Here is a 72,089-nt window from a genome sequence, read left to right on the forward strand (position 1 = left end):
TTTCTAACCGAATTATTTTTATACCTTTCTAAACATAGTAGTAGTGCAAGAGGCCAAAAAAAAATAATAACTTGGAAACAATATTGGGGAAGGGAGAGCAGATAAAAGTTTAAAAATATAGATTTTTTAACTTTTTAAACGTTTTTCATGTATCATTATTTTTAACGATATAACAATAAATAACATATGCGCCAGGAAAATATAAAAATTTTGTTCTCAGTTTTTTTACGAAGTAAAGCAAGTATTGTGATCGCGAAAAATGTCGGTTTTCAGATTTCAACGGAAATATTCATTTTGACTAGTTTAGGCGTGACGTCTGTACGTACGTACGTATGTATGTACATACGTACATATGTAACTCGCATAACTCAAAAACGATTAGCCATAGGATGTTCAAATTTTTTATTTAGAACTGTTTTAACATCTAACTGTCCACCTCCCTTTTTGATTGCAATCGACTGAACCAAAAGTGTCCGAAAAAGCTTTTTCTTAATTGTAATAATAAACCCTTATTAAAAACTTTTCAACGATATATCATAAGTGGCACTTATTTTCATTGCTTCCAGAGTTATAGCCAAATTAAATTTTAATTAATGAAGTATTTGGATCTTACAAGGGGAAGGCACAACGGTTTAAATCAGACTTCATTTCTTTTTTTTTTAACTTCTTTTTAATTTAAATGTATTGATTTATTAATAATTATTAACCTCTGATTGTAAAAACATTTTTACGATAAATAATAATTCAATAATAGTAAAAATAAAAAAATAAAAATGTAAGTTATTAATGAAATAAAATTTTATGTCTTTTCCATTTAAAAAAATTAGTAATGTCATTTAATAGGTGTACAAGGAAGTCATGTAGTGTCCATAACAGATTTTTTTTTTTTACATAGTACGTTTTTATTTTTATTTTAATCTATTCGTTATTTGCAATCTCCGTTTATACCTCATACGTATAATTGTATATTTTGCCTTTGAAGATATCGAGTTTTATTTATCAACATGAAATCCAGGTAAGTTCAAAGTTAATAAAGGTGAACGAAATTGAAACCTTGAATGTTTCATATATTTTATATATTAATTAATAAACCTGATACCTGAATAATTAATTTAAAAAAATTTCTTATGTATTTAGAAAAAAAAATGTTTAGAAGCTAAAAAAGTTTTATATTTATTTATAAATTAACTGTAAAATTGTTTTTTTAAATCAAGTTTACTGTAGCCTTTTATTGTAACATCCTTTTATAAATATAAACACACATTTATTATAATAGTACAGTATTATAATTATTATTACATACTAGTACGTGAAAGAACTAGTTTGCGTGAAAGAAACATAATACAATCCTAGCTTAATACTAAGGTAATTATGAAGCTTTATTCTAATGATTAATTACCCATGTACACTGAATATCATAATTTTTTTACTAGTAAAAAGTAGAATGATCATTAAACTCATTTCCAGTTTTAATTAGATTAAATCTGATAAAAAAATATACATATTACCTTAATAAATGCGATGTTTATACCACTGCAGAAATTTTAATAATGAAACTTCCACGAAGTTCTTACCTGAAAAAAAAAATAGTGGTAAATTTTTAGACCTACCTATGGATCTAATTTCAATTCTTATTAAAAGTAACTAAAGATGTATTATATACTCAAGATCATCAATGGAATATTAATACTGATGATTTTACTTGCATGTAGTAGAGAGAATAACTCGCATAAACATTATGTTTTTTTAAAAATTAAATCATCAGAAATCGAAATTCGAAAACTGTTATTAAAAGACTGGTTTAATTTCTCACAAAAAGAGTGCTACACTCAAGGCACTTGTTGGATCCCTCGGTATATCTCACTGTAGTTGCTAGGATGAAGTACAATAACAAAGGAACGAAAACAGGGCTTTGGAATATAAAGGAAACTTAACAACAACCGTTCTATCATGTTTATTTATTTCTTTATTTCTACAGTTACCTTTACAGAAAGTGGACTAAACCTAGATAGTCGTGGGAAACCATGATATAAATTTTAAGTTTTTGCTTTATTCTTAATAAAAAAAATAGTTATTTTTAGTCGTTCATAAATATTACTTTTATTTAAATATACGATCTTTCTTTAATTAATACTGTTTCGTTTTTCTTTAGCACTAATTATTGTTAATTAAAGATGATGATTGTTTAAGAATCTAAATAAATATCTTGTTTCGGATTTCAATTTTTTAAAAAAACTTTACTTTCCCGGTTATAAAGATACATGGTTTATAACAGCTATAGCTATAACGGGAAAGTACAGAGATCGGTTAAAAAAATATCTAAGAAATTGGTCTTTTTGTTTTGTGCCTTAAGGAAACATTTATTTTACACATATATTCCTAATGTTTAAGTTGCAATCTGTTCAACTCGTGAACAGTAAGTAACCCTTACCCCACCGTCACAATTAGTTCATGATATATATGACAAGAAGTCTTGTACAAAGGCCGACCATTTCTGAGATGTGTGGTTAATTGAATCCCAGCCACCAAAGTACATTGGAATCCACTGTCTAGTATTCAAATTCGTGTAAAAGAAACAAACCATTTTTACTAGAATTCGAACTTTCGAATTCAAATTAGAACCTTCGATTTAAAAATTAGCTGCTAAACAAGTGATTTGTGACGAGTTTACCACTAAACCACCCGTTGAGAAAAGGAGATATTAAAAATAGAACATCTAGAATAAAAAGAACAAAAAGAATAAAAGATAGATTTCAATAAATTATAAGTAATCTCGAATTTTTTTTCTATTCCAGTGCTCCGACGTTCAATCTAAAACTTTTGTAAGACGGCAGTTTGTGCTTATGTATATATATTGGTCAGTATTTTGACTTTTGAACCCCGTTGACCCGATTTTCTTCGAAACTTAGTAGATAAGAACTATCTTCGGAGGGAAAGAATGTATTAAATTTTTGGAACCTCTTTCGAAGAAGAGGATGTTTTGGCCAAAATAACATTTCAAATCTTTGCTGGGGTACTTAAGCAAAAAATTATCTTACAAAGATTTAAGTTTTTTCCAAAAATTACCAATAGGTTTTATTTAATATTCATTCATTCTCCTATCCAAAAAAATTGCTTTATATATATTTTTTCCTTTTTTGGCAACATCTGCTTCAGAAAAAGGGTTAATGGGATTTTTTGCATATGTATTTTTTACAGCAATAGACCTCCAAACCACTATAAACACTTTTTTGCCCACTCTAATGTTATATCGTAACTAAAATACTTTTTTAAATTTTTAAAAGATTTGGAGAAAATTTATTTAAAATTTAAATCCATATCGCAAGTTACCCAATCACATTTTAAATGTAAAAATTTTAATTGTTTGATAGCCCTTACTCTTTAGAATTACGGCTTTATCATTGTATTTTAAAATAATTTTAATGAGTTCTTTGTTTAAATTTATTATCACCATTTAGGGATTATTTTGTTAAAAATTATTTTGCCCAATTGTTCTCCGTTAAGTATGGGAGAGAAAAAAATTCCTTCATTTTGTAACAACAGAAAACAATGATCCCACCATTCAATTATCATTAAGTCCCGAAGTATAGAAATAACCTATTTCTTTTTGTATTTATTTATTAAATATTTCTGCTTAAAAATTAAGAATAAAGAATTCATAATTTTTTTTTAATGTTTTTATTTATAGTCGCATCAACAGAGTCATTAGCGACTACAGCAATACTACCATTTAGTATTATATAAAACAATAAACATCATAAAGAACAAAATTTTAAACAATAAAGAAATAGGAACAATAAATAACAAACATAGACGTAATTTTGGTTACTGTTTTTCAATAAAAAGAACCTATTTCATCATAAAGATTCAAATCAGTTTAAAAAACAGCAGTTTAAAATAGTAAGTCTTTTACTCTTGATATTGTGTTTTTAAATTGTATTTAAATACTACGTATATCGAGACTGTGGATTACTACGTGACTAACTAGAAGAGTATTGTATTACAAAAATGCTTTTTGTATATGTATTTAATTTTCTAATTTTCCGATTTTTATAACTTTCGGGTTAACCTACAGCCTGTAATGGAGATGTTAATTATGGATCAGCTGTCAGCTGTTCCAAATGTCTGGAATTAAACGAATGGTTCTCGTTTAACTCTAAGCAACTACGTGTGACCTTAAATGATGTTAATGTAAACAACTCTAACGCACAATTTGGTTTCCGTAAGGGGCGTTCTACGGTGGGTGCTGTTAAGACAGTTATGCGTCTGGTGGACGAAGCGGCATCGGGTACTTGGCGCACCAGGAAGATACCAATTGTGATATTGCTTGATGTGAGCAATGCTTTTAATTCGCTGAAATGGGATGCGATCCTACAAGCGTTGAGAGATAAGGATATTCCTGGATACCTAAGAAGAATTATCCAGAATTACCTGCAGGATAGGTTTGTTGTTTGTCACCAGGGTAGATCCTGCTTCCGCTTCAAAGTGACGTGTGGAGTGCCTCAAGGCTCTGTCTTGGGGCCACTCCTTTGGAATCTGGTCTATGACGGAATTCTCGGGCTGAGTTATCCTCTGGGTGTTTTCCCAGTGGCTTTTGCTGACGACCTTGCCTTGGTTGTTACTGGAAAAACTGAAGTAGAGGTATCGGAGAAGGCAAACGCAGCGATACGAATGGCAGAAGTCTGGATGTCTACTAAAGGCTTAAAACTTTCGCATGGTAAAACAAAATACGTAGTCATGACAGGTCGTAGGAGAATATCTGACATCCTAATTCGAGTACGGGGTAATCTTGTCCAGCAACAGACTTCAGCCAAATATTTAGGGATCTGGCTTGACAAGAGGAGGAGTTTTACGGCACACGTGAATGAAATACGTAAACGAGCTGAATGCACGGTCAAAAATCTTAGCAGATTACTCGGTAATATGACAGGATCCAGAACTGCGAAGCGTAAGATTTACGCTCACGTAGTTAATTCCATCTTACTTTACGGTATACAAGTGTGGGAAAGAGCTCAGCGTGCCGACAAGAACAGAAGAGCCCTTGAAGGAATTCAACGGCGCATGGGCTTAAGAGTGATATGCGCATATTCTACAGTCTCCACCGAGGCAGTACTCGTAATTGCGGGAGTTCCTCCGCTTAAACAACTGGCGGAGATGCGAGTGAGTATAGCATATGGACAACCTTCTAAAGAAGCATATGAAGAGATGCTGCGTAATTGGCAACATCGTTGGGATGTAGCCAACACGGGACGATGGACACATCGTTTGATACCTTTGATCCGACCATGGATAGAAAGGAAGTTCGGGGACATAAATTACTGGATAACGCAATTTTTTACAGGGCATGGGTCGTTCAGGTCCTATTTATGTGCGACACTAAGGGTAGATAACAACAACTGTCCTTACTGTGGGGCATATGATTCCCCTGAATATGTAGTATTTGAATGTAACCGTTGGACTGAAAGCAGGCAATCCTGTGTAAGACGTATAGGGCCATTATCTACGGAGAATGTGGTGGATAAAATGCTACTTAACGAGGATAACTTTAATGTGATATCGTCGTTTATAACCGCAGTTATAAAGAAGAAAGATGAGGAAGCTCGTCAAGAAGAAACCGCTCGCTGATGACGGCTTGTCGTAGGTGGAATTTCCACCTACGAAATAAAAGAACTAACCGGTGAACTGACCTGCCGTGCCGGACATACAGCCGGCGGGCGGGGAGGCGAGCTAGAGTAAAGGACACTCCTCTGGCGCGAGTCAAACTTGATTGTAGATCCGTTCCAGAGGAGTAGGTGGGAATATAAAAAAAAAAAAAAAAAAAAAAAAAAAAAAAAAAAAAAAAAAAAAAAAAAATGTAAACAACTGGATATTAAGTTTAAGGAAATGTACTGGTTGCTGAGCAAGAGATCACAGCTTTCACTATCCAACAAATAATTATTGTAGCGACGATTCTGTAACCGTTTTGGACCTATGGGATCCAGTTTATGGGTACAGCAAGCAGCGGCAACATCGAGATTATACAGCGATTCCAAAGCAAATTACTGAAGAGCATCACAGAGGAGCCTTGGTTCGTAAGAAACAGTAAATCCACAATATCTGGGTTAACCGTATGTTGGAGAAGAAATACTGCGATTCGGTACAAAATATAAATTGCGACTAAACAACCACGTGAAATATTTAGCTATTAAATCTTCTTGGTATTAGCGAAGACGGCTAAAAAGACTCCACTTATTGGACCTTGGTGACTTATGTGATTTGCGGTGAAACTGCATCAACTTAGTGTTACTACCACATCGTTATTTCACTTCGTTCAGTTTAGTTATTATAAGGGTGTCCCATATAAAACGCAACCCAACCTTATATTGGTAGGTATTGAAATAATAAAAAGGCATGTGGAAATGTAAATGTAACTTTTATTATTACCATCCATTACCTCACATTTAGAGTAAATGTTGGAAGTGGCCGCCATCTTCTTGAATACAAGCTTCAATTCTTTTTACAGCGTTTCTTGCAACTTTTTTCAAAGTTTGTGGCTTGATATTTAATACAGCTTGTTCAATATTGACTTTCAATCGTTCAAGTGTTCGTGGTTTGTTGCTTCTTTGAGGTAACCCCATAGAAAAAAATCCGCCGCAGTCAAATCTGGAGATCTTGGTGGCCACAAGCCTCGACCGATAACACGATTACCAAAGAATTCCTCGACGAAATCACAAGTTGAACCTGCGTAGTGCGATGTCGCACCGTCATGTTGTAGCCAGCAGTGTCTGCCTTCCTCTTCCAAGAGTGCGATGAACTGAAATAAAATATCCTGATATCGTTCTGCATTAATGGTGTACTCGAAAAAAATAGGACCGATTATTTTCTTCCTCGATATCGCACACCACACGCCCAACTTCTGCGGGTGTAATTGTTTTTCGTGATAAACGTGGGGATTTTCAGCGCTCCTAATTCTACTGTTTTGGCTGTTTACGTAGCCATCCAAATGAAACCGTGCTTCATCTGTGAAAAATAACGAATCCATAACGTTAATTCTCTCACACAGAAATGTGTTCATGGATGAGTGATTGATGGGTTGCGTTTTATATGGGACACCCTGTGCTTTCATTATTATTTCCGGTTGTTTGTTCATTTTTTCTCTTGTTTATGAATTTTTATTTGTTTTTGCTTTGTATTGACTACCAATGGTACCGTTCTCTGACTTAACTTTTATGTGTGTACTTCATTAAATGTTCTGTATAGGAGGAATATTAGTATGTAATTTTTTAAGAGTTTCGATGGAAACCTGTCTACCTGCGATTGTATGTGATCATATTTACTTACTGTTTCTGTTACAGTAAACCGATTGGAAATTTTTTTCAGACAAAACATATGAATTGTATAAATTGACCGGCTTTTAAACGTTTTCTATTCAAAAAAAACTTCGATGGATTTTTTAAAATCTGATTTTAAAAATTCTATGTTTAAAATAAATATGACGTTTTTTTATGTGTTAGTTAAAACAAAATGATTTCTTAAATGACTACAAAGAATATCGTTTCTTACTCTCTAGTAATGGTAAATTTGGTAATTTTATCCTTTACGTGAAATAATGATCTTTCAATATAATGCGAACAGTTAATGTAGTGAAACAATTAGAAAAGCAGTCTGACATATGGATCATTATCAGCATTGAGTTTCACTTAGCTTCTAATTGATAGAGACGTTTCAAAACATTCTTATTCCTTAGTTTTCAAGGAACGTGAACTATCAGTTATCCTTTCTCAATTATCATCGTGGTCTAAATTATTATTCCTTGGGCTCACAAAGTTTTATTTGTCATGTTTTTATCTATAATTTTTTCAGCGTTTCATTAGAGCGGTTTTAATCTATTAATTTATTTTGTAAACTAATTCGATCAATATTTATTACTGAATTAAAAATACTGAAACTTTAATAAAAAAAAAATTCCAGAATTTAACGTTTATTTTATTTTGGATGAGGTAATATTAATGTAATATTTGTTCATCTAATAAAACTTGATTACGATTATCTACAATAATTTTTGAAAATATAAAAAATTAGAAATTAAAACTAACCAATAATTCCAGCAAAAATATTAAATGATTTGTTGATGTTCATTTGCTAAAGGTTATAAATTATAAAATAGAATCAGGAAGTGTATTAATATCTTATTTTTTGGAAAACTGATTTATAAATATATATATATATATCTTTTCCTTAAAAATAAAGTTTTCCATCAATACTTCTAACTAGTTCTTACCAATGAAAGCTAAACTTGGACATTAACAGTTCAATCATTACAAAACTGCGGTTAGCACAAAGAAATATGGAACTACAGAATTCCCAACTAATATTTCAAGCATACGTATGGATCACAGAAGAGAAGAAAGCACATGATACAATCATGAAATTTAAAGAACTAAAATGAAGGTGGGCAGGCCATGTAGCAAGAACTGATGAAGATGGATTAAATTAGCACGGAACGGATACCACAAGATGTTAAACGCCCGAAAAATATCAAGAGCTCGTTGGATTGATGATATCAAATAAACTGAACCGAACTGGCAGAAGATCGCACAAGACCGTATTACTTTGAAACATGCTGAAGAAGCCTTATCCTGCAGCGGATCGATAACGACTGAAATGTAATGATGATGATCATCATTAACAAACTGATGTTTTTTGAAAATCTGACAATCTCCTGAACCATACTTCACTGGTTTTTTATAACCGATTACATTTCCCGGTAGCTCTACGGGGATTTTAAAAATACGTACCAAAGGAGCTATAAATACTCCCATAACCCAGATAAGAGGATCATTGAATCATTGGTCTTCCCCAGTTCCGAGGCATTAATCTTGATATGAAAAGAACTGTACGTACTGTATGGGTTTTTAACTTGTACACTTGACCCACGTGAAAGGAAGGTGACCAAGAGTTTGGATTTTAGTCTTTTTCTTAACTAATAAGTACCACTAAAAATAAGTGGTACTTATTTTCGTTGGTTTCAGAGATATTGCCAAATAAAATTTTAATTAATGAAATATTTAGATCTCACAAGCGGAAGGCAAATTGGTTCGAATGCGACTTCATTTTACTTTTTTAACTTTTTTTTTAATTTAAATATATCGATTTATTAATAATTATTAACCTCAGCAAAAAATGTTTGCAATAAATAATAATTTAATAACAAAAAAAAGCAACAAAGTAATTTATAAAATATAAGTATATAAAAAATATATATAATTTAATAGGCGTACAAGGAAGTCATGTGGTGTGCACATTAGATTTTTCAGTTAAATTTCAACTTGCTCCTTCTCCGCATTTTCTTATTGACTACAACAAAGTTGAAAAATTTATTTAAATATTTTCAGTCCTAATATGTATTTAATTATAATATATTTATTTTTTGCATTATCCGAACATTACTGAAAATGTAAATACCTTAATTTTAACGATGCCAAGATAAATCCATAGAGTTTTTCAAGCTTAATGAAAGAACAATATATATATATATGTATACATATGAAATCGGTGATCGATCTCTGGTCTATGTAGGAAGTATTCATATATATATATATATATATATATATATATATATGTACTTCCTACATCAGCTAGAGATCGATCACCGATTTATGTCAGATTTTAACAATCTTTAGGTAAAAAATGATATATTTTATTATGCAAACAACGAAGAATAGAATAGTACAAACAAAGAAAGAATAGTACAAAGATAGTACAGTACAAACAAGCAGAACTTTTATGCAAAAAGAAGACTGCTAGTATCAAATAATAATCAAACAATTTAAACAAATTCTTCAAAATATTTTTTTATAGAGTTTTATAGCAGTGAAACACCCTAAATAGGAAACAAATGCAGAAATTAATAAAACCGTTTGAAATTTGAAATGTATTGCTGGAAAACATGTAAAAATTAGTTAGGTTAATAAAAACTTAAATGAAAGATCGTTGAAGTGTAATCATGAATAGAAGAGGAGAGAAATTTGCAGTTTAATTACAGTAACAGATGAAGTAGATTGGTAGGTCATACAGTAAGGCAACCAGTTTTTGTAAATTTGGTAAAGAGAGTTGTAAAAGATAAAACTATAAATATTGAAATGTACGAAACAAATAAGAATATAGAATTTAATAAATTTTTTACATTAAAAAATTAAATCAAATCGTTAACTAATAGAAAAAAATCACCACAATGAAGAACCTGATCGGCACAAAGAAATATTGGGTATTATTTTTCATTTCTATTTAATTCATTTTGAGAAATGAAGTGATTTATGATAAAAAAGCAATATTTGTACTGATATTTTGACAGCTTCCGAATTCAGATCATTCGAATGCTTTGACAGCTTCCGAATTTGAACCAAGTGTTTTGACAGCTTCCAAATATTGGAAGCTGTACAACGTATTCGATGTAGCTCAATTATGGTAAAAAAAATAATAAACTACTTTTATTTTCTATTAATTTAAATATTAATATATTTATGCTTCAGATACAAAGAAAAAACATTTTCCGTCAAAATGTAAAATAAAGTTTACGTTTATTGTAATTCGATTTTACATTTATTGCGTTTTTATTATTTTATATGTTCAGTCAAAATGTAAGACAAAGAGCATAAGCGAATACAAAATTCTTTAAATCTAGATTAACTAATGACAGCGATTATTCTTATTTATTTTTAGCTGAGGAAAACAGAAATTTGTAAAATTATAGTGGAAACCGAGTTTTATTAAAATTTAATTTTAATTCACGTTTCTATTCCAAGCGAGTTATTAATTTTTGGCTTAAAATGAATAAAAGGAAGAAAAAGTTGTAATATAAACGGAATTATACGTATCAGTAATTTTTGTATGAAATGTAATAAACATGTAATTTATAATGTATTAAACAAAACTGAATAGCAGTTACAAGTCAGGGGGCAGAAGCTACTATACAAATTCTACCTGAAATACTTACCGATTCCTGTTATACAGGTTCCAGAATTTAATATCCACAAGTACTGGAATTTTCAATATATTTGGTATTTCACATATTTATAATTAACCTCGAATTTCATCACATCCTTTCCGTTGCAGTATTTAACTATATCACTGAATAGGTGGTTTTAAAATGACCAAAGCGTTGTTATTATTATATATTTTTAGAATAATAATATAACTTAAAGGGATACGAATTAATGATATTAATAATAAATAGTTAAACTTAATATGTAATAAATGTACTTTTTTCTCTTTTTTATTTATTAATCATTTATGGACTTTATTTCAATAAAAATATTTTACGAGTAAATTCTGAAAGAATAAATAAATAAATGAAATCCATAAATAATATTACATTCTTTAAGTATATGAAAGAAAAATGTATAACATAAGTTATGGAATTAAGTGAAGCAAAAAATAATATGTACGATACAAGTATAAGACGGAAGTAAAAGAAATTTTTGTGATATATTGGAAGATCGTGACACCGCTGTAAGGCAACATTATCTCGGAAACTCTACCGCCCACTACGATACAAGTAGAAAATTTCTGCGCTGCAATGAATAAACGATAGATACGTTTTCTTTTTTTATTATTATAGAACAAGGAAAAAAATAAATTTATTAATATTTTAAAAAGGTTGGGGTTACAAAATAGTAGATATTAATCTATCTGTCATGAATTGTTCTACCAAAATTTAGTGCTTTTAATAATTAAGTAATATTCACTCGTTGAGAAAGTAACAGAATTCTATCTACTGTTGTCTTCTGATATTTAAATCCCAATTTTTCTACCTAATATTTTATTCAAGATTCCCGTGCAAAATAAAAAAAACTCGCGTTCAAAAATCTGAATCATTAGTTAAAAAATAAATTATATAAATTTAATTTTTAAAACTATATTTTGCTAGAAAAAAATTTTTACAGAACTCTCAAATTCTTACGATATATTTTCATTTAAAAATCAGAAGGAAACATTTATTTGCAAACAAATTCTAAAAACTTAGAAAATTTCTCAACCAAAAATAATAGTAAACAGGAGTTATAAAAATGTTTAAATAAAAAAAAAATCCATTTTTGGGCCAGTTGCAAAGAAAACAAGAATATTTTTGCATTGAAAATGTATTGGAAAAAAACGTTTATCGTAATAGGAAATGTAAGTCATAATAGGAATTTCCTTACAAAAATAACCTCTGTTTCACTGTTTATTTTTTATCATTTTTAAACAATAAAAACATAATAAATAGCTTTGTTTTTAATTTCAAAATATATATATATATTTAAAATGGACATTGATATTTGTGGTAAAAATCGTCATCGAAAATCAGTTGTTTAACAATTAAATTTTGAAGTCGAAGGTTCTCAGGTTCAAATTTCAGAAAAAAGTTGGTAACTGTTATACGGATTTGAATACTAGATAGTGGATACCGGTGTACTTTGGTGTTTGGGTTTTAATTATCCACAAATCTCAGGAATGATCGACATGAGTTTTTACAAGATTACACTTCATTTACATTTCATACATATCACTCTCATCTCATTAGGCCGGGGGAGGGTTTCTTACAGTTCATTCACTGGTCGAACAGTTTGTGATATTTACATTAGGAATATACATAATTATATTTGTCAAAACGAATAAATATTTTTGAAAGGGATGTTTAAACACAAGGAATGTTTAAACAATCGATCATTTATGACATTTTTGACACGAATAAGATTAAAAATTGGTAGTGCTTGCTTATATATTTTTTTAAATAGTTAATTAGCATTTGCATTTTTAACAAATATTCTGTTCTGAGATGGGTGGATCACTAAGATTTAGTTCAGAAATATAAATTTGTTCCCCTATCCAGAAAAGCATTTGTTTACAAAAAACCTTTCAAACAGGGTACAACCTGTTTTAATGATCTAAAAATAATTACTTTTTTTTATTTTAGTATATTTTTATTTATAGTTACATCAACAATTAAAGTCGTTACCGTCTGGATGATAATTATAAATGTACCGGTAAGCATGTAGTGGTGAACAGGCTCAGGCCAACCATTTCTGAGACGTGTGGTTAATTGAATCCCAACCACAAAAAGAACACCGAATAAAAGTCTTGTAAAAGATCTTTACTTTGATTTGAATCTAAGAAGCTTCGACATAAACTAATTTACGATGATGAGTTTCACCAGTAGATTAAACCGATATCTTAATTTAATTTTATTCTGTTGATTAGGTTAAAGATTATTTTATATTATATTTTTTAATATATGAATTTATCAAGTTGATTTATTTATTTGAAACTCTGTTAATGGAACGTATAATAATGTAAAATTAACTATCTATAGTTGGAGAGTTTGGATCTGAAGTATTAAATATCGTGGCTCGAAATTATCATACTATTTTACTTTCAAAACGTTTTTCAATAGGCTTATGTTTATCGAATTCGAAAATCAAATAAACGGAATGTTACTATTTTAAATTATATTTTACGATCATTTAATTTAAGTAATAATGCATCCAGCTATAAAAAAATATTTATTTAAACTTTCTGTTAAAGTTTTGTCTGATTCGATTCTCTGTTTGCAATAAGAAGTAATTATTTACGATCTTTTGCTTAATTTTAATGTTTCTTTAATTTGTCTGAATGTTTGAATGTCACATGATGATGTATAATATCTCAGAAACGGCTCGACCAGGCGAGGTGAAATTTTAACTATAAATATAGACGTATTAAACACGTAGAAGATAAATGAATTTCAATTCAGGTTAAGATTTAGGTCTGACTGGTGATATTTTAGAAAACTGCTCGTTTGCATGGACTGGAATTCTGAATGTAGCTTGATTTACCTTTTTTACTTGAAAATTTTAATTAAATCTAAACAAATATAAATGTTGAGAATGTATGCGCTATTGTTTGCCGTAAAAATATTCAGTTTTCCGTCTATTTTCGACGTAAGGGAAAGATGTTATATTGGCATCTTAGAGAGATAGATCTATCAACTCCAGGAAATCGACATATGATCGAATGTAAACAAAAATCTTGTCGCATCATACCGGATACATAGAAACGAACTACGATCCTGCAAAATTTGTTTTGGTCATGTACCCTTCATCACCAGAGAGAATAAGAGGTTGTGGAATACACTGAATCTGATTTTTTTCTTATATTAACTTGCTTCGGCAAGCTTACAGCCATTCGATGTTTTCTATTCACGTAAATAAAAAAAAAATATGAAAATTAATATAGATAAAAAATTTCTGCTTAAATAATTACCACCTTTTAAAAACGATACAAATAGATAAAAAGCAAAGAATTTGCACAAAAAAAATGTCTTGTAACCTAAAAACTATAGAAATAAAATTAAAAGCAAGATATATAAAAAAAGTAAAAAAAATAAACAAAAAAGCAAAAGAATAGAGAATAAAAATAAAAGGTAATAATAAATAATCTTATCCAAAATATGTAAAAAAATAAATTACTAACTCCAGCGACAGTGATTTTAACAAGAGAGAATTAACAAAAATTGATAAATATTTCACATAGTTTACCGAAACTCAAATGGTAAATTTTTAACTAGAATAAGTGTAAATGTAAAGAAATTAGAAGACTTTTATATAGTCGAAGAACATTCCATTCGGTTAAAAACATACATATATAAATCTAAAATATATGCGATTAAAATAAATTCTGATCGTCATTAATTACATTTATTGTGAAGTCGGATTAATTGTAAAAGTAGAAAATTAGATGTGTAAAGTAGATCTTAGATGTAAATCGTAAATTTACCCAACAAATCCATAACATTTTAAATAACAAACAAATCAATTTTATTTCAAAATAGTAAGTAGAAAAGATACAATCTTAATATTGGCATGGGTTATCTTTAAAGCAGAATTAAAACACGAAGTAGACACATGCACACAAAAACACCCTCACTCCCATATTTTGAGATAATTTTTTTTGAAATAGATTATACAGCCTAACACTTGGGTGAAGCATTTTATTATAGGAAAAAAATTGGTTAGAAAGAGAAAGTATATAACCTGCAAGTTTATATCTCAAGAAAAATGTCAAAAATTTATCGGGAAATTTATTTTAGAAATCAAATGATCTGCAGAATTTATAAAAAAAAAATTTACTAATCTTTGTTCCTTTACCTCTTTTTCAGTTCTAAAAAACATTTATATTTATAAATTGTACGAGTTAAATACAAAAAAAACTATTACACCTGCATTAATGAAAAAATTAAACTAAAAATTTGAGATACTTTTCTCAAATCACGTATACCAAATAACAGGAATCGAAAAAAGATAGCTAAATGTGCCATAGAATTGATAAAACCTTTTCATTCTTATCCCTTTAATTCCTTTATACAGAGTGGCGCATGAAATGATCCAAAATTTGTTTGCCAATAATTTTTAAGATTAATAATCTCATTATGGTATTATTACCAAGTAATATAATTACTATCTGAAGATTAATGTGTTTTATTTTGGCAGAAGTGACAGCAGTTCATGAACATATGTTTCTTCTCTTTCCACGTGCGCTGTTTGTATATCGTTCCAAGATGGCTGACAAAAGAACACGGACTGTTGAACAGCGCATAAAGACTGTGTTGTTTTTTAATGAAACGAAAAGTGTAGTACTTACACAAAGAGAGTTTCATGCACATTTTCAAACTCGGTGGTCCTCCTCATTTAAAACAGTACGTAGACTTTACGAAAAATTTAATAGTGATGGTTCAGTATTTGAGAGTAAGCGCGAACGGTCTGCCGATGTTCGTTCTCCACAGAATTTCGAAGCTGTCAGAACAGCGTTGCTGAGGAGCCCAGGAAAATTTTATTTGTATAACATAATTTATAGAGCGAGAATTATTTTTTATCGAAATGGATATTCTCTTTAAGAATCTGCACTATTTTATGCCAAGCTATCATGGACATCGCAGCAAGTAAGACCTTGTGGTAAACTATACTAAATGTATTAATACAAAAGTAACTTATTATTTTTAATTTTTTTAATGAATATTTTTTGTCTTCCTTTAAAACAAACTCAAACTAAACATATCGTATCTTCTCAATTTTTCTACAAAATTTCTAACTTTTCTACCAGAAGTTTCACGCCAGATTACAGCTCAGCTCATATTAACCTATAAAATGTGAATAATTTTTTCAGTTTTAAAATAATTTGAATCTCAAATGAAATCATAACTATAATTTACTGTTACTTTAATACATTATCTAATTTTTAGTAGTTGTGAATTAAAAAATATAGTCTTTATCAATTTGCTAAACGCATTATATTTTACATTAAACATTTATCCAATAAAAATAAGAGAAAGGGTGGTAATTAAATCTAAGTTTATTTCTTGTAAAACATTAATATATATATATATATATATATATACAAGTTTATAACTGTTTTTATTACATAAATACCACCATGTTTAATACTACTTTAATGTTTTTTAACATTACTGGATTCACGACAATGGTAGAACTTAATATTTGTTGACAAGGACAAAATGAGTTTGTAGGATATTGTAAATGAGGTGGTTGAACATTTATCTACTCTTGTCATGAAAACAATAAATTTTATCATTTTGTTATAGTTACACTTATTGTTATCGTTACTATTTGACATAACAATAAACTAACCTTTTGTTTTTTCTACCAATAACCTATATGAAAATTTCATATAGTATATACAAATTATTTCATGTGTGAATAGTTTGTGAAATGTTAGTATTGTTGAGCACAACTTATATTTTATACTAGAAAATAAAGCCAATTGTTTAAACAAAATAATAAATTTTTATTATTATTTTCGTAATATTTATATACCAAATACTTTTCTATACAGAAATAATTTTTCCCGTGTTCATGCAGTATGAGATATAGATCGCGAGGACTAAAATAGACTCCTTTTACGTGTTGAGTGTGGGACTACTGATTATCCGGTCACTAAATTTATAATATTAAACATATATAGAACATATTATCAAATGTTCCAAACGATATACGATAAATAACTCCTAAAAATGACATATCCATTTTCAGAATAATAAAAGTATATCATTCTTGCCTTACTAAGAAAATTAATGAGTGAAGTGATCCCCCTTATCAACGAACTAATTCACTTTTATACATTGAATGCCCAGCTCAACGAAAAGCAGTCTGAAAAAGCATTCAGCCTGAAATATAGTGATTCCTTCCCTCTGTATATTATAGACACGTTGTTTAGAAAAAAATGAAACTCTTAAAGAAGTACTAATTGGTGAGTTTTAAAGTAAGTACGTTATATGCTAATATCCATAACAAATTAATATCTCAACTCAGTTGATGTTTAGCCAACATCTTTTACTGGAAATTGATTTTTTGTTTTAATTGAAACCTATCGATTGCGATATCATAATAATATAAATTAGCATAATTTTATTTTCCTTTTATTTCTAATTAAAATTAATTTATTTATATTTTAATTTTCAAACATGTAATTCTCAATCTTATTGCTGCAATTTTTGCCTTCTACTTTTTCTGAATTATTTATTTTAATTCTTTCTTATTTGACTGATCATTTTTCATTAATATTTATTTAAGTAGAACAAGAATTTTATTATTTTGAATTTAGCAGAATAAGTAAAATTTATAAACATTTACTACCTACAATTAAAGTTATTACTACGACAGTGAAAATGTTTGTAACTAATTACGTATTAAGTCTGACATGATAAACATCAAGTCATGATAAACGTAGCAAATGGATATCCATTTCTTTCTGTTGCAGAAAAATCCATGATTTTATGTAAATTAAAATTTACGTATTACATCGGTGAGGTTCTTTACATAAAATTTGACTGTAATAACGACAAACCACTATTTAATAATACACACATTCGACATGTTTTATTTCAGTGAATAATTTTTTTTTTTTTACTTTATTATATATTCATCTTTGATGTATTACAATGTGTACGTATATACATTGTACTGCATTGTATTATCAGAATTATCTTTTGTAATACAATAAAAGTTATTTATGGGACGATTCCATATAGTATCATGACGATTATTTGCGTGTTTAATTCTAAGTAACAATGGGTATAATTTATTAGAATTTAGAAGATAAAATCTTTATAGGTTTTATTACAAACTACGCTATAAATAACACCTATATTATCATTTTATGTTTTAAGATGCAATTAAAATATCAGTTTTGTGTGTGTGTGTGTGTGTGTGTGTGTGTGTGTGTGTGTGTGTGTGTAAATAGTGAATAAATGGTATTGAAGGTAGTTTATTTTTTAAATATTCATTAGTTATATTTTATTTTTATTTTTTATGTCATAGTTCATAAAATGTAAAACTAAAAATAATCCTAATTACGGAAAAATACAGATTGCTTATATCGTAATATCAGTTGATATTTTGTTTGATTTTCTTTTCCGTAGTAGTAGATATTTTCTTTTAGTTCGATTGGCGAGAAAAGCTTACATTGGTAGTTAACATGTTAAAATAATATAATTAAAAATAAATTTTAAATGTAAATATAAAATGCGCGTGTTAGGTAAATGAAAAACCAACGTCAACTATCACTTTTTATTGCAAGATATTCTGTGATGCTTCAGGTGAAGGTTCAATTATAACATTGAGAAATTATGCATATTGTGTGTGTGACAAATATGGATTTTACCATGTTCAAAGCCAATTTTTTTTTAGTGTATTCCACTTAAAACTTCTTGAATGATTGTACCAAATTAAAAATATATAGTGTATATTCATTTCATATGTGTACACACACACACACACACACACAGAGGAGAGAGAGAGAGAGAGAGAGAGAGACGGGAAAAGTCTTCCTAACTTAACCATTACTACTATGCTGATATTAGAAGAGAAACGTTTTTTTGAAAATCATACAGTATTACCAAATTTCCCCAACCACCTTACGTAGCTTCACTGCAGACTAATAACTCTTACCTTTATTATACAGACGCAATTCTCAATCTATACAACCAATCACTGTCGCCACTGTAATTTTTTGCAATAGAACTACCTCCAATTACTACTAATAAAACACTATGGCGTTTTTATCAAAACTTCTAATCCTCTGACCGGCATAATATTCTCATTTCCCGTATTGCTACAAACTTGGATATTTATGTTATTTATTAATCCTAACCCCAAAGAGATTAAATAAAAACCGAGTTCCGGGAAAAGAACATCTGAAAAATTGTAATCTGGCAGGAGTAAGCTACCACTAAGAAATAATATTTTTCAAAACTCATTATTAACAGTAATGAAAACAGATAAAACAAATTTTGTACAACCATTACGTCTCGTATGGAATATGGAAATTTTATGGATAGATATTTTAAGAAATCAAGAATGTTTTACCCAAAAATAGACACAGTAATATTTTTCTAAGTACAGGAATTGTCCTTAGGGACTACATTTTATTTTACTAAACCAAATTCGCATACCTTCTAAACGTATAGCAGTACAAACGTTAAACTAAGTAAAATTTATAGATTATAGTAGTAAAATTTATAATTTATAGATTACAATTTATCGATTTAGTAGATTTTCATTAAAACACTACTCAGGTTTTCCTATGAAAAAACTGTTAAAATTAAGAAACGGTAAGTAGATTCTCTAGTTTAAATTCAGGTAGTACTGCAATTTTGATAGGTGTTCTTACAGTTCAGCAATGTAGGAAATTTCAAGATGTAAAGAAAAAAATCCCTTTCGGCACGCCGGAAGGCGGAGGTACATTTCAGCGGTGCTAAGTAGGGGATAAAAAATATTTCCACCTTAAAGTTAAAAAAACTTAAAATTTACTCAATACAACAATGGTTGCATGTGAAAAAAATTTCACACGTTTAGCATAAGACAAGCCCCATCTTCTTTCAATTCGAGCAACATTTTGGTTATCCCTTGCCGTAAGGGTTGGTCATATCAAAAATTGTTTCAGATGTTTTAGGTAATGTTTAGCGGACTAACGATCACTTTAAACCGATTCGATACTGTGCTTATTAAGGGAGGTATGATTTTTTGTTTTCGAAACCTAATTTTTTCCACCCCCTGGCTCAATGGTTGGTGATATCAAAACACTTTATTTAGATAAGTTTTAGGCCCTTATTCAAAAAATAGTCGGAAGTTTAAGCAAATTCGATATTTTACTCAATAAAGTTATAATGATATTTTTTGTTTTAAAGTCCCCCATTTCCACCCCCATGTTCCGATTTTGCCCATTAACAAACTAGAACGATATTTTATGTATCAATTTGAAAGTAATTGGTGCAAAATTACGGCAGTTATCGTGTCCACAACAAAGTGAAAGTGTATATATACAGTATATACAATCTTAATGAAAATGTATGGCTGTATTGTTTCTTTAAACTGTCTTTACTTCCTTGTACAAAGTATTTTAAGCGGGAAAAATTCGGTTTTCAGTTTTCAACGGAAATATTCATTTTGAACATCCCTGAATCCATTTTGACTAGTTTCGGCGTGACGTCTGTACTACGTATGTACGTATGTATCTCGCATAACTCAAAAACATTTAGACGTAGGATTTTGAAATTTTGGATTTACGACTGTTGTAACATCTGGTTGTGCACCTCCCCTTTTGATTGCAATTGACTAACCAAAAGTGTCCAAAAAACCCAAAAATTTGGATTTTGGACTTTTTCTTGACCGCTGTAATAAGCCTTCGTTGAGAGCTTTTCAGCATTATATCATAAGTGGTACCTATTTTTAGTTCCAGAGTTATAGCCAAATAAAATTTTAATGAAATATTTTATCCTACAAGGGGAAGGTACTTCGGTTCGAAAACAACTTTATTTCCTTCTTTTTTTTAAAGAAATGTTTAATGTTAAATAATTATTGGAAGTGTTTAATTTCAATAATTATTAATGATCAATACATTTAAATTAAAAAAAGTTAAAAAAAATATGTATATGAAGTCAGATTCGAACCGGTGTGTGCATGGGTACATATCTACTTGAGCGACGTGAAACAAAATTAATGTATAAACTAATACAAAATTCTGATACGGACACCACAAAAAATTTAATGTATGTGGTATCCACGACAATGCAATTGTGTAACTGTCCACTTTATTAAAGAATTGAAGAATCGTATCTCACTTTCAAATGAAATAAGTTTATAAATGAAGTGCAGCAAAAAATGTGTATAATTTAATAGGCGTAGTACAAGGATGTCCTATGGTGTCCACATCAGATTTTTAATAAACTGAATAACGAGTTTAGTATTTCAAGTTTATGTTATGAAGATGTTGGAAAATTTAACAAAGCATAATGTAAAAGACAATGATTTAACAAGAAGCCATACATTCAGCCTTTCAAATTAAAAATAACTTGAATACAAAAATTATACACAGAACTAAAGGTAATAGACATTTTCTTGAACTACATTAAAGCAATGATTTGGAATTGATCAATTTTTCCTTACTTTTTCTAATGTGTATTAATGTAGTGTAAATTTTGTTTTTATTTATTTTATCTTATTTTGACTAAGAGCGAGTCAATAAATCTGCTGGTATATTAATTTATGTGTGGTAGATATTTATAAAGTTGAATTTTATATTTTCTTCAAAAACGTAGGAACATACGCCAACGGATATAACACAGTCATTGACATACACCTACACAAAATAAATAAAAACAATGGTATCAAATCAACACACATCAATAACTAACAAATTTAAAAAAAAATTGATGTGTTAAACCCTTTGGAACAACAAATAAAACAAATTATTACACAGAACACGATTGCAAAACATAATGCTCCTGGAATATATAATCTGAACTCATCCGCCTGCATAATATTCTACATCGTTAAAAAGGATCGTAAAAAACTTCGTTGACAATTTAAAGCCTTCTACAATAACAGATTCATCATTTACTAACCATCTCAGACACAGATTACAAATATACATATACATATATATATATATTCATAGAGACAGAAAAATTATTGATTTTGCTACATTATTATCAGTTTAATCTAATTGGAAGTATAAATAAAAATACAGATACATTAGACAAACACAAATAGCATGAAGTTAAAATTTTCAGTAGGCTCTTAGGTTATAATTAACTCCAACTCCTTTTGCTTCAAAAAATTTGCTACCGAACTATGTATCATTTCGTATTATTTTTAATAATTATACTTATATTTTCAATCATGAAAAAATTAACAAAATTTCATTAAAAAAAATTTATTAAGATAAACAATGAATAGAATTGTTTTAATTTTTATATATACATACAATTTTTTAAAGGCAGAACGAAAATAACAGTAATAAATTCTGTATTCAATAAATTAGGTTCTGTGATTTTATTTAAAATTATAATGAAAATTATTCTCTGAATTTCTGTAACTTGAAAAATATGAGAAATCTGATTCAGCTAAGTTGCTGGGCTGCAGTTTTATTTGAAAATATTTAATAATTTTTCTCAAGAATTATTATTTACGTATTTTTTTTTTGTAATTAACTTGTATGAGTTATTAAAAATAGACCATGTTTTTTTGTATATTCGTTTTTTTCAATATAAACAAAAGGTTTTTTTTGTCTACCTAATTACCATATTTTTCCCATTACTGTTTTACTACTGATCCTTGAAAACGTTCCAGTTAGTTATTAATCCATTTTGTATCCCAGTTCCGAATTCCAGTTCAATGAAAGGTTAAACGTAGAATTAATTATCGAAACATCAATCACTACATCCACATTGAGATCGTTGGTATATGAAAAAACTAAATTCAACAAACAGAAAAAAGTGACAAATAAATTAAATTTTTCTTCTTAAGGTAGGTTTACAATACCTATGTTATGTAACAATGTAGGTATAACATTCTGGTTACATGGAAACGAAAACGAAAATACTAAGCGTGGCCTTCACTACAAGACCAGAAAAGTTACCGTGAATTGATGGTCGACCTGAAAAAAAATGATATTGACTAACGATGGAAATTCGCTGTGTTGTTTTTTTTATTATTAAAAACTTATTAAGAATCGCTAGTTCTGATTTTGAATTGTTAATGAAAATGACATACCGAAAATAAGAATAATAATTTAAAAAAAGCTATAAGTAATTAGTGCAGTGGGAATTTATTTCCATATTTATCATCTGATTAATATCTTGCATTAAATTTATAATTAAATCTTGATTAATTTTTTATTTTAATTTTAATTTTAAAAGATTAAAATTTAATTTGAAAAGATTAATTTAATTTTTTTTCTAATTTTTATCCATTCTTTTATTTTATTTACTTTTATTTTTATTACTTCTATTTTTACTTTTATTTTAAATCTTCTATACCAGCTACACCCATAAGTTTCTTAGCTTCTCACTGAAATTTACCTATCAGACATAGCATTTCCTTCTCAACTTTATCGTTATTTGTTCCCATTTCTACCGATTTCACTCCATGCGTTTTGTTTTTTATTCCTGACTTCATATTCCGAACAGGTTTTCTGTAAACAATTTGATTAATTTTGCCACGTCACTTCGTTCCATTTCGTTTCATTAGATTCAATATTTTTAACATTCACAGATTCCATCTCAAATTAAGTAAAAAATGTATCTGCATGAACAATACCGTTAAATATATTTAAAAAAACAACGGCATTTAATGACAGCTAAATGATGAATGAATGTGACTAGCGATGATAATCGCTAGTCATATTACTATAAGAAAATGTCTGCTACATCTTTACAAACAACTTGTAGATAAAACATTTTGCTATAAACTAGAAAATATGTTAAAATTTTATAACATGAATTGATTTCAGTTATAATATGCTCTGTTAGTCGTATCATTTTACGGAAGGTGGAAAAAGTAATAACTATTCGAGAAAAGTTATCATTATTATAACCTCTTTTTTCAAAACGTCGGCTCCGTTTGTGGTATCTACCTCAAGAGAAAACCATGTTATGATAAAATTTCTATTTTCTGAACGTATAAAACCGGCCAAAATTCACTCGCGTATGTTCAAGTAATAAAAAGTGTATATTACCAAAATTGAAAGTTTCGACTGACGTTCTGCAAATTATTGAAATTTGTAGTGCGAGTATCGGAACTGACCATTCAATTATCCATGATACGCTGAATTACTGCAAATTATGTTCAAAGTAGATTCGCAGACAGTCGACCCAAAAACCCAGAAATCCGAATACACATTTGTACAGAACTTCAACAACGGTATTTAGCTGAAGGTAATACATTTGCATAGCATTTGCAGAGTTTGCATAGCTAATAATCATTTTGGAGTATATTGAGTTGGAATCCAAACGTCAAAGTACGTAATGGAAACATTCAGTTTGTTCGCTAGAAAAAATTCAAAACCTATGCGCAACCTGTAAAGCGATGCTAACGGAGTTTTGGAACTATAAAGGCCCAATTTATTTCTATTTGGAAGAATAACGCACAATCAACAGTGATATTCTTGTGACTATTACTAGAAAATAAATTTTAAACCCGCTGTAAGGAGGAAATGTCCTGATTATCATTCAGCTGTATGAAAAGGATTTCCATATCCACTTTACAGTCACGATCTCACAATATTTTTATTTTTTTTTTACGCGACATTAATGAGCGAATTAATTGGCTCAAACACAAAGGTGAACAATTCTTTATTACTGGAATAACGCTAAAAAAATGGACAAGTACCTAAATAAAGCCTGGGATTATATTAAACAGTAGGTTTACTTACCTTGTCTATGAATAAATAATATTTTTTCTACAGTCACTTGCCTCTAATTTTTGAACGACTTTCGCACATAATGCAATGCACCTTAAGAGTAATTTTAAAACTGCCATCTGCCATTCTGAACTGAACCTGACTGAAGATCACTAATGAAATGTCATGACGTAGTGCGACTTCTGGCAGAGAAGTTTAAAAGCATGACGCCTTTAAAATTGGAAATTGATAATTGAACTAGTTGGGATAATATTAGTCTAACAGAGATAAGTAGTGAATACAGTTTTACTGATAACTGGTAATAAATATTGATGGTAATGAAGATATTCTATGGTCAGTATGCAAATTAATCAAGACTTGATAGGAATTAACAACGGACTGTTTAAATTGGCTAACAAATATTAAACAGATAGTAGAATACAATTATCAATTTTGTGTTGGTGTCAAATAAACTTGCTTTGTTGGCAAAAATAATGAAGCTAGTCTTCACTGTTAATTTCTATAGCTAAATGAAAAACACACTACCCCTTGAAAAAATTCCATACATTATTTCTATACAAATCCAAATAATTTTAAAATCATTTCTTTGCGCTTTGTTAGTACTTTCTTGAAATATTAGGCTTTTGAAAGTTTGATAAAGACTAAATTCTTCTTAATTTTTTCACCATTTCTTTTTTTTAAATTGTCATCTTTTATAAATACTGTGTCCAAGTGATATAAATTCCCGCACCTGTACCTATTATTACCAATGTTTGTTATGTAAAGAACAAGCAGCATTAGACATATCATCTGCGGTCAAGAGGTGTGGAGAATTAACCAGTTCCTTTTTCCTTTAGAACACAGAAAAATAATATTTACGATGATTTAAAAGAAGATGTTTACAGATACAAATATTTAATTTTATTATTAATTCTAAATACTACATAGTGCTTAAACTATTGTAATCGTTGTATACTTATCCGTTTTTCCTTTTTCAGAACTGAAATTTATGTTACATTAAAGGAATGAAAGAAATTCATAATAAATTAATGAAAATAATTTTTAGAGTTGATCACAAACGTCTTCTTCCAAAAATAATTGTTTTAATTAATATTTAGATTCGATAAAGCTTAAAAATTCTCTACTATGAATATTCTTTTATTATTTTTTCGAGGTAGGGCCCTCCCGCCTTCCCTACCTCACACAAACCCGCTCCATCGAAGACTGAATTTTTAAACAAAATATACGTTACTAAGGTACTGCATTAACAATATAAAATTTATGAATTGTTTTTTGTTTATTTTATAACTAAATTTCACTAGGCGTTTTTTAACAATTAAAAATTTTACAGTAAATTAATATTTTTAAAAAAATTTATGAACATTATGGCTACTGATAATCACACTATAAAAATAAGTTGTCTTTTAAGAAAAGATTTTTTTTTAAGTTTACAATGATTCAACTTAATTCCCATCTTAAGAGAATATTTTTTTTTTTTTCATTTTATCAGCCTCCTTTCATTTCCAAGCATTTTATTGCAGCGTATTACATTTATAAGTAAACAATAAGATATATATTTTTTAGATTGTCCGTTTTATATCTCACAAACTTTTATCTAATAAAAAATATATAAATTTAAATTCTAAAATTTATTTTCGTTACCTTGATCACTTGGAAGCTCGTATTATTAAATTTTCTCTCCTAAAATTGAAGGGTTTTAACGATTTCATTTTATCAGTATCCATAATTTACTTAAGGTTTTATTGGATAATGTTTCATTTTTATAAAAGAAGATAAAATATTAAGATTATTCTTAGTCGTGCGTGACAACTTCATATAAAATGGTAGTAATGGAAAAACACAAAATAATACGAAACAGAATATTTTGTAGAACATTTTTATAAAATAGAAAATATCTAATAAAAAGGTTAATTATGATTTAAAGTATTTAATTATTACACAAACCTAGGTTCAATAGAATATTTAAGTAAAATATTTTACTAAAATTAATTCTTGAAATTAAATTTCAAAGAAACATTTCATATAATCTTGTGGATGCCTAGTTTAAAATTGCAAAAAAAAAGGTTTCCCCATACTTATTTTAAATTTTATTCTTTTTATGTCTCTTCAGGGTTTTAAGTGTATTTTACTCCAAAAAATAACAAAACCATATTTTTTTTTTACTGGAAGACGTTCGGAATTAAAAGTTTACAAAGTTACTTCTGAAAATTGTACAAAAGGCACATTGTGGATCCAATCTTTTTTGAAAATACAGTTAACAGTGATCATTATTGTGCTGTTTTATCAATTTCATTAGTCAGTTAACTGAGGTGGACATCAATCACGGTTGGTTCCAACAAGATGGCGCCAGAGCGCACACATTTAACAGGTCAATGATTTTTTTACGAAATATCTTTAGTGAAAGAATAATTTTGAGGGGTTTGTGGCTTGCACGATCGCTCGATCTGACTCCCTTAGATTACTTTCTATGGGAAAGCGAAACAATCAGTGTATCACAACAGAAAACGCATGATTTACAAAACTGAAACTCTAATAACGACATACGTACAAGTTGACAAGGCAAAGTTCATATTCGTGGTGGACTGCAGCACTGTTGTTTTGTTTGGCTATAGACAGAGATGGAGATATAATACAACAGAACAGTAGGCTTACTACTACTGAGCAAAGTGACGTGTTTGTCTATCCGTACTAAACAAGAAATTTTGTCCGTTTAAAATAGATTACTGTATTTTTGGAATTTGGAATTTCTTCCTGACTATGGTAATAACACATTTAAATACATTAATTTACATTACTGTATTCATAAATTAAATCAATTTAATCTGCATTTAATTACAATAATTTAATTAATTATAGGTTTTCACTAAAACGGTATCCTAGTTCACAGCATTATATTCAAAACTAATAATAATAATTTGGACATATAGGCTTACGAAATCGCAAAAAATTGGCTGTAGCTGGGGGAATAAATATAAAATAATATTTTTATGTTAATTTACTAAATAATTTAACGATCAATAATACCTTAATACAGTCCTTAATTAGTTTCTTCTGCAGTTTCCGTACAACTATCTTCTGTGGTAGGCAACAAACCTCGATTTCTGAGATTGATTCAGCTTCCCTTCCACCGGAATTAATTTCAAACTTGTCTTCACTATCTGATTTCTGATTATCGTCCATCTCTAAATTTATAATTATACTTTCAATGGCATCTTTCACTAGTGCATCAGTTTTCCAGTACAAATACATTATCTTCTGAACTTTCGACACTGATATTTTCCATTCTTTGACGGTAATTAACCAAATTGCATCAAAAGTAACGGCTCTCAGTTCGGTTAATGACATGTGAAACATACTGCGGTCTCAAATTCTTTTTTTATATAGTTTCGAAATAAATTCAATTGTATAAAATCTGGGTGGAAATATGGCAATCTGAGCACCGTAATTCCTTTGTTATTAAGTATTTCGTCTAATTCATATTGTGGTTCTGGGAGGTGCATTTTGACAATTTCTAAAAGTTCTTTTTTTGTTAGATCTGGATCGTAGTTAATTTTTTTTGAACCCTTCTTGATCATCTTTTTCAATAAATTGGATGACGGAGGTATATTTTTTTGTTAATTACATTAAGGTGCGTTGTCTATAACTAAAACACAATTTTTCGCTAGTCCGGAGATAACTTGCTTTTCAATACACTACAAAAAAGTTTCATTATTTATTTATTTATGATAATCTTCTGTTTTACTCTTGGAATCGTACATTAAAAAGCACCATCTATGAATTCCAAGTCCCCACCCGCACGAACTACAATTAAACGTCACCGGCAATACTATTAACAAAAACACCTGGTATATGGTTACTTCAACAGCACCTTTTTATCGTATAATGTGTGTGGACCCAAGTTTCATGTATGTGTATGGCCGATCTCTTTTACCCAGAAGTTGTATTTTTTCTCAAATATCTAAGAAAAAATGGACGTTTCGAGATTACATCATCTCATTCATATAAAATCAGTCTATTGTTTTTATACTTCTGAATTGAAAGCCCATAGATTTGATAATTTTCCTTAGCGTTTCTCTACTAGATGTAAAATTTAGTTCCTAGCGATAAAAACTGTGTAATTTTCGTATAGTAGATATTTCCTTGTAGCATTCGAAATATTTAAGAAATTCTCTTCTGAAACAACCTGTCGAAATCATTTATTTAATATTTATTATGAGGAGTATATTTCTTTATTTTCTTTGGTGTTTGAATTTGAGAATCATTAGCCTCTGCTTTGTATCCGATTTTCCTGATGTCAATTACTGTAGATCGTCAGCTTAAGTTAAGCATTCTACAAGCACGTTCCGTCGCTTTCACAAGAGGCACGAATAATCCATTTTTTCTTTGTCTGTGAACTTTAAACGTGAGACGACGCGCTTGACTGCGAAGAGGTTTACCGCGTTCACTTCACATCTTAACATGACTACTTTTCAGTAACAACTGTTGAAATTTCCAATTAAAAAACAGAGAATATTTGTTTTTATTAGAAGTAACATGTCTAAAAATTACGTAATGCGTATACACGTCTGTTTTAAATCTTTTAACCTATACTTCTACGACTCACGCGTCTCTGTTCGTCATAGTATCATTAATTAAGCCAAAATAATTATGTAAGAAATTTATACTTAACTTGTATATACTTTTTTAGTACGATTATTTCATCATGTTTATGTTTTAAAGTAAATTGACTGAGAAAACAATTGCTCTTATTACAAAATAATAGGGCAAAAGATAAAATTAATTATTTATACAAAAATAGCGGTAATTAAGCAGCAGGAAAACTGTTGTTTTATTATTAAACACAGAAATTAAAACATTAATTAATTCATAAATATGAAATTAATATAAATAAAGCCTAATAAATAATATAATGTTATGTAACACTGTCATGATATTCGTCTGCGTCTATACAAACATTGCTATACACAAAAATTATGTTTAAAACGGCAATCTAACCCCACGGCAGAAGTAGAAGTCGCAATTACTTTAGTACCATTAGAACGAGACAACGCAGCCCTAATACGTAAACTGTGAATATGTACCGCGCTTTGTCGGCTAGTAGATATATATAAACATACAGTGAGGTACTAAATGAACAGATATAATATTGAAATCAAACTCACGATTCGACCATATTTTATATACATATCTTTCTAGTTAATAAAATACAATCGTCCGTAATAACACGCTGATTTCAGGGTTATAACAGAAGCATTGTTCACTAAGCGACAAAACACAATTTGAAGTAAGTTATCAAAAACGTTTTTCTTTTTAGAATTTGAAATTTGATTTGTCGTTACAGATATTTATATTTTAAAGTTATTATCATAGCTGACCATAACTCGCATAAAGAACTTTTTTAGTCAAACGCCAAAAAAAGAAAACACTGAAAACGACAAAAACTGTTTTTTTTTTGTTTTCAAAAAATTCATGGCTCCATATTAAGTAAATCGGGTATACATTATCGATTGTTGATAACATCAACTTCCGATTCCCACTGTAAGCAAGTTATCTGACCGAAAGTTCTTTTTTTTTTTTAAATATAACATGCATATTCTAACCATGTATTTGGATTCTACGTTGGAAAATACGTAAGTTTTGTTTTTAAACATTTTTTTTTTATCAAAATGCTAGTAAGACAAGCAATTCTACCGCTTAAAGCAGCAAAAATTATACGATTTATTTTTATAACGTCCAGATTAGAGCGCAAGAGTGTACTTTGCAAGACTGAGCTCGTTTTGAGCACTGTAGATTTAAACCTCGTATTTCAAATGCTTGTGTTTAAATTTCATATTGTGCAAAATAAAAATGTTACAGTTTAGTTACTATGTTATTGTAAATCAAGATGTGTAGGTATTGTGTTAAGATAAACTGAATTTGAAATGTACTTATTTAGACTTGATTGTAAGAAATGTTAAGATCCTCTAACAAAATAAAAACTATGTGATTCATTTAACTGATATTTTTTATTTCAAACTTTGTTTTCTGTTTTCTGGCAGTAAGTGTCATAAAAATGAACAGTAAGGTGCAAATGTTTATTTTGTCTGAACGACTCATTTTGAAAAATCAACTTCTGGTCTGGACAACCCACTTCCGGTAGGAATCGCAAATTGAAAATAACGCTGCTCCAAAGAACAATTTCGGTTTAAGGTTAGACATCATTGATTTCTAAAAATTCGTTTTTCGGAGTTGAAAAAACTTTCATAGTGACTTGGTCTGATATGAAAGTTTCAAAAGGTCATTTAGAGGTAATAAATGACTTCTAAAATCTATCTTTGGTAAAAAAATGATTAAATCAAAACTTCGTATTTTTCAACATAGAATAAAAATCCGTGATAAGAATATGTATGCTCTATTTTAAAAAATGGGTACTTGCGTATTAGGCCGTCGATCAATAAATTGCAAACTTTTGGGTTATTGTAAATATCACCCGATATAATCATTGTATTACCATTTTTATAATCATTTATATTTATTTATTTTATAAATATAATTTAACCAAACTTAACCTACGCTCGCTAAACTTGACTAATTAACACAGTAATGTTTTGAGTATTTAAATAATAAATTCAATAATTATTACAATTATTTCTTATTTAAATAATCAAAACATTACTGTTAATTAGTCGAGATTAGCGAGCGAAACGAGCGTAGTTAAGTTTGGTTAATTTATATCTATGATTATAAGCGATAATGCTTATATTTTTAATATGTTAATGATCCCGTAACTTTGAAGTATTTTCAAAGTTATCGGATCATTATGGCTATAGTCGACGTACGGCCATCGACTATAACCATAATTTTTCGTACGTAAGTATGAAAAAATGAAATTCCGGTCTGGATAATCACTTCCGGTGGGAATCAGAAGTTGATATTATCAGTAATCGTAAGAGCATACCCAATTTAATTAATAAAAGTCCATCAGTTTTTTTTTAAAAGCCCAGTTTTTGTCGTTTTAAAACGGATGGACGGGTAGTTTTGACCACCCATATAAAATTTTTATTTTCATCATATAAAATGGCATATATAAATTAATGACTACCCGAAACTCATAATAAAATACTTCAAAATACTGAAATAAACCGCATTCACTACACAATATTAATTTATATAAGAGCAAATAATTTACATGTAGACTACTATTTTAAGAAATATGCAAATTTAAGGGAAATATCACGGAGTTCGTTGGAACTTCGTCGGTAAGAGGCAACGAAGTCAAGGAACTACGTTTACAGTTTTAAACATGATCTAGCCTAACAGTGAAATGAAAATGGGGAAAAAATAATAAGCGTGAAAAGATTATATTTCAGTTCAATTAGATTAGTAAGAAAGAATACTTTCAAAAAATACCTTTCTTTTCCTATTTAGCCTCCGGTAACTACCGTTTAGATAATATTTCAGAGGATGAATGAGGATGATATGTATGAGTGTGAATGAAGTGTAGTCTTGTACATTCTCAGTTCGACCATACCTGAGATGTGTGGTTATTTGAAACCCAACCACCAAAGAACACCGATATTCACGATCTAGTATTCAGTCCTGTCTCACCGTAACACAGTTCAAAAAATACCTGGAATTTTGTTAGATAACGTATTTTTTCCATTTAATGAACCGCGGGACTCGAATATGTCATTTTATTCAATTTGTAATGTACCTTTACGAATCGCCCCGATAGATAGCAATACTTGATAGAACTAGGTAGCGTACAAAAACTTGATAATGTACTTGAAATAGTAAAATTTAAAAGAAAATATACTACAACTTGTTTTAATAGTAAATGAAAGTACTGAAGATGAAGCATTTTTTTTAATTCCCATTACTTCTTTAAAAAAATAAATAAATAAATAAAAGTATTAGTTTACAAGAGATTGTACTAGTTTTATTAAAAAAGGAATAAATAAAACAGAAATAAATTCGATTGGTAAAATCGAATCTAACGATAAAAATCGAGGGTTACCCTTATAAAGTAATAAGTGCAACACGGATTTTCGAATCATAAAGGTCCATTATACTAGTTTAATTAAAAAAGGAAAAATATGGTATGAAGTGAATGATATGACCATCAACAAAAAAAAATTGGCCGTAAAATTGAATTTGTTTGTTCTAGGAAAATAAATTGTAATAATAAATCAATAAGATAACAATCAATAATTCATAAAAAAATAAAAGATTAATCTAAAATACGCAGTGTTATCCAAAAAAATTACAATGAAATTGTAAACCGTACGGTAAGTAAGAGTTTCGCAGATATCATTTTTTCCACTCAAAAAACAAACATTTTTGTAATATAAAAAAAACAGCTTTTAACAAAACGATACTGATATCAAAAAAGGTAAGATACTATATATCTATTAATTTCTGTTATTAATTTAGAATTTTCTTTAAAAAAAGTGCATGTTAAATATATTTAATATACAATAATAGATAATAAACAATGTTTAAGCGTTCCATATAATAAGCAAAAAAAAAGAAAAATTTGATGCAAAACTCTTACCGGCCCGATCTCATTTATATGTAATACGTATCAAGTGTATAGAAATAATACAATTCGTGTTATTATTTCTATAAGAATTTTGTAACAAATTTTCCTTTTTTTTTGCTTACTACGTGAAACGCTTAAACATTGTCTATTATCTATAATTGTATATATATTGCCTATTACATATATTTAACATATACTTTTTTTAAAGAAAATTCTAAATTAATAACAGAAATTAATAGATATATAGTATCTTACCTTTTTTGACATCAGTATCGTTTTGTTTATATTACAGAAGTTTTTCTTTTTTGAGCGGAAGAAATTATATCTGCGACACTCTTACCGTACGGTTTACAATTTCATTGAAATTTTTCTTTGATTTTTAAATACATTTTCGATATTCAAAACTAATCTTTCTCTTTATCATACGCTTTAGATTTAATTATTCCGAAAGTATAAAGTAAATTTATATTTTTCGAAATGAAATAATTAAAATTACAGACTACTTCATGGTATTAAAAAAAACTGAAAAATGTTTTCTTTAATTTGATATAAAAAATACTTCGTAATTATTTTTTTAATAAAACGGACATTATTTAGACATTTAAAGAAAATAATATATAAAATATTATGACAAAATAACAAAAAATTCCCGGTAATTTAACTCAAAGAAAATTGATTTTGAAACCAGTATTCATATTCCTATATTATTTAGCTCGACACTGGCTACCTATGCCCCCAATTTTTCATCTGCATCACAACTTCAACTTTTTTCCAGAATAAGATATTTGTCTTCTTTAAAGGTTATATATTTTTAATAACTTTTTCAATTTTACAGACATGCTATTGTTTTTCTTTATCAAGAAAAAAATATGTGTACATGGTTACTTAATATTACCTAATTTAAACTACCTTGGATTCAATTACTTTGAATTAACAAGAATCAAAGTAGATTATTTTGATAATTAATTTTTATTTTATTAATTTTGGTTCTTCAGTCGCGACTATTCATTATATAATTGAAATTCATTTCATTATATTTATTCACTATTTAAAAAAAGAATATTTATAATACCGTAATACAACGTAAAACCTATTTCTTATAAAATAGAACCTATTTAAAGATAAAATTAAACAGAAAACTCTTGTAAGTTATTTGTAGTAAAAAAAAAAAAGAAAAGAAAAAATTAGGCTATATTTTTTAGTTTTCATATATTTATGTGTCTATTTTAATCAATTCAGGCTTTTCCCCCTTTTTAAGACGATCCACTGCTATCAGTATAAAAATACCCCAGTGACCATTCTAACAGATAAGGAACTTCTTGGTTTTTTTTTGTTTTTAATAAATAAGTCTTGAGTTTATATAGACAAAGATTTTATTACAGCATCAACAACCCGCCTCATTTATCTTCCACATGAAATTTCTTCACGCTTTAGCAGAAGAAAAATTAATATCATCATTATAAAGTATACCACTTTAAAATCTTAGTTACTCATTTTCTAGGAAAAGTGATGAAGAATGTATAAAATAATAACAAAGTTTTAAAATGAACTTATGGTTTTCCGTAACATTAATTTACTTAAAAATACGTTAAATCTAAAATATATATAGATCATCATAAAATTTCATGAGATTTTACTTTTGATTCAGAATTTAAAAAAAAAAAAAACTTTAAAATTATTCTCTTTTCTAAATATTCTATTTGGCTTTCGTAGGTGTTGCCATAATAATTTTTCAAAATTGCTTTTTAATTGGAAGGTATTTTTGAAAAAAGATACTGTCTACCTAGAAAATATTCCTCACATTTTTTATCATCGTGATTACAATATAAGCTGATTAACTGGTAATATCAATGAAATTCTAATATTTTTTTGATATTTAGAGAATTTTGCGGAAAAATTGAAGATAAAAATGTAATACAAATAACCCCACTATAGTGAGAAGTTAGCTTAAGTTCAAAATTAATTGATTTGCCTGGTATTTCTCCAGCCACAAACCCATTCGGTTACCCTAAAGTATAAGACTTCGGTCTTATGCTTTGTCTGTGCTTATGCTTTTTTTCGTCTGTGCCACAAACGGCAACTGAGCCTCGAATAGTTTAGCGACCAGTATTGTAATATTGCTCCTAGAGCTTACCTAAGAACATGAGCAGACGAAGCGTGGTGCCATACACCATCGGCTTACGTGTCCCAACCGCTCACTTGTCATATAGTTGCCAAAATGGGTAGTCTTCTTAAAATATATATGACATCCATTTTGTCTAGGCAGCAATTCGCTGCCACGCCTAGGTCGCTGAATGCAAGCAAGTACCTGTCCACCAATTTATAGCGCTTGGAGTCATAATAATTGGCTGGTGCTCAGTCATACTTAGGGTTAGCTTCCCACGGCAATGCAGTAAGAGTCTTTCCCTTAAGCAAACTACATATATCGGATGAACAAAGCAACCGCATCTAGGAACTCCCACACGATCCGACAATGCGGCTCTCACCACATTGACTCGCCGCTTATGAGTGGCCAATTTCCCCTTGACCTCTAAGTTCCAGGGTGGCCCGGTCTCTGCCCCCCCCCCCTCAAGAGCAATGCAGTAAAACATCAGGGGTTCATTAAACTGGCCGTTCCCGCAGACGAACAGCTCATGAGCTGCTAGGCGGAACCGAAACAGATATTGGTTCAAATTAGCGTGGTTGGTGAGCCTCGGTCTTCCGGCCTCTTCGCAATCTTCACATGGCTGCCCGAACTTTCACCACTACATCGATTGAGACAGCCTTTCCTAATATGGTGGTAGCCTCGTAGAAGGTTGTTTTAAAAACACCAGTGCATACAATTAAGGCTCTGCACTGGGAATTCATTAAATTTTGAACAAGTGCTCTATTCATATCCAGCCTATGTGCCCAAACGGGCGCCGCGTAAGTGGTCATGCTTTCACAGACACCTCGGTAAACAATGTACATTTGACGGCCCGTCAACCCACAGTCTTTCCAAGCAATCCTCCTAAGTTTGTGCATCACTGAGATGGCGTCCGCCGCTACTTGCCTAATGTGGTTGCTAAACAGCAACTTTTCATCAAACAAAACACCTAGATACTTATGAACTCTAACTCGGCTGATTACACAGCTTTTAAAAATTGATTATTTATAAGATTTAAAAACATTATTTTATTTTTTATTTCTTTGAATATATACAAAACAAATTCTAGCTTATACCAAAAAATTATTGGAATCCGTTGACGAAGAGTAGGTAGACCTACAGACTGATTTCTAGAGGTAGTTGGACCGCAAGTACGGGGAACTGGATACGAGTTGACCAGTCATTCAGTTGCTGACTGATTGCGGTACTTAAAAGGATATCTGTGGACGCGGGAATTGAGACCCTCCATCGAGTGTGGTTACAGCAGAAAGGAGGCCAAGTAGAACACATGGTTTACGAGTGCAATCCGCTCTTGTAGCGCAGAGAATTAGGCATACTTATCCCCAATAACATCACGGAACTATGCTGCAGACCGATTAGATGTGGCACAAGTTGTCGAAGATAGTCAAGAATTATCCGCACAAAATTCAAAATAACAAGAGTGAATTTTCCATGATTCTTCTTTAGGGGTGTGTTGGTATTTGTAGGAGATCCAGCGCCTAAGAGAAGTAATCGTTAAAAAACAACAATAAACTCTGCAATAATATACATTAAACTGAAAAATACGTATAGACACATAATTAAAAAAACATAAATTTTTGTGAAAAGTTTAGCTTATAATTTTTATTGAGTATATATTTTTGTATGATATAAATATAACGATGTATCCAATAAAACAATAAATAGTTTTACCATACGAATAACAATTTGACATATATGAGCTACACTTTCATATTTTCTATGTATTTAATCAAACAAATTAATATGTAAATGCATATTTGATTACACGTGGGGTAGCTTAGAGAGAAACGAATATCCAGCTGTTTGTGGTTGTGGAATCCAACAGATCAGGAATTGGTAATAGTTCACAACGGTCGGACAGTTCCAATTACCAGGTGAAAGTGCGAGCTTACACCGGTATTAATCTCCAGAAGTTAGCCAATTTATTCACCCTAATGTTGTTACTACGTCACATTTACACACACACACACACACACACACACACACACACACACACACACACACACACACACACACACACACACACACACACACACACACACACACACACACACACACACACACACACACACACACACACACACACACACACACACACACACACACACACACACACACACACAAACATATATATATACAAATGTTGATGCCTAACTTGTAAAGCATAATAATAGGGATTTACACACAAATTTCAGAGTTAAAAAAATCAAATAGGAATTTTTTATGATGAAAAACTGTTATTTACATTTTTTATTGCTAAATAAATAACATTATAAAGTGAGAAAAATAAAAAAAACTCGACAGGTTGAAATTATTATAGTTTTAATTTTATTCTGTAAATCAACTGTACAATAAAAATTTTTAATATAGTAAATGTACCTGTAAAAAAATAAATTTATATTTATTTACAAAGTACAAAGACAAAACACAATTTATGAATATTTGTTATGAATAGAAAATAGCTTCTCTAAATTATTGAAAAATTTACTAATTTTTTAATAGCTGTCAAATTATTAGTATAAAAAATCTGATGTAGATAACACTTGACTTTCTAGTCCGCCTATTAAATTACATAAGCAATTTTTTTTTTTTTTGAAATGAAAAGTACATAAAATTTTATTTCATATACAACTTCTGATATTTTATTATTATTTTTTTTTTATTGATATTATTGAATTATTATTTATCGTAATAATTTTTTTATAACCAGAGATTAATAATTATTTTAAAAAAAGTTTTTTTATTTTTAAATTAAAAATTTAAAAAAATTATATGAAGTCGGATTCGAACCGATGTGCCCGCGCTTGTAAGATCCAAATATTACATTAAATAAAATTTCATTTGGCTACAACTCTGGAACCAATGAAAATAAGGACCACCTTACATCGTTGAAAAGCTCTCAATGAGGGTTATTACTGCAGTTAGCATAAAGTTCAAAATCCAAATTTGGTTGGATTTTGAGCTTTTTTGGACACTTTTGGTTCAGTCGATTTCAATCGAAAGAGATGCAAAACTAGATGTTACAACAGTCCTAAATCCAAAATTTCAACATACTACGGCTAATCGTTTTTAATTATGCGAGGTACATACGTACGAATGTATGAGGTACGTACATACGTCCAGCCGAAACTAGTCAAAATGGATTCAGGGATGGTCAAAATGGATATTTCTGTTGAAATCTGAAAACCGGAATTTTTCCTCATCACAATACTTCCTTTATTTCGTACAAGGAAGTAAAAAAAATTAGCACACATATTCATTTTATCTCGGGGTAAAGTTTTCCATACTGTAATAACACTTAATATATATTCTAAAAAATTATACACAAACATACGTATATATAATAAAAATACAACTTCTGAATTATACACACAATTATTCTGCTTCTCACCAGAAATTACATCAAGATGTTACTTTGAGTGAACTGCAGGAGGTGATAAACTAGATAAAAAAAAAAAATTTAGAAATAGAGCTAATCCCGGATGAAATATTTAAAAATAGTTCACAGGAAAATGATACATATTTGTTGACGTTATTCAGTGGTATAATGCATACGGAAACTATGACGGATATATGATCTAAAATTATTCTTTATCCATTTTACAAGAATGACGATAAGGAAAATCCTCTAAATTGTATAGGTTGATGCTTTAATTAACTTGGTGACAACGTTGTTCATTAATACATTGAATGACAGACTATGTTATTAGGTGGAGGAAAAACTGCAAAATGTTACAGTAGAAGCGATAGGAGTTAGCCGAGGACGAGAATACGAAAAACACTCTTTTGAAATGAGTTGTTAATAATATCATCAAGCTTACATAGTAGGTATTACATTCATAGTAGGTATGTCTATAGAATTTTTGTAGATTTTTTAAGAGCATTCGATTCACTTAATCATGTAAACTGTAGTCACCTATACAAGAATGGGGATGTAACAAGATTATAAGAATTTCAATGAATTTTAAGAAGCGAGCATTTTAGAAGTTTCTTACAAGGAGATAGCTCCTCAACTTTACTCTTCTATCTGTTTCTGTCAGAAATATCGGAATATTTCAAAAAGAATACTCGAAAATATCCATTTTGAGAGACGGTATGGTAGAAGTCTTTCTATCATATTGGTACTATAAGCAGATAACTTGGTTCTGCTTTCAGACACACCCACTGAAATACAGGAAATGCTTACTATATTGAAGGACTGTTCTGAGGAGAAACAAAGTATCATGAATACTAATAAAACTTAGATGATCAAATTTCATAAGTCAAACAGGTTTTATCCAAGATATTGAATTGTAGCTCCTAATTTAAACACGGAACTGACATCATTACGGAAACAAATAGGATTACTTCCTTGGGAATAATTTTCTTTTCATCAAGTAAATTTCGTGTTTAAGGAGTTTAAAGAAGGTGAATATTGCTATCGAGAAGGTGATGCAAAATCTACAACGTTCAAAATGCGATTCCTGGAAGGTGAGAGATGAGTTTATCGATGCAGTTGTCAGGGTAACACTTTACCAAAATACTTAGTATTTTGTAATTAGTTATGATAGTGTTTCCACCAAAATTTCGGGCCGATCATCTTAGTTTATTTCGTAAGATTTGAAGAAATAATTTGATAAGAGATATTGTAAAACATAATGTGAAACAATATATAGGCATTTTAAGAAAATTATCACTAACATATTAAAATGTTTAGAAAACTTCCTAAGGAAATTTTTAATAACGAAGATGAAGCTCCGCGTAACTAGCAAGACCGCTTAGAAATAACTAAATGAGTAGTTTTAATGAAATAATAAGCCGTTGTAACTTCAGTTTAGTGGACGGTGAAAGTTTGATATAATGATGAGATCGAAAGTTGCACAAATTATTTGTGAGCGACTGATGTAGAAAAGGCAATAAATTTGAAGCATATAAGTTTTAAATTTCTTTATTCCTTCCACAAGTGTAGAAATGTTTTCTTCTGTAAATTATAATTTTACTTTCCTGGCATCGTAGCTTTTGAGCATGATGCCTCAAAAACTCAAAAAATGAGATAAGGGTTTTTTGCATTTTTCGACCCAGGAACCCCATAAAAAACAAAAACGTGGGGAGGAGTAATGGTCGTATGCACGTGTGTTGGCCTGTTTGACGCTTAATAACTTTTGACTGGATAAACCGATTTTGATGAAATTTTGAACTGAGACTAGTGTACGTGGAACAATTTGTCGGTAAAATAATGAAGTCAATATCTTCAGGGGGTGGGATAAATAGTTTCTTTAGGGTAAATTTTCTCAAAATTTTTCAATGTAAACCAACTTTTTAACAGGCTCAGTAAATAGGTGAGTACTTATCTTACCACTTTTTTTTTTAAATATACCCCAAAATTCACTCTTCATCGAAAGTCGAATTTAAAAAATCGAATTTAAAATTGCACATTTTTAACCGAAAATTTTTTTATGTCTTCCTGGGCATGTTAGTAGTGCAAGTGATCCAGAAAAAAAATGCTTTGGAGGCAGTATAGGAGGTAGGGATGCTGATCAGAGTTTAAATATATTGATTTTTGAATTCTTCTAAAACATGTTTTTTATTATTAATTTTCATGTATAATTATTTTTCCATTATATAAGAATAAATAACCAATACCAGGACCAACACTGTTTTGTTATCAACTTATTTTTTAGATGATAGCCGTTATTATATTATTATATAACGAGTATTATTTATGTTAACTAACATATGCTTTCTTTTATCAAATAATCATTACCAAGTCGATTTATAGATATGAATAGGTAACCACCTATGAACATGACACTATAGAGAGATGAGTAAATGGCGTTTCACGTAAAAAGAAGATTTGAGATCGTTAAGAGAGATTACACAATCAACAGGATAGAGTTAGACAGAGAGAAAAATAAAATAATATATAGGCGAACAACTAATATAAATGTACAAATTTGTATTTGGAAATACTGTTATAAACAGAAACAAAGCATTTATATTGAAATTCTAATGACAGACTTCTAGCTAAATAACTTCTAATTCATAAACATTTTAAGTTAAAAAATTGAAAAAAATATTGGTGGAGATTAAAAAGTAATTTATAGTTAAATCCATGTTGATGCTTGAATGTATTTAATTCATTAAATAATTTATTCTGTAAAGAATTAAGAGATGCGGATTTACCTTGCTTATAGTAATATAATGTATAGTTTTATCTGTTACAATGGTCGAGCTTGACCACGATTGAATCCCCCTATGAAAACGAGTAGGCTTACCCATTACAGATGGATTGAATTGTGATTGATTAATTCGATACAAACTGGATTAATTGGGTTGAGACTGTCAACTAAATTAACCATATTAAATCATACATTACTTGGATTGATGAACCAGCACTATACTACAAAACTCTTTTGAAAATTACTGCTTTAATAATTAATTATTAATATAGTTCTTATAATTGTACAGTTTTATATAAAAAGAAAATTTTGACGTATTTAAGTTTATTTTAAAAATAAATTTTATAAGAAAAAAATAAAGTTTTAACTACAAGAAATAACTGAATCTTGTAGCAAATTCTTACCAAATCAGTTTTTCTTTCCATTAGGATACTTTTAGTACTACATAATTTAAGAACATGACCGATTTAAGAGAGAAAATATCATTATATTTTCTCTCTTAAATCGATAAAAGAACATGGAAACTCTCAGATTCCTTTTATAATCATTTGCTTATAAAAGGTTGGATTTATTCATCTACAAAAAAATCATTTAAGTTAGCAAAACACTTTAGAGACACCAATAGAAAAAGCATAATGTCCATACAACTGATAGTAAACAGATTTGAATTAATTATAGTTATATCTAGTCAGCATAAAAGTAACAACAAGACTGTTACTGAAATTTATCAGATTACCAAGCACCTAGATAACGTGAGTAAACTAGATTTTTAGATTAGTTGTTGAAAGATATGACCTCTGTGATAGTTATTCGCTACGTAAATTATTCTTTAGAAGAAAACAATGTTCGTAATCATTACATTTTTATAGTATTTTGAGTTGTAAAATTATTTTTAAGTGTAAAAAAAGCCCGAAAATAAAGAGTAAAAAGAGTATAAAGTACCTCATAAAAAAAGGAAAAAAATAAAATTCTAGTGAATTGTGAATGCCCATAATGAAATGAAGATAAATGTTTAGTTTTAGAAAGTTTAAAAAAATAATAATTCTAAATTATTTCTTTAAACTCTTGAATGATAAAGTAGAAAAATACTTCCTTATATTACAAAATAAGTAGATCACATGATTATTGATTGTTTTTTGATAAAAGGGATACTTTATTCCATTGCTTTATTTCACCTGTCCCAGTACAAGAACTGACGTTCAAAAGGCACTAGCCAGACATTTGTCTCTGAGAATAATGATATCCACTATCTAGTGAGAAAAGTAAAAGTATTGTACTAGTAGAGTTTCAATTCGATGAAGTTGGTATGTCTCTGAAAGATAGTAGATTGGCCCGTGTTAAAGGTACGAGAAACTACTTCACTCCACGTTATTCTCAATAACCTGACATCAGATCTTGAAAATAACCGTGCTCGTTTTGAGAACGAATATATCTCATCTGAGGTTTTCTGTAACCTTTAAAGTTATGCAACCTAACTTACAATTACATGCATAAAAGAATATTAATTTTTTAAATATTATTACGCAGTAAGAAAATCAGAAAAAAGGTTGTAATTTTTCTTTAATTTTTATTTATCTTCATTGACATAATAAATATACACAAAATTTTCATCATACATGAAAATAACTTATAAAACATCCCCTTTACATGTTAAAGTAACAATACAGAATTAGTTTATAATCAAGGAAATTAAGGAATGATGATAGTAGTTTTTGCTTAATTGCTATTTAAAACTATTTTTTTAAATATTCTTTTCGATAAGGTAAATGGAAACGGAAGCATCTCATTTTTAAGAGATTAAAAATAACTACGCTAAAATAACTACTAAAACCAACTGAAGTATGAAATGAGTTAACATAATTTAAAAATATTGTTTCCTCTCTTTATTTTATAATTTAAGATGCATTTTTCTTCCGGCTTAAAAGGTTCATAATAAAAAAAAAAACTTAAATTTACAGTATTACTTTATAACACTTGTTACAAAATTCAAACTCCGAATTGAAAAATTTCAATAATTCACAATTTTATTGAAATTACAATTTTTTTTTTTTTTTCAATTTATAAAAAAGCCATAAAAACTATGTGAAACATGTTCAAACTACTCGTAAAAATGCATTTACTGAGTAATAAAAAATAACTTTTAAAATTTCTGATGGTTATAAAATAATATCATACTCATAAAATATTTGTTAGATCATATTTTTTGGTAAATAGTTATTACGAATAATTTTAAGAATTGTTTATATAGACAGAATATAAAAGTATAAAAAAATACCCACTAAAATATAGGACAAATATATGTTACTATTTAGTAAAGTTTGATGCAACTATGATAAAACTTCATAGCCTAGTTCCCGTTTTCCCCCCACATATATTTCGTTAAGCTTATGTTTCAAACTCAAATTTAATGTCTGGAAGGTATACTAAAATAAATATATATTGTAAACATGCTATAATATAAACCAGTAAAAAAGTAGAGGAATATAGTAATAAAGAAAAGTATAAAGGGGAAAAGATAGCAGCGTAAAATACTTTACTTTTGGTAATGTCAGCTGTTTTCATATCGACCGGATAATGAGGTCAGGAAGTTCCACCCTCAGCTTCTGTATTCTACGTTCAGACCGTAGCTTTGAAATATCCCTATGCAGAACAGGTTTCATGATATCACATAAAGAAAGACAAAGATATGAAAAGAATATAAGAGAAAGCTACGAGAGGAAAAGTTTGCGGGAAAAACCGCTTATTGTCCCTGTTATCAAGATTACATCTTTATTCATCCGGGATTAAGTCTTTTCAGAACTCTTCAAGTTATTTTTTGTAAAAAAAAAAAAAAAAAAAAAAAAAAATGAATAGATGCATGTAAATAAAAGGAGATAAAATTACACCCGTTAATGATCGCATATCCGATGATCTGGCAGGATCTAGAATAAGAAAGAGGTATTAAAATTTATATAAAAATTATTGTACCATCTTCAATTTCATGCTAATAAATATTCTTAAATGAGAATTTGAAATTCTTTTAACCCAAATGAGGATAGAAAAGCCATGAATATAAAAATGACAAAGAGAAATAATTAGAAAGTGAAATAAACCAATCTGAGGTGGGTCGAAAAGCATTCTCTGAATAACGTTATAAGATGAACCAAAATTGTTATTTAAAATAGTTTTATAATAAAATAACAAAGAGAGATTGATATTTTAATAAATATAAATAACAGCTAAATTCGAAACTTACGTATAAAACTTATATGTGAAACATATTCAAATGTTATTTTTAATTTGTTTTTTAACAATATACATTAAATACATAATTCGTATACATAAAATAATATCCAAGTACTATTTTGCAAAAAGAGAATGATTCTCTGTGAAAATTCTAAGCCCAAAGAAAACCGATGATAACTAAAAACTCCGAACCAATAAGGAAATCTAGACACCTATGAAAAACTCACTAATTCGATAACGCAAGATCCAACTCTATGACCTTATTTCTCGCATGAATGACGTAAGACTAAAAACGTATTCTTACGTACATTAAAACTCTAAAGAATAACAACCATTTAAATAATAACTTAAATTATTTTGTAAAATGGAGTTTAATTTAGTCTTCCGTACAATAACACTGTACAGAAATGATTTTGTAGCTTCACCCAATCTGTCCAATATTTCTTAATGATGTGATGTATCGCAGATATACCTGGCACTAGTCAGAATTGAGGTTTTTGAATTGTAATTTATTCAGAGCAACAGCTTGATTAGCACAGGACTCGAAACATTCTGAAGCATGCGGGTTTTAGAATAATCAGCCCATTATAATAAAAATAGTAGTTACGACTGGTTACCCGTATAAAGGATGGATAAAGAAGTATTTTGCAAGATTCTTAGCGTTACCCAAGAAATACCACGAGGAGGTGACCGTACTTCGTTTCTCATTTATTATATTTCTTTTAATTTTTTTGTGTTTTGTGCTTTCATGAAAGAATTTTTGAATATCACAGTTTAAATAATGGAATTTTACAAAATGTTTACAGCATTTCTCTTTGGATTGTATACGCAAAGCGTTTTTATCAATGAAGTTGCTGTTTTGGTTACTGGTGACCCATGCTCTCCACGAGACATAGTGTTACGGGCACATGATAATACGCTGAAACGCGTAGCCAATACTCATAAATTTTATGATGCTTTGCAGTACCCGTTAATTTTCAGTAAAGGTGAGCCAGGAAATCATTTCAATATTCCAGTCATTAATCCAACAAGACAGCCAATTCCGAATAAAAAAGTTTCTGCATGGATTTTTATGCGTATCACATGATGCTTCGAGAGCACGACTTCAATCTCCTTTCGTGGTCAAGGCAACTCTTTCATCAGTTCTTGGTAGATATGTATATTAAAGTAGAGAGCGAACGCCTTCGTTACATTTCTATAAACCAGACGAAATTACGAGCTGAAAATTACATTCATCTATAAGATGCGATTAGCGCAGATGGTAATATTAGAACTAACGACATAGGCAAGATGGTTATTCTGCCTTCTACTTTTGTGAACAGTCCCCGTTATCTGCATGAATACACTCAAAACGCTTTCACTTATGTACGAACTTACGGCAGGCATGACTTCTTTGAAACTTTTACCTGCAATCCTTCGTGACAGGATGTAACTAAAGAACTAATGCCCGGGCAAAAAGGCACTGATCGACATGACATAGTTGCTCGCGTATTTTGTTTAAAGGTTCACCGCGAGCGAAGCCGCGGGTAAAAGCTAGTACTTATATATTTTCATAAATTTTCAAAAATTACCTGGTATCATCACGAAAGGGTGGTTCATTAACGTTGTCGAATAGAGACCCGAGGTGGGTAGCTCGTAGAATATTAATCAGGGATGACATAGGGAGTAATTTATTCGGAAATTCAAGCGATAACGACAGTGTAGTTATGGAATCCTCCTGAGCTCAAAGGCACCTCCCGGAGCTAAATAATGCTTGATTGCTGATCCGGCCCCTGGAAGGGGAGAATCCGTGAGATAGGAGGTTTATTCGGTAGGGCGCAGGCACACATACGCACTCTTAATAACAACTTGCGGAACCTGTTAGCGAGCCCGACACTTTGCCCATAAATGGGGTTCCTCCGACTCATCGGAAAAAAATCCCAACCTATCTCTAGTCAGTGAAGAATCATATTTATGCGGAGAAAACAAATTGCAATTCATAATGCGACCATTGGAGGATTATTAAATATCAAATAGATTTCGTAGCCTTCCATCAGAGGACACAGATATTACGAAGCAAACGGAAGCCCCCACCTATTGTACTTTACGGGATAAATTTTGTGCTTAGGTTATACAAACTGACAGAAACGGTCGTGGGTAAGGAAGATTACAAAATTCGATTGTTAGGAACGAAATAACTTAGAATAATATTTAAAGATATTGCAGGGTACAAGATGATCATAAATAAAATTCGTGAAGATGGATTAATTGGTCATATCTTCACTAGAAAGGATTAACGAGCCTTTTGTGTTGTTATTAAAAACCTGCACCATTCGATTCCATTGGAGATGATCAGGGAAGAAATCGAACACCACGAGAATAGGATAAGGGACATAGTAAATTCAGCACACAGAGTAACCAAAGAGCCAACATCAACGTTTTTCCTGAACCTAGAGCAACAGGAGAACAATAGAAGTATATTTGAGTTAAAATGAATTCCAAATTGCAGTGTATCGTTCGAAAAGCCACAGAAAGCAACAGGTCTTGTGCAGTGCATGAGATGCCAACAGTACGGGTACATCAAAAAACAATTGATTGCATGAGGCCCTTTCGCTGTGTAAAGTGTGGGAAAGGCCACCGAAAAGCCGATTGCAGGAGTAGCAGGAGTGCTCCTGTCCCAGGAAGGATAGGAGCACTCACTTTGATGGTAACAATTTCCCCACGTTGGGACGTGGAGTAATTGGGAACGTTGGCTCAAAGCCTGAATCTCTCCGCCGAATATATGCTGCAGCAGTGGCCGTAATTGTGAGAATGTAGACAGATTAGACAGACTTTCTTCAAATACAGATTTCGTAGTTCAACAGATTGGAAGTCTGATAATCTTGCTTACTCGTGTACTCTCGAAAATCTATTAATGACAAAGTTCCCCTGATTGTTACATGGAACATTAACGGTTTACTTTCTAGGCGGGAAGAATTAGAAACTATGGCAATTACCAACTCCCTGGACTTAATACTAACATCAGAAACGCATTTTAGTGACCGGAATTATCTTAGGCTTCATTGTTTTTCAGTGTATATAACAAATCACACACATGGGAGAGCTCATGAGGGAACTGCAATACTAATTAGGAATTCTCTACAGCATCACCACCTTCCAGGTTTCTGCACTAACCAGATTTAGGCAACCAAGGTTGAAATTACAGACTGTTCGCTGTGTACTGTCCTCCTCGCCATGTTATAACTAACGAGTTATTCTCCGAATACTTTCCAACACTAGCCTCCAGGTTTATTACTGGGGAAGGACTGGAACGCAAAAGACCCGTTTTGGATTCGCGGTTGACAACAACAGAGGAAGGATGCTTGGGAGCTGTATTCAAAATCTACGCTTGGATGTAGTCCCGGGGTTTCAGTCGACATATTAGCTTACCGACCTTACAAAAATCCCAGATTTACTTGACTTTTTTTATCACTTCAGATGTAGCATCTATCAACACTTTGGTATAAAACAGCTATGACTCGACGTAGGACCACTCGCCCGTTTTACTTACAGTGAGTATGACGGTGTTGAGGAAGAAAAGGAGGCCTATCTTGCATACGAAAAGACTGGGTATCAGAACTGGATCACGGAGAAACTAATTGACCCATTTATACTTGATACCCCTGAGGGTATTGACTATGCAACATACTTTCTAACGACGATAATGCAGGAAGGTGCATGGTGATCTACACCTTAGGAAGTACATTCGACCAGAGGCAGTACTCATCCGAAAGAGATAATAGACCTAACTGGCTCAAAATGGCGCTTAATTTATTATTATGAATTTATTAAAAAATTCCTTTACATTTTATATCACGAATAATAAAAGCGTGGGGCACCCTTCATTGTATAATATATTTAATTTTACATTTTTAATTTACATTAATAATTTACTATGTAATACAATGAAGGGCGCTCCTCGCTTTTATTATTAGCGAAATATAATGTAAAGGAATTTTGTTAATATATTTATTCAATAAGCATTATTACAATTAAATTTAGCTGAGAGATGTAATAAATAAATGGTCACATAAAAGTACATTCACTACCGTGAAAAGAAAACAGATTTGCAGGTCATCATTATACAATCAATATACAATGTTATTTGAATTTAATCAAAAAATTTATTATAATTATATTTCTTTTTTTAGTGCATCTAAATATATTTGTATTGGAAACTTTTTCCAAACACTTTATACTTTAATTAAATAATTTCCAAACAGTAAAATTTCGAAACTTTTTGTAATCTTTTCATTAGTTAAATAAAAGCGTATTTAAAAATTTTGTATTATTTTTTTACACTATTTGCTGATGCTTCAAATGATGAGACTTAACATTAGAAATTAAAAATATAAAATGTATTAGATTTTCTAAAAATTAACAGCGAATCTACATTTATCAAATTATTTTGCATTGTCTGATATAATTATTTCTAAATTTGTATTTTTAAGTACAAAAGTAATCATTACAAAATTTATTGGTTCATATAAATTACAAAGTACATATTTTGTCAGTTTATAATACAGATTTTAGTATTAACTATTGTCTTCTATATATATTACCAATATAATGTATTAAAAAAAATCGGTTGTAAAAATTGACAGATGTGATATTAAAAATTCTATGTGCAATTTTAAGTGTAAAAAGATATGTAAAAGTGTAAATTTGTTTTAACTAGCATTATATTTTTATTTTATACTTCATTTTAAATTAAATTTTTACTTAGTTTCATTTATTAACATTACAAAACTTTAGTTACGTTTTAGAAAACTTTCCCTACTTTATATTCTGATAACAAATCTCTTACAAGCAATATACTCTTATTTTATTTTGTATCTTATCTCTATTACTTTATATTAAAATAAATTAACAAATTTTATTACAACTTAATAAATTACTACTTATTTAATATTTTATTTCCTATCGTAAGCACTTTAACAAAAAAATAATGTAATAAAATAATACGCTAAGTAAAAAAAAATTATACAACTGATTCTAGTATAGACCTTGAGACATATATTTTAAAAAAGGAACGATCAGATAAAAAAATTGAAGAAAACGAAAAATAAAAATGAAGGCAGTTTTGAAACTCATTGCTGTAGCTACGTACAGTACGTTACTTGCATCTGGCGTTTTGTAATTTATGGCCGGTTTAAATTGGATGATTTATTTAACTATTTCTGTAATATCGTACACTATTTGTTGTGTACAAATCTAAAGCTGACTTTCAGTTAACGTACTTGCACCTTTTCCTTTCATCAATCCTATAGGATGGAACTTGGATGTTTCTCATCCTTTTTTCAAAAGGATGAGAACAGGCGCAACTAATTTTACTGAAAAAGCTGAACTATAAAGGTCTTTTGATGTAAATTATTTTCATAGCTTTTAAAGCCAACTGCATTATTTTGTAGTAGGTTGAATTTAATTAGCTTTTCGTGATATAAAAGCACACGTATACATAATAAATACAAAATTCTGAACTTTTCAAATATTTTCATGAAACATTTTTTTTTTTGCTAAACTTGAATTACATTGTTTATAATGACTATTTAAAATATTGTAATTAAATATTTATCTTAATATTCTATATTCAGGAACTGATTGATTGGAGTGGTTGTAGAAATCAACGTAATTTTTTTCCAGTGGATATGAGTCATCAGACTAGCCCTTAGGCAGAACAGTACACAGTCAATAAGTAATTGGCTACTCAATTAGTACTGTGTTGGCGATAGACTGTGTCGACTTGCTTTTAGAGCTTAAGCTACTGCGCAGCTGATACATTCCTCACGATATCTGTCTAGGGAAGATCCCTTCTTTCCTAGATTAAGGGTAAGGGCGACAGATGAAAAGGACGATAAACTCATACAGAACTTCCTAGGGAGGTTCGGTTCGCCCTCTTATCGATAACCAATTTGTTTAAGTATTCGGGAAAAAAGTGATTTTATCTTTGGCATTATCATCAACTAAAAGATGCAGGACAGCAATGTGTTCTCCTTTTAATATTAAATATTTTTTTATACTTTAAAATATTTATGTTAACATTTTAAAACGGTCATCGGACCTATTTGAATTAAATCTAATAAGTTAAGGCTCGATAATTAATTATTACGTTTTTTAAAAATTGTATTCGTATTGCACTTTACACCCGTTAACGATAAAAAGTACGGTGATGCATTTCTTTGACACATTTTTTATTTTTTTGATAACAGAAAAGCTTTAAAATTTTTTAATCTCAAAAAATGGGACTTTCTTGAAAATTGTAAATTTTCAGAGACCCATTAAAAGGTAGTTTTTGAAGTAATTGAAAATATCCGGAAACGAAAGTGATATTCCGGGATTACTTTTGTTGTGTGTAAATGTATTTCTTCGAGTGCAAATTTGTATTTTTTGAACCGATTTTTGACGATTAAATGAATTATTGTAGAAAAAATTGACATTGTGTTATTGTATCTTAAACTACTATAATAATAACAATTCAGATGCTTACACAATAATGTGAAGAGATGAAAAATGGAAAAAATTTATTATACATTAACTTAGTAAAAATTCTTTCCAAACAATAAAGCTATATGTACGAATATTATACGAAACAAAAAAAAAATTATTTTATCAAAAATTATATGAACCGTTTTAGAGAAATTCAGATTTTAAAATTTACTCAAGTAGTCTCGTGTTGTGCTTTCGACTTAGGCGTTATCAATGACGTTAATAATGAATAATTTTGTTCAATTTTTACATTTTATAATACTAATACACGTAACGAGTAATATATTCGTAGTATGTAAACCAAGTAGTGTAATCTAATGTTTCTAATGAGTCAAGCCAAGCGTTTTTATTTTATCAAGAAAAGAAGTAAAGTCGTTTGGGCGACAAACAAACAATGTGATAGAATTAATATCATTATATCTCGCGTAAGAGACTTCAAAGAACGAGCTTTTTCAGGTCCTAAACTAAAACGACAAAAATTCATTGAAATAATCAGAGAAATAATAAAAACATGCAATAGGATAAAAAATTAATTAAGAATATTTAGAGGAAAAAGAATCTGATAAGGCAAGAAGGTGATAAAGAGGAAAAATATATTACGTTAATACTCGTACTTACGGTCGATCCGTCTTGACAAGTCTTGACATTCGGTACGTCAATCTGTCTATCTATTACTTTGTCCTTGATCCACTTACATCCTAGATATCTTTTCAAATCAGCCAATACCTTTTTCTTTCCTTTGCTTTTCTTTTTTTCTATTATTGTTTCCTGAAAGTAATTTTGTCGTAGTCTAACACTTGTCCATTATCCTATTTTTTCTCTATTTTTTTACTTTATTATTCTTTTCTTTTTATTTTTTGTTTTGAAAATGTCATAACTACATTGAAAAAGGTAACTGGTACAGGTATTAATTTTTCATTTATTCAAAAGAAAAAATTAAATCGTAATTTTATGTAAATTAAAATCATCGATTAAAAACTCTTATCGTTTAAGAATGTTTACAATAATTATTACAAAATTCTAATAAATAAATTTCGGTAGACTGCTTTTTTTTTTATTCACGAAAATAAGTTCTTTATTTTTCTCTACAGAATTCCACTTACATCTAACAACCACATTTAATCTACTGAAAATAATGAAGAAATATATTACTGTTCTCTTCTGAAGATTTAAAGTAAGAAGATTTAAATTCATCCAGTTCAATAGTTCATTAGAAAGTTCGTTTAATTTAGCAGTCTTTGTGATTTACTATTTTTGTTAGACAAATTTTACTTACTTATAACTATAATTGATTTCGTTATTCTAATCCCATTAATTCTATTATTTTAATAATTATTTCTATTAATGATAATGGCGAATGAATCTATCGGTAAACGTAGAAGAAAATTAATTTATTTAATTTTGTTTATGCATTTGAAGTAAAAACGGGATTGAGACAGGGAGATGGATTATCCCCATTATTATTTAACTGCGTACTAGAATATATAATTAGAGAATGGAGAAAATTAAATCCGGAAAGAATAAAAATTGGAACAAAAAATAAAGTAAACTGCCTGGGTTTCGCAGACGATCTAACCCTCCTCTCAAACAACATAAAAGATGCCGGTACCCAAATAGAAACACTACAACAACTTGCTGAACAAATAGATTTGAAAATATCATACGAAAAAACTAAAATTACGGTTAGGGATCCACTATGCATTAATCATGTAAATGCAAACGGAAGAAAAGTGGAACTAGTGAGAAAATTTAAATTCCTAGGAGATACCATAACACATAACATCAATAAAAAAATAAACTGGCAAGAATGAACTGAAAAACTAAAAAAACTATTAATAACTACCTAAACCATATACAATAAAAAATGCCTATCGACAAAAACTAAACTTAGACATTACTAAACTGTAATTCTTCCAGAAATTCAATACGCCAGCGAGACTCTCTTCGAACCATACAGAATTGAGAGGTAGAAAGGATCGAAAATATAGAAAAGAAGATAGTCAGAAAATGCATAAACAAGAAAAACAGAGAAAACATAGAAGGAAAACATAGAGGACATTGAAAAACATAGAAGAAAAACATAGAAGGACAGTGGAGGATAATCCCAAATGAAGAAGTACATAAAATAATAACCCCACTAACAAATTTCTTTAGAAAATAAACAATTTCATCTTGGGGCACCTATTTAGAACAGAAAATACCAGACTTGCAAACCAAATAATTAACTTATACTGGAAAAGAACAACAAAACCGAAATGGATAAAGGAAGTCCGAAAAGATATGGAAGAGTTGATAATCTCCAAAGAAGATCTAATCACAAAATCTGGAAAATACGAAAAACTAATCAAAACTGATATGATAACATTTGAACCTAAAATCAAAAAGAAATCCAACAGGGTGTATTCAGACAACGACAGGCGCCAAAGATCAGAACGCCTCAAAAAGATGTGGGCAAAAAGAAAAGATGCAAGAATAAAACAACTCACAGGATTGGGAAATAATAACAGATTACAAAATGGACTGGCCCAGAAATTGAACTAAAGTGATCCTATGAAATTGTAAAAGCAACAAAAAAAAGAAGTAATTTATTAAATACTGCGCTAAATCAATTGATCATTATCTATAAATACTTATTGGAGGATTGTAATAGGTATCATTAAAAAAATAGATATCACTAAAAGTACTTACTCTGATGAGGACTTTTAACAATATTTACCTTTGGAATTGTTATTAGTGTGACAGACATGAGTTTATATTAGATAAGTTTACCTAATTAGAATAATTAAAAGAAAATACTTAACACTTAATCTGGTGCTACTGTAAAGAAATATGGTCTTTTAGCACACAATACTAAAGTACTAGTTTTCAGAAATAACCGAAAATTTTTAATTATGCGCAAACGGAGAAATTTAATGACGTGCAACTGGCAGCAATGTGTTCCACATAACCACCTCTGTAACCACATGTTCTTGGATTGTTGATATCTCGTTTAGTTTTTCTGTTATTGTTTTTTGACTGTAACGTGTTTAAGTGTTAGTAACGATTTTTGTAACGTGAGATTTTTGGAAGATTGAACTTTTGCCTCAATTTCGTAGCCGTAAACCCAGCTTTCTTCTCCCGTTATGATTACGTGCATAAATGTTTCATTGTCATGGCTTTTTCAAGAAGTTGCCGCCGACGTCCACTAGTTCTTTCTGCTGTCCGATCATCAACCGAAGAACAAACATTTCTGCAACTCAATGCGTGTTCAATTTTTCAGTCAAAATGACATCGTATGATCAAAGATGCTAACCTCTTCTGCAAGTTCTCTGACAGTCAATCGGCGATTTGCACGCACCAGATTAATGATTTTTTGAACTTGGTATCATCAGTTAGCGTCAAGGTCTTTCTGGTCGAGGGTCATCTTCAATGGACTGACGACCGATCCAATGGTCTACGACCGAGATCATCATCTCCGTAAGCTTGTTTCAAAAGTTGAAACGTTTCTGTGAAAGTTTTCCCCAGTTTCACGCTTATTTTTACGTTGTAATGTTGCTCCTGACAAAAACCGCTACTAACACTTAAACACATTACACTCAAATAACGACGAAAGCTAAACGAGATATCAACAATCCAAGAACATATAGTTACAGAGAAGATTATACGGAACGCAATGCTGCCAACACCATATCACTAAATATCTCTGTTGACGCGTAATTTAAAAAAAATGTTCGGTTGTTTTCTGGACAGACTCGTATATCACATAACAAGATTTTATACTTCATGACTAGTGCCTTTCATCTCTTAGAATCATATACAACTGGATATTAGTTTATGTTTTATATTTATATATTAATGATGTATAGTTTCAAGAACTTTTTGATCAAAAAATTTATTGAAATAAAGTTCTCCTCAAACCTTTTACCTAATCTGCATTCACTAAGTATACTATCATAACTTTTATGATATTGTAGTAAATTAACTCTATATATACTACCCTTACGTACAACGTGGTTTCCTCGAGAATATAAATTTAAAAAAAATCCATATAGAGTGGATACCTGAACATAAAATTAATAACAAAAGCAATAATAATGCTTATCCTGGGGGAGAGCAATTACCATTTAAATGTATTTCACGCTTGATCAACCGCATTGAGAACAGAAACGAGCTTCAAAACCAACTGTAAATCAACTACAAGTACAAACTAGGTAACAAGCTCAATAGACAGATCCACCAGCGCGCCGTATAAACAAAACAGAGTATAGAAGAGTGAGTAACAGCTATAAACCTGATGATCGCAGCGCCTCTGGTGATACAAATTGTCACCACACCATCGTGTAAATGCAGTTTTGTTTAGTTGTATGCAGACAGGTAATACGCGCAAACCTTTGACATTACAATAAATTGTTTCTCCGTGTTGATTATTATTATTACTATTATTATTATTGTTATTACTATTACCCACCACTCTATTGATAGCCGTCACATTTTCTGATTATACTTTAGTACTTTCAGGATTTAGTGACAGAATAATCCCCGGAGATATTAATAATACCTCCAACACATCAAATATTTCAATAAATTCTAATAATACGCATATCTAAACATATTTTTACGCAGTTATACGTAAATATTTTTTTCTGTGTGATTTTGAGCCCTACGGGAATTTGAACTTTCAATCATGTGCAGATTGTGAAAGTAATTTATTATTCAAAATTTAATATTTCAGAAATGAGATCTAGAATTTATATGGGATTGTAATTTTTGAGTAAAACTTTTTAATCTATATCCGGAATTAAATTATGATTTCCATACTTGAGTAATAAGCAAAATAATATATAATTTTTTTTTTTTGTACTGAATTTGTCAAACACTAAATTGTGAGTTTTATAAGCGTAGACGTTTTTACAATTCATCATATCTGATAGATTTTAATTAATTACTAGCTGAATTTCTCGATTTCGTTCGGATAACATATTTTATTATTTCGTTAAAGGAAATCGGGTAATAAGATTACCAAATCGTATATTCTCATGTACACTTAACTAAAATTGATATTTTATTAAAAAGTTTCAAATGTTCTTTGATTTAATTATTATCCCCCTTAAAATTGCTGACTAAAATTCTTCCGTAGCATTTAAACTATAAAAACTGTTTACACAAGATGGAAGAAGAAATTTCAGTTTTAAATCTTAAAAACGTTTCTGTGAAAATTTTAAAACAATAATGAATTATTCAATTTCCTTTCATTTTCACAGCTTGAAGTATTTTAGCGAAAATGCATCCAGAAGAAATAAAAAGAAAGTCAAAAAGAAAGCAGATTCATCTTTATTGAACAATTCTTTTAATTTATTTTTTGTAAAATGCATCTGGACGATTAAAATCCAACAATCAACTTTTAAACAAGAAAATTTCTATTTTATTCGATAGACTTTTCATACGAAGAAATAGCAAACTGCTAATATTCAACGAACGACCAGTTCGTTAATGAATTCAATATGTATTTATGTAACAGTATGAACATTTTTGTCTCGGATTTTGATTTTGATTTCGGATTTGGATTAAGTATTGTTAGAGTATTTGAAAATATATGAATGGCCATCGGGTTCACCTCAAAATGGCCACCCGAATTAAAATTTTCTAATCATTACGCACTAACGGTGTAAATTATCAAGTTGCTTCAAACGCACTAATATAAGGATTACTAAAATGCATAAAAAATATTAATTTTTTAAAATAAAGTTTAAGAACTCAAAATGGCAGAAAACCTAACTTTTTAATAAATGAACAAATGGACAAAACACGAGATAAATAATTTATATTTACTTAGCGTATGTAGCATAAGTAGAAGTTAGGAATAATAACTGTTAGAAATCAATTAATAATCAAGAGAACAATAATAATAAAAATTTTCTTGCCCTGAGGTAGGTAATCCCCACGTCCGGAACACAACACCTATGTTCCACGTCCAGGGTGGTAACAGCTGTACTTATGTACAATACCTATAGCTGACTAACGAGGCTCCGAGTAAATTCCTCGGATGTATTACTTTATTGATCTGTCTCCATCTTCAGGTCAACAGACGGATAGGTTTTTTCGCCTACCTGCAGGATATGAACAATTAATTGAGGAAGTGGACACATACCAAACTTAGAGCTGGCGATGTGGCGGCCAGGGTCAATGTTATTGCAGGTGTAACGGAGACCCTTCCGTTGTCCACATGCCCCCTGCGATGGCAAGCATGTAGCAATGGTGCCCATGTATGTCGGTGCATGGGAGCTCTGAAGGTTTGGGTGAGTAGGAGCCTGGAGTCAGTGCAGAGATTGCGCATCCGCCCTCTGCCAAGACATATGCCGGTTCCACCTGAGTACGGGATCGGACCTCCAAGGTTAGTAGCCCTAGAGTGGGGGTGAACCCCGGCGGCTAGCCTTGCTACAGAAGGGATAAACGTTCATGAATATTGAATAAACTAACGTGGCAGAGGGTGCACGTAAACACCCTCGTTTGGAGACCTCCGATTCGCCACAAGCGAAGTGGAAAAAGAGCAAGGAGTCAGATAAAATCAAGAGGGATACTGGCAAAATCAGTAGGGAATTGAGAAAGTCGTTGTTTGGAAACATTGCTCCCAAACCAAGATTTTTAATTATTACAAAGGAGAATGGAAACTTTCAAAAAGTTAGCCCATTCTTAATCGCAAGAGAAATTACTAATTGTGCTGGTGGACCTGTCAAGGAAATTCGTAAAACTTTTAATGGATTGCATGTCGAAACCATCAACGACATGCAAAGCCAGAAAGTTCAGATGTTGAAGAAGATCGGTGAATTTGCGGTTTCTGTCCAACCGCATAGCACACTTAACTCATCCAGAGGAGTTGTTTGTCGCTATCTACTTAATTGTACAGAAGAAGAAATTGTACAAGAAGTGTCGAGTCAGGGAGTGACTCAGTGTCGCAGACTTACTATGAGAAGAAATGGTGAGATTCTTCCTTCGGCCTCGCATGTTTTGACATTCAAAAGGCCGAATCTTCTTGAAAAGGTACGAGCTGGCATCCATCGGCTTGATGTACGAGCTTTCATTCCGCAGCCGATGAGATGTTTTAAGTGTCAACGATTCGGACACACAGCAACTAGATGTGAAGCGCAGGAAATATGTATATGTGGAGAGAAAACACATGAGGGTGACCCATGTAAAGATCCAATCTGCGTTAACTGTAGAGGGCATCACAACTGTCGTTCAAGGAACTGCCCTACATATAAATTAGAAACAGCCATTCAGGAAGTTAAAACGCTTCAGAAGGTCAGTTATCCTGAAGCGAAGAAAATTGTTATCAGCGTACACCATGACTTCTTATGCAGAAGCAGCGGCTGCCCCTTCCACATCTAAAATTAATGTGGAGCAGTTGCTTAACACGATGGCACCAAGTCTTGCGACAATGATTGAAAGAATCATTGATTCAAAGATTGAGTCCACTCATCAGAGAAAACAAAGTATAGATGAGACGGCTCATCCCCGGACTGACGACGTTGACATGAGAGACGCACCAGCGCCGTTTAAAAAACCAGCCAAATCTGCGGTCGTAAAGCTACCAACTAGCGTAAAAATTAAAAATCTTGACTTATCTGACAAAGAGAGACACATCACTCCGTCGACTAGTCAAAAACCTAAAGAAATTATTCCAAGAAAATCTGAGTCTACCGAAATGGAGGTGCAATTATTATTGAAAATGCACCAGACGCAGATGATATAAAAACTGCAACAATCGAGCCTCCAAAAGCTCAAAGAACAGCTTCAGCGAGAGCATCTATTTCAGCTGGACCCAGCACTGCAGTAGAGATAGAATCCAGCTCATCAGCCGCCGAAAGTGCATCGCTTGCTAGTTTAGATTCAATTGCAACGATGCTTACAGCACCAATGAAGATTTCATCACCTGATGTAAGCCGGCGAACGTCATTGGCATCAGAAAGAGAACACGATGCCATGTCTGAGGCCTCAGACACTCTTTCATCAGAAGTTGAGGCCGTTCGCAGGATGGAAAAACGGTGCAAGAAAGGATGGCCGAAAGGAAAGCCTCGGAAGTAACTTTCTGGCTTATGAAGTTATAGAAGAATGTTAAAATTTTCAACATTTTTTGATTCATGAAAATGTGAAATATTGAACCTTTTTTATATATATATATATTTTTTTTGAAGTGGGATGGGGCTAATGACCAAATTAGTCGATGCCCCTAAAAACCTCAAAAAAAAAGAATGTTCATTCAGAAAAATCTTACAACTTTTCACTGGTAGTTGGTTTAATCTTGTAAATCTCTGATTTAAGAAAATTTCGTTCGTAAGTTTTGTTTAATAAGTAGAGGTGATCATAGATGTGTCTATCATTCATGGGTAAACTTATAAAAAAAAACGCATAATACAACAGCATCAAAATGTGACTTCCTCAATAATAATGGCAATACGTGGTGCAGTAGGAAGAATCCTAAAAAAATAACAAAATTATTGCCTTTAATATAATAGACATGGTTTTTCTTTTTTTTTATCAGTTTGCATAGTCGAAATTTTTTTTTTCAAATAAAGTAAAACGTTTTTATTTCGAAAAATCTTTTATGGTTTTTTCTCGAGTTAAACAGTTTCACCCGATGCTTTTTATTCTGTTTGAAAATTTTTAGATTCTACTGCTGAATCGATTTTAATAAAACTAACATAAGATTATTTTTCTTTTTTTAAAAAAACAAATTGTAAAATATTAATATTTCTATTAAAAATAATGTGACCAATAGTGAAATTTCCTAAGGTACTATGCGCGTAAAGATTATTTACAAATCGTCTTTTAGCCTACCTCTTTAGGTAGCGTCTCGTCATTTCATGCTGAGGTCCCGGATTCGAATCCCGTTAAGGCATAGCGCATCTTTTCATACGCTACTAAATTTATTCGAACTAACAACCGTGAAATTTTGAAAGAGCGGGCACTGCTGATATCCCCTCTTTCAAAAAAAATAATAAACCGTCTTTAATTACATTATTTAAAATTTTATAAATGAAATTATAAATATAATTTTGAAATATGTTTATAAAATAATGTACTTTTCATTTTTTACTTTTATTTATCTGTCAACTATATCATAATTTAGGAGAATCCTTTGATACATTTTTTATCAGCCTATTTTTTTAAAAGTTATAGCCAAGAAACAGTGTTTGTTTTTAAATCAAGGAATCCCAGTTTTTAACAAATAAACGCTAACTTTTTTACTTAAATGGCAGGCGTGGGGTGGCAATTATAATACTGTTTTTGGTAAGTACTTTGGTATAAATTATTGAAGATTACTATAATGTGAATTTTCGCAGTCAGATAGTATATTAATAGTGCACTATGCAATGAGCCTATAATGATAGCCATTAATGCAAATGAGTGCGAAGTAACTTACAAGATGAGCCTTGGCGAGGGTCGTAAACTTCCCAAAAGTTTATGACACGTTTAAAGAGAATTGCATTACCTAATTTTTTTCTACGGCTGAGAAAATATTGGGATTATTGGTTTAAATAAATGATAGAATACTCTTGTTACGGAATATTTTATAACAAGTTTTTAAAAAATAAGTTATTTATTAGCCATAAGTTCTGTCTTTTTTTTTAATATCGATTCGTATTAAAAACATTTTTCTTTAGAATCCGACATAATTACAAAAGGATAAACAGTGTAACGTGGAAACTTTTTTTTTCTTTCTTCTTTATTTGCCCCGCCTCCCAGAGCCGGACACGCACTCAAACTGAAACTCTGCTCTGGGTGGTGCCATTGCTTCAAATCACCTCGGCAATAACCCTGGGCCCGGCTATGCCGTTCCCAATGCCCCATCCAGGTAGCCGAGACTCGGTCTGTTCCTGCCATGCCTCAAATAAGAAGACCCCCGTGGGGGTACCCTCACCGTCTTTACGTTGCCTCGCCTCAAATAGGGAACCCCCGAAGGAATTCCCTACCGGGACTACGGTCTTAATTTTTCCCCCGGCGGGTCCGGAAGGAGTCCCCGCCCGATCACCGAAAGTGAGATGCCGGAGCATATCACCCATCCCAGACGGGGCTGTCCTAGACCGGTACCGCTTGGTATCCAGGTGCAGCAGCAGCCAGTCCTCATGCCGCATGGGTAATTTTGCAACCCCGGCCACCACAGGCGTGTCCATGTACATTACAGGAAGAACATCTGGCCTCCCGGCGACAGTCCTTCCTGACGTGACCAGCCTCCCCACAATTAAAACAGTGGCCGGTTCGGTCCGGGCCACTGCACGCTTTTGCCCTGTGCCCCGGTCACCAGCAGCGGTCATCCAGGGATCGCCGCACTACTCTGCAGGCCACCCATCCTATACGCACCCGACCATCTGCCAGCAACTTGTTGGCAAGGATGGGTGGCACAGCCACCGTCACCACTTGTGTCGCTCCGTAGTAATGTGGAAACTTAGTTGCCTATTGATGTACTTTCAAATTATCCTCTGCTTGTTAACTAAAATATCGGATTAAAATCAAAGTAAAACAGAACATCTGATTAAACAATACCCGCTTCTGACTGGTCAGTCTTGAAAGGAGTAGAGTTTTGATCGGATGAATACCTGAATCATAATGACATAATGAAAATTTGTTTCATAATGACCCTCATTATGATAAAGATTCCAGCCGCGTAACTCAAACATTTAGTGCAGCCGTAGAAAAAAATTTTTATTTTATATAATATTATGTAACTAATAGGTAGTATCCTATTCTTTATTTTACTGATAACTACTACGAAAAGCTAAACAATCCAGTTTCTATTTCTATAAGTTGGAATATTCTCTTTATACGTGAGAATTTAAACTAAGGACCCGGAATTATCAACCAGTATACTATGGAAATGTAACAATATTATTTCTGATAATGTAAAATAATGATTTAATAATGCTACGATAATGTTGGTAACAGTTTTTAATCACAACCTTACTAGTTTGTAAATATAATTTATTCAAATATGTAAGCAGTATTGTACTATACGAGTATAGCAGAGAGAAATAATTTTATAATTTATTAAACTGAAATAATTTTGCTAATCATTTCGTAGAAAATTAATTTCTTGTTATTTAGATGGAGGGTAGACTGGAGGTACTGGAGGTAAAGTTAGGTAGCAAGCAGTCTCAAGTAACACGGGTAGAAGTAATTATCGAGAATGACGGAACTCGAAAACTCCAACAATTTGTGCCGTTTCTGTCACTGGCACCATCGGATCTACCTTTAGCTTATTATTCTCTCGTTTTCTGCCTCTGCCGATCCCATTTACCACTTTAATTTTTTTTTTACTTTTTATATATATTCTTGAAATGATGCGAGAACAGAAAGGAATAAAATTATTTTTTATATATTTTAATGAAGGATCGATTTGTATTGTAACATATAATATGAATAGGTTAGATTTAAAATAACAGTAAAAAAGTAATTTAAAGAGAAGAATAAACTGAAATATGCTTGTTTAAAAAAAATCTTTTACATATTATTAATGACTACTTTTTTTGGATAAACAGTAATATTTACGATATATTTCCTCTTCCTAGGATTTTTTTTTTTTTTGTCTTTAATCATGTAATTAAATATGCAAACACTAAAATTAATGTTGAATATCGTACTACAATTATATTTTTATTCATATATAAATATATACATATATACATATATATTATTAATTTCTTCCAGCTGAATAGAGTACAACTTAAAACTACTGACTTTGATGCATTTTATTTTTCGTTTTAAATGATTTTTGTTTTTTTTAATAACACTGGAAAGCTTGAAGGAATAATTGACAAAATATTTTTTTAAATGTATTTTATATTATTTTATATATCAATGGGTGTCTTATTAATGTATTATAATTTTACTGTAGTTACATTTTATTCAGAGTTTTTAAAGATTATAATATTAGGGCCATCTTGACCTTCGTCGGGGAAGACACCCTCCTTATAACGATTCTGGTCGCCTCAGCAACCCCACCGTTCCTAGCCCTGATGGACTTTATCGGAGGTCGTCTTAGACCTTCTGAACCTGATAACACATCATTCATCAGTTTGGCCTTTATCAGGATGCTACCGATGCAAATTCCTCGGTAGACATTTCCATCAGTGTATTTACACAATTTTCTATCGCGTTTGTATGGCTTCCTCCAATCACGACCACCTATCATAACTTAAACTTACAAACTTCAACTCTCAAATTAACCAATTCGCGGATGCGCGAACCCCGCGCTTAAAACTCTTTAAACTCACATAAAACTCTTCCTACATCTAACTTCAATTAGACTATGAACTTAGATAATTATATAATTAAGTCTTTAAAAACCAAAATTACTATCTTTAACCAACAAACAAGTGCTGATCGCAAAACGATAAGTTTGACCTACATTTCAATTAACTCAAAGAACTCTTGATTTACTTAAAAATCATGAAACAGATTCCCAAATTTAATAAGCCTCTAATGAAAAAATACTCTATCTCTTTCTGTTCTGCATTGATTTCTGTTCTGTGTAGGCACTGACCTTGCTCCTGAAAGCGGAGCGAGGTCAATCCTACACTTTTTTATACTGCAGCTACATCACACAGATTTCCATACATCCATTTCATCTTAACAGCGAGTATCTCAGCTAACCGGGACTCGCTGCCAAAGTCCAATCTTGGCGAAGTAAGCACTCAGGCGGGCCTCTAGACTCCCGTGTTCCTATTCTATCTATATATTTATAACAGCATCAGACCTCCACAACCATTCTCCGCAGGGTTAAGAATCTAAGGAAGCCAGAAACTATGCTCCATTTCCTTTCAGTTTTCCAATTAACTTGCAGATCAAAACCAGAATTGATCCTCGCAAGCTCTCTAACTACTTTTGTAAGTTCAGCTTCGTAACTGGAGCAGACATATAAAACATGGTGCACATTATCAATTGCACCGAAAAGCACCATGTCCGAAAAGAAAAATGTAATATTCTGATTATCCGTGTAATATTCTGATTAGGGGATATTCACCTGCATACTTCTCACATCAGAAAAAATGCAATGCATGTAACGGCCATCGAACGATTAAGTCCATCTGACCTCCATAAATGGAAACCTTTGTCGTGAAGTTCTTTTATGCGTGAACTTATCATTTCATGCTTTTATGATCGTAAAATTCTTTTACTTTCTTGGCATTATAACGTAATTGCCGCTCAGTCGCAATGATATCAATGGGCTTAATACCAGAAATATCACTACTCGAAAGACAATCCTCCAGGCACCATTCACAATAGGAGTCGCTGGGCTCTCAACAAAATATTTATATAACATTTGTACCTCATTCCTCATTCGTTGAGCCAATATTAGGAACAGTTAATAAAACATAAAAACATTTTAAAGTTAAGAATTATAAAGAAAATGACATTATAAAAAAAGTCAATGCAAAAATTGTGACCATCAAATTAAGCGATTATTCGAAACAAAACAAAGTTGGTACATTACTGTTTTCCTCACCTTTCTAGCTGAAAACTTTCATTTGAATTTTAGCTGCTTTATATATTTATATAATTTTAATAAGTAAAGCGGGAATACTTTTTTGGGAGGGGTTTTATATATCTAAACAGTTTTTGTAAGTATAGCTTACTGAACTTTAAGTTGCTTAACCAATAATTGTACAATAAGATGATCGTTTAAATCGATCATCTTACAGAAGAAGTTTCGAAACACGTTTTTTCAGAAATTCGTATTATAAAGAACATAAATTTATATTATTCTAAAATATTCTCTAGTCTAGTTTTCAGATCCAGTTCAATATGAACATTTATTCTCTAATTAGGATATGTCTTAGTAAAGAAATTACGTAAACTTCAAAAAGAGAAAAGAACCAAAAATGTGTATTTTTACCAACATTTTTTTATTTATGCCGGAAAATATTTTTTTTTTAAATAGTTCAACGAAAACTCTTATAACAAAAATAATACTTTTCTTCATTTTCTCAATCTGTATAAAATTAATGAAATATATATGTACGGAATAAAAGGATTATAATGAGCTGTAATAAAAGATACAACAGTAAAGGTGATTTGATATAAATAATAGGCCACTTACAAAAATATCATGGCATCCCATAAGAATAACAATCATACCATGCCAGGCATATTAGAGAAAGTAAGGAATGAAGTGATTTCCCGTTGTCTTCTTCACTGAACTAAGCATACGGTTGCATATTAGCATAAAACCCCAACAAAGTGCAAATAATATTTAGCCCTACACTTTGTTCATCGTAGGGAGTGGTTATATATCGATCATCATTACTCTCAAAGATAAAAATTCTTTCTGATGATTCTTGTACCTCAGATGCATTAAATTCGACGTACCCATAAGAAAAAACGGAGAGCAGATAGTATAAAGCAACAAATGAATGTTTCCGTTTCTATACTGAAATAATTCTTTATATGCATTGCTTCAAATCAGCAGAGGGTAAGAAATTTAACTGTAAAATTTTCAACAGATTTTGTAGAATATTTAAAAAAATATTATAAATAAATAAATAATCTGACTCTCTCTCTCTCTATTTAAGATACATTTTAACCACAATAGATAATATATTTAGTAACATAAAGGGAATATAAACAATATTAGTTGTTAAAAATTAAATCTAAAATCGATAAAAATAATTTTCTCTTGAAAATTATTCTGAATAATGCTCCATTCAATTAGTCACATCGTTATTCGTATAAATATGCATGAGAAATCACATGCAGTTTGTTCAAGGAAAATTTAAACACTTATTAGTAACAATTAGTACATCTACTTCAAATTTAGTTCTGAACCACAATTGTGAAATGTTTATCGAAACTACTTCGTAATCAATAAACATATTTTTTTAAAAACTGATTTTAAATAACCGGTCACTAAGAGTAAAAGAAAAATACATGTTCAACCATTATTTAAAAGTGTACTTTTTGAAATAAGTACCATATTATAGGACTAGTAAGTTGTTTTTTAATATAATAAAGAATTTAAATTTTAAAGTCCGGGTTTTTTAAGTTGGTTTTATTTTTGAAAACAGGCTCAGATCAAAACAGCCATATGTATATATATATATATATATATATATATATATATATATATATTAAATCTAAAAACCTTACCTACTACATTACAATTAAATTTACTTCATATATTAAATAAAAAATAAAATAGAGAACATTCCCTGCATTTTTCGTAAACGAGAAAGAAGGATTTTAGTTTTAATTACACATCATATATATTCCTGTTTCTTTTTTCTCCTAAAACTATACTATTTCTAAAACTAAACATAACAATACGAACTGTAAACACATTTAATTACATTTTTATTAAATTTATTTAATTTTTTATTTCATTTTACCGTAATTTTGTTTTTATTTTTACTTCCTTGTACGAAGTTAATAAAGTAGTGTGATCACGAAAAATTTCGGTTTTCAGATTTCATCGGAAATATCCATTTTGACTAACCTTGAATTTATTTTGACTAGTTTCAGTGTGACATCTGTACGTACATACATAAGTATATATGTATGTATATACGTATTTCGCATAACTCAGAAACGATTAGCCGTAATATGTTAAAATTTTGGAGTTAGGACTGCTGCAACATCTAGTTGTCCACCTTCCACCTCCCCTTCTGATTGCAATCAATCCAACCAATGTGTCCAAAAAAAGCCCAAAATCCAAACAAATTTGGTTTTTTGACTTTTTCTTCACCGCGGTAATAAGCCCATACTGTGAGCTTTTCGACGATATATTAGCGGTACTAATTTTCATTGGTTTCAGAGTTATAGCCAAATGAAATTTTAATTTATGAAATATTTGAATCTTAGAAGGGGAAAACACATCGGTTCAAAACAGATTTCGTTTCCCTTTTTTTAACTCTTTTTTTCATTTAAATATATTTATTTATTAATAATTACTAATTTTTGATTGTAAAAAAAATGTTACAATAAATAATAATTTATTAACAACAATAAAAACAATATGGAACAATATCAGATGATATTAATGAAACGAAATTTTATCTTTCATTTTTAAAAAAAATTGTGTATATGTAATTTAATAGGCGTACAAGTAAGTCATGTGGTGTTCACATCAGATTTGGTAAAACGTGATTATTCGTTATTGTTTTCATTTTGTGGGTGGTTACATCATAACAATTTAAAAAAGTATTAAATAGGTATAATACTTAGATTTATTTAAAGAGTTATAAAGGGAATTTTATTCTATCCTAATATTTCAGGTAAGATTGTTGAATTAACAATTGTATAAATATTTGATGTTAATAAATTGTGTAACTGTCCAGTTTATTAAAGAATTGGAGGATCGTATCACACTTTCAAATGAAATAAGTTTAAATGAAGTGCAGCAAAAAATGTGTACATGTAATTTAATAGGCGTACAAGGATGGCCATATCCGGCATGTCCATATCCGGGTTTTTATATAAACGAACAAACGTAATTAATAGTTCTGAAAATGTATTTTATTCGATATTAAGCATTAAATATTTATTTTTAAAATAAAACATTGAATATGCTTCTTTCTTAAAACTGCATGTAAATAAATTTTATATTAAAAATATTAGATGTACTTTTCCATACCCCCTTCTCTTAATAAACTTTTTTTTACATGATTTTCCGCTTTTGATATTTTATATTTCTTCTTTCTTTCACAAATATAAAAATATATAAAGTTTTTGCTTATGAATATTATATATCTGTACTATTTTATCTCTTTCTTTCTTTTTAAGTACTCGTTCTTTTATCTGGAGGAAAGAGTAATCAGTTTTTTATCCATAACTACCATAGTTAAACAGAACTACTTAAATTACTTAAATAACTTTAAAGTAAAAACAAGGAAGTAATTTAATAACTAATCTAAAGTAATTAATAACTAAAAAATACGAATAAAGAAAACGGAAATAAAAATAAAGAATTATATAAGAAAAACCAATTTAAATATACGAAGTATGTTACATCTAAAATATATTAAGAAAGTTAAAATCTTTTACTGGTTTGATTTTGCTCAACGTCTGTTTAATTTCTTTTTATTATTTTTAACTCCATCATTTTTGTTTATTCACGGGATGTAATCTAGTAAATAAAAGATTTATATCAAATGAATAAAGGATTTTCCGGCTCCCGTGGCGCGAGTGGTAGCGTCTCGGCTTTTCAGCCGGAGGTCCCGGGTTCGAATCCCGTTCAGGCATGGCATTTTCACACGCTACAAATCATTTCATCTCATCCTCTGATGCAATACCTAACGGTGGTCTCGGAGGTGAAACGAAAAAAAAGATTTAAATAATATATATATAAGTTTTTGTGTATGTTCAGGTTATAATCATAATATGACAATAGTTTAACACGAACTGTCTCAAATAATTTAATATATTAAAAATCTGGTTCCGTATAATCAAATTGGGTAGAGCTACTATTTTGTCAGTAATTCTAAAAGTATTTGTAATTTTGAATATCATGATAAAAATCTTAATTAGGTGTTTAAATCTGTCATTTAAATTGTTAGATTTACTTTTACACATTTACCTGTCTTTTCAAATAAACATCAAGGTATTATACCACCTTAGCTTGAAGTATTATTTTACCAAACAGTAATAAATGCATTAATTTTTCTTACGGTAAAAAGTTAATTATTTTGTCTGTAAATTTATCAAATCAGAACTCCAAAAGGGATACTTATATTTTACTAGATAAAATTTCAATATAATTCTGGATATGAAATACACATATAATAAAAATATCGTTAGGAAAAGGATAATTAATAGGTTTAACAGAGTTTGGGAGTAGAAGAGAAGTGAGATTGGGAGAAACAAAGAGTTGGACGGTAACACAAAAAGAATTTGAGTATAAACGTAGTACGTAAATGTATGAGAGAAAGTTTGAACAAAAGGCCCTCCAACTGCAGCTCTTAATCAAATATTTGACTTGCAATGAAGAACAAACCACTAACTTGCTGTATACTTTCCAGCACCGTGACAAGAACATTAACGGAATTTTGCTGTATTTTAGACGGTTTAGATTTAAACCAAACTGGTCATTTGAGGAAATGACCCTCTCCCCTATTATTGTAGAAGTCATTTTAATAACAATCCATCAATAATTTTATAACACACCAGATAATACGCTGAATAGAAATTCGAACTTAGAAAATATTTTTCCTGTTCATCAATTATTTTAATTTTACCTAAATTTCCAATGAATTGAAAAATTTATCCTTGGAATAACATTAAAAGTATAGAACAGAAAGCAAACACTTTCCAAGGGAACTTAAAAATTAAGTTCTAATGTAATGAAGTCATAGTTGATGCCTTTTTCATTACCTGGGATTATAAGGTAAACTTTTTTCAAATATCTCTATATAAAAATTACTGACGAATGTCAGACAAAATTTGTAGCTATTGTGTATGCAGTTATATCTTTGACATATAACCAATCAATTGCATAATGAATAATATAATAAAAGATAGTGATCCTTAATCTTTATAATAATATTGTATTCTGAAGAAAAAAAAACTTTAAATTAAATTGTAACAAAATTATGCCCCAAAAATCTTTTAAAAGATGGTTACTTAAAACCTAAATCTTGACGACCACTTCGATACGAATCATCAGTAGACACAACTTAAAACATACGTAAAAATCTTTTAAAATATAAATAAAGATATTTGATGTGGACCCCACATAACTTTCTTGTACACCTCTTAAATTACATATACCATTTTTTTTTTAAAGAAGAGTACATACAATTTTATTTCATTAATAACTTCTGTTAATTTTCATTTCTTTTAATTGTTATTATTGAATCATTATTTATTGTAAAAACCTTTTTACAATCAGAGGTTAATAATTATTAATAAATCAGTACATTTAATTTAAAAAAAAAAGAGTTGAAGTGGGATTTGAACCGATGTGTCTTCTCCTTATAAGATCCAAATATTTCATTAATAAGAAATTATATTTGACTATCACTGGAACTAATGAAAATAAATACCACTTATATCGTTGAAAACCTCTCAATGAGGGCTTATTACTGCAGTTAAGGAAAAGTCCAATATCTAAATGTTTTGGATTTTGGGCTTTTGTGGACACTTTTGGTTGTCGATTGCAATCAAAAAGGGAGGTGCACAACTAAATGTTACAACAGTCCTAAATCCAAAATTTCAACATCCTAGGGCTAATCGTTTTTGAGTTATTCGAGATACATACGCACGTACAGACGTCACGCCGAAACTAGTCAAAATGGGTTCCGGGAAGGTCGAAATGGATATTACCGTTAAAATCTGAAAACCGAAATTTTTCGCGATCACAATACTTTCTTTACTTCGTACAAGAAAGTAAAAAAGAAAGAAATATATATTAACTTAAAATTTGCATTAGGAATATTTTTAACTTAAAAATTATCGATACAAAAATACTTACTTATTACAAAATTCCATTACCATATCTCACGCACAAGCTTCAACAAGCTTGTTATAGTGATAATATATAGCCAAAAAAAAAAAAAACTAAATTCATGTTTATATTAGAACTGCCTAGAACGACAACTGTTCTTCATTCTTATTTAAAATCCAACTAAAAGTACTTGGTTCGTAGTGTGTGTAATAAATATTGATTAATAAAAATACTTTTATAAATTTTCCAAAAACTGGCACTTTCTTTTATGTAAAACTATACAGTTATTGTAACAATCAGTATTACTGAAATACGGAAAGAAGAACATGTAACTTCTGCGAAGATCTACATGAATAACATACCTACTGAAGGTAGTTCCATTGGAACAAAATTGGCTATATAATTTTATATAAAATAAAGTGTCTATTTTTGGAGGTTTTTATTTGGGTTTTATTTGCACTAATTTTATCAAACAACTCATTTTATCTGATTGACAAATCAAATAAATTTTAAGTTTTGTATAATATTATTTCGTTGCTTTATCATCTATTTTGTTTCGTTTTTTTCCTTTTTTTTTTCTTTCCTGCCATCATAACTCTAGAGCTATGCTGCAAAAAGGGGAATTATGGTAATCAGTACAAAATGGAGAATGGGTTTTTTCATTTCTCGACGTTTCATGATCCAGGGACCACAAGAAACCAAAAAAAAGTACATTTTTGTGGTAAATTTAGAAAATATAATCCCACTTTATATTAAGTTCAGTACATGCGTTCATGTACTGAACTAAGCTTACCTTACCAATTTACCATTTTTTACTTCCTTGTTCAAAGTAAAGGAAGGAAGAATAGTGATCGCGAAAATTTTCGGTTTTCAGATTTCAACGGAAATACCCATTTTCACCATCTTTGAATCCATTTTGACTAGTTTCGGCGTAACGTTTGTACGTACGTATGTATGTATCTCGCATAACTCAAAAACGGTTAGCCGTAGGATGTTGAAATTTCGGATTTAGGACTGTTGTAACATCTAGTTGTGTACCTTTCCTATTGATTGGAATCGACTGGACCAAAAGTGTCCAAAAAAGGCCAAAATCCAAAAAACTAGATGTTGAACTTTTTGTTAACTACAAAGCCCTCCTTGAGAGCTTTTCAACAATATATCATAAGTAATATTTATTTTCATTGGTTCTAGAGTTATAGCCGAATAAAATTTATATAATGGATGGCGAAGGCACATCCGTTCGAAGCAGACTTCATCTCTTTTTTTAAGTTTTTTATGTTAATTTAAATATATTGATTTATTAATAATTAACTTCTCACTGTAAAAAAACATTACGTTGAATAATAATTCAATAACAACAAAAAAAAAATATAAAAAAATATCCAAAGTTTTTATGAAATAAAATTTTACGTA

Source organism: Lycorma delicatula, chromosome 6 (genome assembly GCF_047948215.1).
Source record: "Lycorma delicatula isolate Av1 chromosome 6, ASM4794821v1, whole genome shotgun sequence".
NCBI classification, from domain to species: domain Eukaryota; kingdom Metazoa; phylum Arthropoda; class Insecta; order Hemiptera; family Fulgoridae; genus Lycorma; species Lycorma delicatula.